Here is a 72,089-nt window from a genome sequence, read left to right as displayed (position 1 = left end):
GGCTGCCATATACAGAGGGAGGTGGTCTCCAGGCCAAGCAACCTGGTATGGCCAATAGACACAGCTTTTTTCTTTTTTTATTCTAGCAGATCATCATGAGCAGGACTAGACTGGCAGTGAATACAATTGAAACAATATTCTTGGCTAAGCAGAAATTTCATTCAATTATCACACAAATTATTTTTGAAGATGAATAACGTATTATATTTTAGAGTTACTTTTCCCTCTGAACGTTTTTTTGCATTTAACTCCTGGTTATTATTTATGCTGGATTATAGCATCGAGGCATCATTTGTAATCAGCTGCTCAGTAACAGTTCAATACGTTAGTACAAGCCCCCTCGAGAAAAGCAAATTGTGTAAAACCAAAAGCCCTGGCTATGAATGTAAATGGGCCAGCTACGCGCGTGGTTGGAAGCGAGTACAGATTGCATGACCCCATCTGTGAGCAGGAGAGCTGCGTTCTAATTAGAAATTCACATTAAAGATAAATTAGAAGAGCCAAGTGACAAATGCTTTCCTCTTGCATGTCTTTCTTCTTTACTGATTTCATGGTAATGGGAGGGAAAACCAATACCAGATCTTTTTAGTGATATTAAAGTGGGTACGCATGGCTGTTACTGAGGAGAGCAATTTAAATTATAGTTCGCCCCCGACCTTTTGGCTCTGAAACTACATGACGAAAATATTATTTTAGCTTAGTGTCTTAAAGTGGGCCCAAAGGTTGATGCAGTAAGGCCAAGGGGTCTGGACCACCAGAGGGAAAGTTCTATTCCATTGTCACACATGTTGTTTAACATGTCAATCATGTCCATAGAATTGCTAATTTCAGGACTGTTTTTGTCCATTAACCCATTACAGCTTGGCCCCATAATATCATACTTTCATGCTAACCTGTTACAAAGTAACACCACAGCACCCATCAAAGCCAACATATTACCCTAAATATCTGACCTGAAAAACATGTAGTGTGAACGGTTTTGTGTTGCTAGTCTATTGCAAAACCTACACACAGGATTGTGCAGTTCATGTACAGCCCCATCTAGAGTCAGAGGTTCAGTGCGCACACATACAGCACCGAAAATATCAGGGCACAGTTTCGAAGAAAGGGATCTTCAGGATGTCCCCATTTTTAGTAGAGATTCTCTTACTGATGTCTCTTATTTCTAAGAGGGGGGGTAATTTATTATTTTTCTTTAAATCCAATACAGTATTTTATAATAACCTCATCATAACACATTCACCAGCTTAATTACATTATTGAATACAACTTTTAAACAATATACGAGTCATTTAGAGTTGTTTTTTTTAAAGGAACTAGACATACATTGGACATTTATTAAAAAAAGGGCCCTATATTTTTCAAAATGCGGAGGTGAGTTTTAATCAAGAGAATAAGAAAACAAAATGATGTATTATTTTTTAAACTACGTCTAGAGTTTATTTTTTAAGAGCTCTCCTTATTTTCTGTTCATCCTATCCTATCTGGTTTAATATTGACATTTGTACAAAACAATAGGCACTTTGACTTTTTTATTTTCCAGCTTTTACATATAAATATATATACACCAACCATTACATTATGACCACAGATGGGCGAAGTGAATAGCACTGATAATCTTGTTATCATGACACCTGTCAGTGGGTGGGATATATTAGGCAGCAGGTGAACATTTTGTTCTCAAAGTTGATGTGTTAGAAGCATGAAAAATGGGTAAGCCTAAGGATCTGAGTGACAAATCTGAGGGCCAGATTGTGATGGCTGGATGTTTGGGTCAGAGCATCTCCAAAACTGTAACTCTTGTGGGGTGTTCCTGGTCTGTACTGGTCAGTAGACTTGTGCATTCGTCTGAATTGCAAATTTACTGAATTTTGGTGAATTTGATGATTCGTATGAAGCCCTGAAAACAAGGCCGGACCTCCATGAATCAGACAAAAGCAGAGCAAAAAGCTCTGAATTCTCGTCCGACATGCGTCTGTCCACACTCACTTACACTCCCTCACACCAAATCAGTCTAGTTTACTCTCACTCACACTTTCTAAATGTTTTCCTACCTTCTCTGCCGATCACTTCTGCTTCTGCTGACCACTCCCACTTCCACATCTTCTTCTTCTCCCTTCTCTTCAGTCTTCAAGCCTTAATCTTATTTCTTTGTCCGTATCTTCACGGACATAACCTGGCAACTTCGGCCAAAATGGCGGGCACTGCAGTGACGTCCTCCCCGATCCTCTAGTCAATCCTCCAATCTGTTGAATCATGTTTTCTTTTATATTACATGGATTGCCGAGTGTGTGTGTCGCTTACCTGGAGAATACATGGCATCAGAATGCACTATGGGAAGAAGGCAAGCCGGCGAAGGCAGTGTGATTCTTTGGGCAATGTTCTACTGGCGAACCTTGGGTCCTGCCATTCATGTGGATTTTACTTTGACTTGCACCACATACCTAAGCTTTGTTGCAGACCAAGTACACCCTTTCATGGACATGTTATTCCCTGATGGCGTTGGGCTCTATCAGCAGGATAATGAGCCCTGCCACAAAATCAAAAATGGTTCAGAAAGGAACTTACAGGACTAAATGTGTTGGTGCCAGATACCAAAGCACACCTTCAGAGGTAAGAAGGGGACAAAAGGGAGACCTACACAATATTAGCAGGAATAAGAACTATTGGTTACCTGCCAATAAGGGAGGGCAAATTTTAGAATTCCTGACCACTTTAATGCGGAAATCCATTAAGCACCTGTCTGCGCTTGGAACTTGGGATGATTAGTTTGAGACTTATTCAGAATGCTCTTTTAAGATGAGGAAAAAATACATGAAACTCTGCATGAAGTCCTCATTTTGCATAAAAATGAAACCTATGTAAATTCCCTCGAGAATGAAAGGCACTGGTGACAAAAAAGCTTCAGCCATGCTGACTGAATTATTTGTGTCCAAACCAGGCTCTCGCCATCTTGGGCAACTTATTCATGGCCAAGGTAGAACACATTTAGATTCAAGATTCAATAAGCTTTCAGTTTTAGCTGCTGAGTGGTTTAAAAAAGTTATACTTCCAATTACCTATGCTCAAACTAGCAGAGGATCATAGGAATCGTAATTGTGGGTGCAGGGCTCACTGGGAGTGATTTAGTAGCGTGACCCCACCGCAGAATTCGTTTTTATTCATATTCTCTTTTGTACCTGAAAACATGCTCATAAAATGTCAACTGACAACTATCTAAGGAGGGCTTTACTTGACCACAGGTGAGAAATTCTAATTAAAACAAGCACTGATATCTTAACACCCTGGCCGGTCTGTGGCTAATTGAAAACCTTTATGTGATCTGTAATTTGTATTAGTAAAATGGGACAGCCTGCTACATAGACCATTATTTGGATTGTTAATGCAAACCATCTTTTGCCAATTTGTTTCCTCAAATTATTCAACCTAAAGTGAATTAAACAAAATGCCAGATATGAGCGAAATACAAATTTAGAGTATTCATGAAGTACCTCATTATTTCCTAGTTTTGGAACGGTGACAACAGTGATATTTACCTCTACAATTACAACACTTTGCTTCCTTTTATATTCCAAATGTAATTAACTAATAATAATTAGCGGGATAGGAGCATAGTTCCGCATGAGCTCACAAAAAGATTACATTCGAAAACATGTCCAAATATAATTAGGACAGAATCTATTTTCATGTATTTACCTTTTGCGACTGAACAGAGTAAAAAGGGATCCAGCCTCTTTTGAACAGGGAAAGAACAGAGAAAAGGGGTGCTTAGACCCTTTGATTAGTCAAATTACAAGCGTCGGGGCCAAAATCTGTAACAAAAATAATAAACGTTAAAAGGAAACTCTGCTGCTTGATGCTTGTGAAATTAGCTGCCAGATATGTGATATCAGATTCAGGAAAATTGGGTGAAATGATAAATGCCATAAAAACAAATCATGCGGACCAAAAGCAATACTACCTGAATCATTTTAGTTTTTTTCTGAATCTTAAAAAATATGTAAATGATGTGATTTTATACTTCCGGAAATGGACAAGTATTTTAGAAGCAGGCGTCTTGTGTTTTTTAATCATACTTGGGATCTCTCCCAGGTCTCATTTAAAGCCTCTTTATAAGCCTTTGATATACAGGTATCCCTTGCCCAAACTAAAACATTCTAACACACAAATTCACTCTAACACCCTATATAACACCCATATATACACACATTATTTCCCTCCTCTCCCTCGCACAACTAACCATAGGCTCACCCTTCACTATACGCTGATACACACACTAACACCATACACTAATACAGCCACACGTTGACATCAAATAATAATAAGAATTATTATTATTATCTTTTATTTATATACCGCAAACACTTTACGCAGTGCTTCTTACAATACAAATATTCAAGGGGTATGACAAGACGAGAATTGACAGACTAAGACAAACTGATATATTAGGTGGCCCTGCTCGCAAGCTTGCAATCTTGAGTTAATACACACTCATCACACATGCTAACATCATACAATACCACATGCTAGCAGCATGCAGTAACACACGCACAAGCTAACATCATATATTCACACTCTCTCTACCACCATACACTTATCTGACAATACACAGACTCACTCTCTCCTTCTCTCATTATCAATGTAGCTCACACAGCTCGCCTGTCCCTTACATCAAGTGGAGCCCATGTTATATCACCACCATAGGCACCCCTGTGTCTCCAGCACCCACTTTGGCGCGCCTCTGGTTAGGAGGGACTCCTTCCTTTTCTAGGAATTCAGCATGTTGGATATGAGTGTATCACAGTATCCTACAGCCCTAAATGCCATCATAATGTGTATAGAAACAGCAGGAAATTGGTTTATAAATTAAACCGTGGAAAGTTTCAAAATGTATACAGATACCATCTACCATATCTACCATCAAATCAATAGATTGCAAAGTCATTACATTTTGGTTTTCCATACATAAGAAAACAATTAAGCAAATTATTATTATCTTAAGCATGCCAGTGAAAATGTCTTGCTTACCATAGGACAGATTACTTCCTGCTGTCTAGTTTTTCTCCTCAACAGTACGGACACCTGCAGTGTCCATAACATGCTGTCGGAAGTGAGTCGTGCACAAATACCGGTATTAACTGTTTATTTTGTTTTCTATCACCACTGAAGGTATCATGTTGAAAAGGTATAGGAGCTATAATATTATCATGGCCTTCTTTGTTGATGCTTCCCTTTTTTTAGGGTTTTCTTTTTAGCTATTCTTGTCAAGGTATTTTTTGTCTACATTGGAACATTTATTGAAGATTGTCATTTTTGTCAACATCCTTTCCTTAAAAAGTTCAAATATCAGGTCTTTCTTATGAATCATGGAGATGATGTCTATTTCTTTCTGTTTTAATGTGGTTTTAAATATTTGCTACATATGTATTTAAAAAATGTAAGGGCTTACTATTGATCATAATATCTGGCAAGGAGACACAACAGCAGGTTTTGGCCAAAAGTGGCCTGCAAACGTTTCTTTAAATTCACAACTTCACAATACAATTAAGAAATAGATACAACCAGAAGCGACAGTCCCATCTTATCTGATCTTTCTGTGTTCCTTAGTTTTTTTTGCATTCTCTTTTGTCCATTAAAATGGATTGACCCGCTGGTTATTCAGTTTTATTTAAAAGTTCACAAGATCTTTGTGGGTAAATTCTCCATCATATTCTACTTTTAATTAATGATTTCTGAACATCACTAAAGTTGATTTTCTCACTGTTACATCAGAGTTGAAAACACTGTCTGAACACAGCAGACATAATTCAGAATATCTTTGCCATATAGGGACCGTTATTAGAACCATTTGGTGGACACCATTTGTAAGTTATTACCATAGTAGCTTTGTCAGGGATTGTTAAAGGGTTAATATTTGATAAGGGTGAGCCGATACTCATAGTGAAATTATTTAATGTGAAGTGGTCTGTGGTTTTAACTAATTTGTTTTGTTCCTCTCCACACAGAAAGCCCGGCTTGCAAGAATCAAGGTAGCCAAAACAGGGAGCTCCTCAGCCTATTTGCACAGCAAACGTAATGGACTGCTTAATGAAGCCCTAGAACTAACGGTATGCATCATTCCTGATTATTTATAAATGTCTTCCATTGAACTGTTCCAGATGCTTTTTTAACCTAAACCAGGACTAACCAGAAGGTAGATCTCCAGCAAACTACAGCCCTTAGGGTTGTTATGCCCTCCCTGACTGGAAATATCACATGCCAGTAAATTTATAGACGCATAAAATCTTCAGGGGGTTGAGCCATTGACTTTTAAAGTGTTTATTCCAGTTTTAGTCAATTCTTTAAAGTGAAAAAAAATCAAGCTTAGAAGAAAAACATTGAATTAGTTTCTCATTGCTCTTAAGATGGCTGCAACAACAACGTTTACCTTTTTTGGAAAGTGACAAATTTTAAAATATGAAAACAAACTGGGTGAACGAATGGTCCATTGAGCATGTCCTTTTTGTCCAGTCATTCTCAGATAGGACCCCAGAGGGCCATGTATTTTATCAGTGAACCAACAGAATGGGGAAACCTCTCTCTTCGTTTCTCATTCTCCCTCTATAATGGTTCAGACAGCACCTTAGCAACATCATTACTTAATTTATAGTAGTATTTTATCACATTTAATGATCACATTTTTTATTGCTCATAAAAAGCATGCTAACTAATGTTTATTGTACTGTTAATTGCCAAAACACTTTGATGAGCCCTGAGCTCAAAATATTAGGATATTAATATTGGGTGCACTGACACTCAACAGATGGTACAGAAAAAAACATTAAAAGATGTAGCTGAACTGCAGGGGTTAACCCATTAAGTAGACCACACAAGAAGGCTAATATATCTATTATAAAACAAAAACAAAATGTATTACAAAAACAAATTCCATATGGTCAATATTCTTAGGGAAGCAGACCCACATAGTCAGGGGCAGGCAGGCAGGCAGGCTTTCCAGTGCAGTGCTGCTCCATGGGACATATGTAACAAGCGCAATTAAACAATGAAGGCCTCTGCTATCTACCTAGCCAGCACAACCTTGCATGACATATTAACAGTACCCAGGGCCACATGTCCTTAAACTGGGACGTGATACCACAAACTCAGAGGTAAGTGGAGTGGCTGGGGTGCTGCCTAGGGTCTGGAAAACCTTTCCAAAAGAGGTCCACTTTAAGTGTAATCAGATGAACTAAGTACACAAAGAACTAATGTTTCATGAAAATTGCATTCTTTACAATTTATAACACACAATACCCTTACAGACAGTTTTAATGTCTATAACAACAAATATTTGCACGTTATGTTTAACATTTTGATAGCGGCTTTGTTGAACTTATCATTGAATTTTCAAACCCATTGCTGTGGTTGGTTATATAACGCAAACCCACAAAATGGGAAAACAATGAGATGTCCAACAAGCTCATACAGGTATGATGGTTAGGTGTCCACATGCTGTTGGTCATACGGTGTGACCCCAACATCTCAGATGCCCAAAGCAGGACACCTTCATTGGAGGTGTGGTTAAAAGTGGGGAATGGTTAAAGCTAGGTTCAGGGGCAGCCACCTACCTCCCCCGTCCAGCCACCTTACAATGTACTGAAGCAGAACACTGGGATATTACATCATACTGTGGCACTCTGGTTCAACAGATCATAAGGATGACTACGTGGGAACTGCGATTGAGCTGCAAAGGCACACACCTTGATCGATTTCACAGCTCACTGGGCCAGTCAAAGGAAATCCTCTGATCTCCCTTACTGGCCCATGATCCCCACTGCCCGCAAAAGCAAGACAGTGATTGAAAATGATGACTGCCCCACTTAAAAACGGTACATGAGCGGTATGCATTTATAATACTAAAATAGAACTTAGGTTTCACAATTATACCATGACCATCTCATTAGACATCTTTATAGGTTTTTATTGTAAAGGAGGTTTAATAAGTGCATGGCATTAACCCAAAGATCTACCTGTGTTTAGGGCTCCACAGAGGAAGAGACAAACACTGGAAAATCAGGCTCCTTGATAGAAAGCCAACACCACCACCTGCTGCACTGCCTGGAAAAAACAACTGTAAGTGGATTGTGTGTGTTCTCTTCTTATATTTTAAGATTATGTACAAGGGACATACAAATGACAATAATGTGCATCATGCTGAAGCATCTCTTTAGTTATGTGCATGTATGTAACCTTTATTTAAAAAGGGCAGTTACTATCCAAGATTTGTTTTACACGATCTTTACAATAAAGATCACATATCTAGGAGTAGTCACATCAAAAAATATTTTTGAAGACAACCTACCTCGTAGATTACTTCTATGTGAAACACTCTGCAGAGCTCCTTGGCCTCTCCCAATTTCACAATCTGCATTGGTTGTTTAGCTGGCAGTTCCAGCATAAATGGACTCACCGGGTTAAAGTCAATCTGCCGTGCTGCCGACAGTAACTTTTTAACATCTGTAGACAACTCAAACCTCCAAAGATAAACTTGTCAGGGTTTCTCATCTTGACATCCAGTCAGCTCCCACTAAGCACTGATTAGAGCTTCCACAAGATGCTGAACATGGGAGAAATCCCAAGTTTTGTGGAGACTCCCAACTGAGCTTCGGTCACTACTGCATTAGGTGTTTCTTCTTTGAAATGAGCTGATCTATCTCAGAATGTCAAACAATTAAAGGTTTTTTTTTACAAATTTTAACAATACTCAATTAATTGATGAAATTGTTCTGAAGATATTATACCAAGGTCACCTTATGGTGTCTTGTGGTCAAAGCCATTACATTACCATGGAACTAACTTGATCCTAGAGAAGGATAATCTTAGTAAAATGCATGATTTAAGTAAATGCTATTTCCACAAAATCTGTGCAATGATGTAAATATGTTGTAATGTTTTTCTGAAACAAATGCCTCTGATGGTCAACCAACATGATTGTCATTGTCATTTTAGATCTGGCCAAGCAATACATTTCTAGTTAGACTAAATTGTAGCTTAATGGAGATTAATGATGCACAGATCGTGTTAAAGTCCCCAGTTCTCAGTTGAATTTGATTGAGGACAAGTCATGAAGTTTAAAGTGAGCACATACTTAATTGTACTTGACCACAATAGCTTCTCACCACAAGATATACTGATTCCATTCAGTATATGTACCATTTACAAAATAATACATTTAAAAAAATAATTTTAACCCTTTGAAAACACAAATATGTGTTCTGGACATGCTTAACAGGATGTAGGTAGAGGAGGAACTGCTTTTTCCCGTGCTGGGGGATTGGCTGTACTAACCTGAAGCTCCAGGGGAGCTGCTGTTTCACTCATAGTAGTCGAATGATGCTGTAGTGATGGCCTGCAAAATATAATTTTTGTTAGTTTGCTACTTCTACCCTATAAAACTGTGTATGTAGCCTTTTGCATTCCTTTGGTGGGAAACACTTTGTACTCCATGGGGTACCTAACTTGGTAATTCAATTTAAATATGTGCCTCTTTAGATCAGAAGAGTAAAACAATCTCATCACTAACATACATTCTAACATACAACAAAGAGATGTGAAAGCAATATTTAAAAGCAGACTAAACAGGCTAAAGTCATTGTTATAACAACGCTTTCGTCCCTTTCATCCCGGTGGTCGGTTACTTATTTTTCATTTTTTCACATTTGACATTTTATGATGAATCAAAAACAGCCATTCTGTGCTATTTGTGACCACAAGGTACCCATGGCTGCCGTCTTAAAGGTCTAGTTCTGTGCAGTTGCTGGGATACCTAGTCATACTTGCCAACTGTCCCAATTTGTTTGGGACATGTCTCACCTGCTGGTTGTCCTTACCAATGACTTTACAGAGTATCTTCCACTCTGAAAGATGCCCACTCTGCAACAAAAAGCCAGGTGAGACCAAGATGTAACAGGCCCTGGCTTGGCATGAGACAGACTATTGGCAAGTATGTCTACATTGCTTTATGGACGACTAATGTTTAGACATATTAAAGTTCTGCTTTTGGTTTAAAACATTTCCTCCTAACTTGTGCTTACTATGCAATATTTCTGGAATGAGTTTCCCTGTGTATCGTATAACAGATTTTTCATCTTCTCTTTTTTTCCTCCTTTCTCATTAAAATAATGTTGTGCCACTGAATTGCCTATAAAGCATTTGCAAGTAATTGACTTTCTTGTGGTTTGAGATTTTCCTGGAGAAAAAAAAAACAGTAAGTTTTACAATCAAATGTAGGCAGAGTTTGCTTCAAAATGTCAAATTTCAAAATGCCATTTGCAGATACTTTATCATGGCAGGCAAGGCATTGACTTATCCATTCAACTTCAAGGGATGTTGATCAGTATTACCAGGAGGTACCTTTCAAGGTTTGCCTTAGCAGCCACTTACGGACTCCCTACAGTCACATTGGCACAACACCTGGGGATATTTTAAAAGCAGCAGATCCATAGGTTGGAGGGCAAGCTACCCAGAGTAGCTACATTGGGGGTTTGCCAAGTTTGGGCTGGATACAGTCAAGGGTGGCATATGGATGAGAACAAACAGGGCATGATTGACCTAGCACTGGCAGCACAACATTTTATATATGCTACATTTTTAAGATACATAATCAGTGACTGTGACACAAACAGCTGTCAGGGTTAAGCCCTGAATAGATTTGGAATATATATCTCATTTTAGAGTCTGAGATAGAGACAGTTCCTGGCAAGTTTTTTTAATGACATGGGTCATGTTGGCCTAAGAACACCACATCATCCTAAACCTCTTAACAGTAATACTCGGCTGCTACGCTTGACTTCTAACTTAAAGAAATGAACCATACGTTACTACAATCCGTGAAGAATAAAGTGTATTCTACTGCAAATGCAACCTAGAAACATAGAATTTGATGGCAGATAAGAACCATTCGGCCCATCTAGTCTGCCTAAATGTATGCCTTGGTGTAAGGTTTTATAGGCTTGTTGTAGGAGGTGCAGCATTTTATTCTGCATTAAATCAGCATACAGACACCAGGAAGCATACACAGAGGCTGTTACAAATACGTCAACAAAAAAACAAACATAAATCAAAACTTATGTCCTACTTGGAGATCTAACGCTACTATCGGCAAGCAGTTTGCTTGCGTGCCTTTATCCCCGGCTAACCGGAGATACCCAGCTAAACCAGGCACCTGGACAACAACATCCCTCTCTCAATTTCCCCTGCGTTAAGGTGGGTGCAACCAGGTTTGGCACTCCCGAAAGGTGTGTTAGTGGGGGTGTTAAAGTGAGTTTGCTGTATGCCTGTGTGTTAACACATGCGCTACTTGGGAGGGGGTGCCAATGAAATCCAACACCCAGGTGCCAGTAAGCCTAGGCTCACCGCTGTATACCTGCACTTTGCAGTGATCAGTCCAGCAGTATGCTCTGAAGTCTCTCCTAGACTAGACCGGGAGCTGTATTTTACAACCCTCTAACTACACTCTTGATTGATTATTTAATCCCTGGTAGCGTCTCTCCATCTGTGGCTAACACAGTGAAAGTTGACTATTTCACCTCTAGTTGACTGCTGCATGTTGTGCCTCCTGTTCCTTTGAACACGATCCTGCTTTGTCGGGCACGTGTCTGGATTATTTGGGCCTGCAGTGTCCTCTGCCTTGTGTGATGTAAATTCAGTATACCTGACTAGCATTTCTACATATAACACAAAAGAATAAATGAAGAAAAATGACAAGGAATCTCAGACCACAAATGAGGCAATTCTTGATCCATTGAACTAAATGTTTTGCTGAATGCAAAGTATTGGAAATAATGAAATGTTGTTTTGGAGTGCAAGTGACGCCTTTTAAAGTTGAACATTTGTTAGACATTCCCATGTGTTATTACATTGAATGATTCATTTGAGTAAGGACCAATATAAAACATTAATTATGTTTCTAACCTAACCTTCTTTAAAAACGTACATATAACACATTAAAGATACACATGGATAATGTGTCTACTGGATCAGACCCTCCTAAAACATGCATAGAAACATAGAAGCGGACCCCAGAAAAGAACCATTTGGCCCTTTTAGTCCGCCATTTTTCCTAATTTAAAGACTCAGACCTTAAGCAGTCCTTGGTCTCCCAATATGCAGTATAGTTATATGCCTCGCTCATTAATGTTTAAATTCACTCACTGTTTTAGTCTCTACCACGTCTTCCTACATTACATCTAAACCTCTGACACTCTAGTTTTAGAAAATGACTTCTTCTTCTAATAATCTATCCTCCCAAAAAATAAACTTCCCTGTACTATGTTAAAATTCTTCTTAAAGGGACAGTCTAGTGTTCCAGTTAGCAAGTCAACAAGGAACACTATGAAGGTACTTTGTAGGTACTCGAATATGCATTTTTAATCTATTTAAAAATAGGTACATAAATAAAGCACTTGTCTCCATCACAATGCTCCCTCTGGGGTCTTGTTTTCATGCCACCGATTGGCTGCTTAAAGTAGCCAATCAGTGGCTTGAAACTGCTCCCAATGAAATCATTTTCCCAAGTCAGCAGTGAAGTATACCTTACGGAAGCAAAAAGATAGGCATAAAGATATCCTGAACCTAAGACGAGACTTTTCAAATATAACACATTTTGGATTTATTAGATGGATTAGTGGCCTTTCAGTCTAATATATGGATTCAGGAGCCAGGCAGGCCTGTTCAGGACCAATTGTAGGTTTTTATAAGCCAGAGTTTTGGTGGTTGTGTAAGTCAGCACAGCATTTCCAGAGTCAATGGCTTTCTACACAATAACAATGTGAATACTTAACTATTAACTATTAACATGACCTCCTCTGGTCCCAGAGCAAGTGTAAGGCCATCACCGGGTGAAGTGCATCTCTGGTATAGTCAATACCATGTCAATTATTGATGAAACAGGTATAGGTCATGCAAATAAAAGAGAAGCAAAAAAAACCCAAATAACAAACATTTCTATGTAAAATTATAATTAATCAACCATGTCATAAAACAATAAAACAACAAGAATAATGATTATTTGTGGAACATTAAAAGGACATTCCAACCATTATATGAACTTTAATGCCTTTGATATCTGTGCATAGCTGGAAACAGAGTGGGCTACCTAGAGCTCTCCCTTTTCTAGAGAGGTGGCTTTATAAAAGAGTGGGGTTTGTCACAGGTAGCAGTGGTGCTAGTCCCAGCCTTAATTGGGTGGAGAGTGGGAGGGAATGTGGCTATTCATGACTTCCCTACTCGTAGAAAGAAGAAACTGACTCGGAGACCCAGGAGAGCTTCTGGGTGTGGAACTGTGTCACCTTTAAATGTATCGCACAGATAGAGTTATGTTGCATTAAAATAATTTAGAGATTTTTTATTTGAGTGATTGGCTGCTTGAAGCAACCAAAACCAGTTCCAAATGTGGACAGCAGCATCCAAACAAAACACTTTAATAGAGATTCTTTGTCAGTAGAGCACTGTGAGACATTAGACTGTCCCTTGAAGTCCTAGGTGAACCACTTTGATCTTATTTTAAAAATAACCTACTGCACATTAACATATAAATATAGTGATATAAAAAATAACACTGTTTTAAGATGTACAGCAGATGACATTTTTTTCTCATTTGGATGAGATAATAAAATATAATCGTAGGACACAAAACAATGATCTTGTAACTTTAAGGTGTCTCCTTGCACTTTAAAACTCCGGCATGTGCAATTTGGAATGTTGGGGCTGAGAACTGGAATGCTGGAATGTACAATCAACCATGTTTTTATCTTCTGTTGGCATGTTGTCCTGTAGGGATTGTCCTATCTTGTGGATGATCCCCTGTTATCTGTACGAACTACCACCATCAAGGTATTAATTTTGTTTTTTTTCCAATATGCGAGAGTGTAATAAGGTTGGGCAAGTTCACTGGTTCCAACAACTAAAAAAAAAAAAACCTATTAACCTATACCTTATTGCTTGAATTAGTTTATATATATCATGTATATCTCATAACTTTAGTGACTTAACATTAACAAAATAATAATTTCTATACCAATGAAAGTGCCCATCCTTAAGTGTTGATTTTTGTGTGAGCTCATGAGTGATGTATGGAATTCTCATGGATGTTTCAGAAAGATTTTTTTTTTCAAATAAAATCCCATACAGTATAGTGTTCCTAAAATTGCACTTAAACCATGTCATCTATCTAGGTTTTCTATGCATGCCATTCCTTTTCTGGGATACATACATTTCACTTGTTGCTGACCTGGACAGCGATACCTTAGATGATGTTGGATATCATAGGCTTACCTTTTGCAGTCTTTCAAATTATTTTAGATAATCCATTTTATACTAATCGTTTTACAATAGATATTCACAGATAACCAACAAAGAAAATGTAGTTTATAACTATGTAGTGGAGTTAAACGCTGAAATTATTTAACACGTTTTAAACCTGGGGTGTTGCATAGTTACTATAGCAGGAGATAAAGACCAAAATGAGTAGGCAACTTAATGGGATTTTTCGTTTATAGACGTTGTCTGGCCAGGAGCAAGATTTGTCTAAAATCTAATGCAACCTAGCCACCAGACCACAAAGCTTCATTTGAGATATCAGGGAACAATTGTAGACCCCATTCTGCAAAGGATTATGTGTATAATATTTTTTAGGTTGATAAAATGTGTAGCTTTTAAATATCTTGCTAAACCAAGTTTGCAGATGAGATTTTCCACCAAGAATAGCTAAGCTGGAACTGCGTACCACATAGATCATTTGGGGAGATTAGTTACAGTTTTATATATGTATTCTACAGGGCCAGCTCAGCCTTCCTTCACAATACAGAGAGTAAGTTTAACTCTAGTGCAATTCCCTAGTTGCATCATTACAGACACATGGAAGTGACTTTCAGACACATGGAAGTATGCCTCCAAAAAGGGTTGAATCCGAGAGTTGAGCGTTTCAACCCAAGTGACCTTCTCCTCCAAGATAGGCCAAGATGGCCTTTCTTAATATAAGGGGATTTAAACATTCAACTCTCAGATATAAAAAGGTCATAGTATGGAGCCCTGAAATACTGGTGACAACTCGTCAGAGCTAGGAACTTATGAACAAATGGGTCAATGCTTCTTGTATGTTCGCATTTATTTATGTGTAATGTGAAAGTGGCTTTCAAAGAGAGCAGAAGATAGTCCTAGGTCACTAGTGTGGATGACTTTTCTATGTTTCGATGTATGCAGATTCTTGGCACTCACTCATAATGTCTCAACAGAACCATGAGTTTATGGATGACCAGTTGTTTGAGCAGAACTGCAGGGAGAGCTCCATGCAAAATTACCCATCAAGCCGAAGCCCGTCTTTGTCAAGTCATCACGGGCTCAGTACATCCTGCTGCTCTCGACGCAACAAAAAAACCACCCACCTCCCCAACTCCAGTGTGCCAGCCACGAGGCTCCGAAGCATGCAGGAGCTTAGCACCATCCACATCCAGTGCAGTGATCAACCATCTCTAACTACCAGGTATGGGTGCACCCATTTATCATGGATGGTATAGCAGCTTCACAGTACACTGAAAATAGTCAGTAATTGTAGAGAACAAGGGACGTAGTAGATTCAGGAAGCCTCACTGAGAAAAGTAGAAAGTGCCATAGGAAGGGGTTTAAAGGGCTCATGACAGCATCTTACCATACCTGGGGAATTCCAAGGGCTAGTATACCAGAATTCTCTTCCTCCATGTCCTGAAGCAGATGGTAACCGCGTACAGGGACAGGGAAGCTCAAACCAGCAGTAAATAGCCAAGTAGTAGGTAACATCTTTGGAGAAGTAGGTGACCACCATCATCACTCAACCCTCCAAAAGACAAAAAGGCTGACCCATAGGCTTGGCAAACAACTGTAATAGGAGCTTTAAGGTCAGGTGCAGAGAGTTCTTGTGTATGCACCGTGTTTGAAGTATGCAGCACTCTCACAAATTTCTAGTCTGTGGCACTTTGCCTCCAGTTTGGATAGCCTTACCTTCCAAAGTGTGAGGTCAGGAGCAGCCTCACAAAAGACAAAATACACCAAAAGCACATGGAAAGCTACTGTTTATAGCTGGCAAACAAAAATGTTTTTTTCCTCACATTTAATAATAAAACAAAATATCCTGTGGTATATTTAAGAGGTATCCTCTTACTACAGCGTAGTATGTTTTAAATTGCTGTTTAGACTTAAGATATTTGAGTTTATAGCTTTACAGAGGAACTGCATTGCTGTAAACAATCTATAGTCTTGACTCCCGAGCATGCGTCTGCTAAGCAATGCAGGCAAACTCCAGGATGCATCTTATACCTTCCTGCTTAGACAGACAACAGGATTCCAGTGCTGTATCTCTTTACAGATGGTTCATGGCAAACAAGTGAACTTTTGCATGAAATTTCCATGACCGCATACATAAAAGAGACAGATGTGATGTCAAAGCAAGAAAAAATAGATGTAAAAAAGTTAAAAACTGAACATTAAAAAATAATTAGTGATTCATGGTTTTAGACCTTTATTCAGTTTTGGCTGTTGTGATTAATTGTGTTAAAGCTAACCCCCACGCATGTTCTTAAACTAATAACATACAAACAATAATAATATTTCATGTCTTTATTAAACACACTCATTAAACATTCGGAGTACTTGTGGAAAAAGTAAGTGAACCCTTGGATTCAATAACTGGTCGAAACCACCTTTGGTTGCAATAACCTCAAACAAGCGGCAGCTGCAGATCAGACCTGCACAAAGTTCACAAGGAATTTCAGATCATTCTAGCTTACAGAAGTGCTTAAACTCAGCCATATCCCTAAGATGTCTGGGGCATTACTCATCTTCTACTGAGCTTCAGCTGGTGGACAGCCACACTGACATTATCTTGTATGAAACTTTGATAAACCTAAGAATTCATTGTCCCCTCGATGATGGCAAACTGTCCAGGCCCTGAGGCAGCAATGCAGCTTTAAATCATGATGCTACCTGCACAATATTTGGGATGATTTTTTTTATGTGGGTATGCGGGGTGTCCCTTTTATGCCATACATAGAGCTGTGTGTTCTTCCTAAACAATTCAACCTTCCAAAACATTTCAACCATTTGCACGTTGTGGAGTGTCAACGTGCTCTTTTCCAAATTATAGGCGAACAGCGATGCCAAATTGGAGAGCAATGACTTCCTCCATGGTGTCCTGCCATAGACTCCATGTATGTTCAATGTTTGGCATATGGTTGGCTCATGAACAGAGATGTTAACCAGTTCCAATGGTTCAAGTTGTTACTCTAGGGCTCTTTTTTCACCTGATTGAACAAATAGTGTCGTGCCCTGTTCTAGCCTCAGTAAAATAGGTTAATTGACTTTTATTGTGTTTATTTTTGCCTGCTTTTGGATCAAAAGCAGGAAGGATAGGTCGGGGGAGTGAACATGATGGACTTAGGTCTTAATTTTAACCTATATTACTATGTCACTATGTTCCATTTATAAAGAATTTGACTAACTGTGGCGTGTTGAATATATAACCTCTTTGAAATTATTTTGTAACCCTTTCCAGCTTTATGCAAATCATTAATTCTTAAATGTAGGTCAAATGAGGTTTCTTTTTTGTAAGGCATGGTTCACATCAGCAAATGTTTCTTGAGAATAGCAAACTTAAAATGTTATGTATAGTAGCTATAAAACACACTTCTAATCCTGGTTCATTGATTGGACTCCAGGTTTGCAAATTCCAGACTCCAGTTAGCTTTTGTTGAAGTGATAAGACTGGGGGTTCATATACTTTTTCGAACCCACACTGTGAATGTTTGAATAATGTATTCAATATGGACAAGAACAATACAATACTTTTTGTGTTATTAGTTAATACGGATTGTGTTTGGAATTATTGTAACGGAGATTAATTTCATATCATATTTTAAGACAAATGTATTTATAAAGGCTGGTAATTCCAAGAGGGTTCACTTACTTTTTCTTACCATCATCCTTCAGTTGGTTCCCTTTTTTTACACATTGACGTATTCTACTCACTTCAGCAACTATAGGAATGTTGAGAAACAAAACCTTTCAACTATTCTTAGGGTTGATTTAGAGTGTGCTTTATAAATAATTTTTTTTTAAAAAGCATTACGCTTATCCCCTTCCAGGTACATCAATTTTTGGACCATAAATATGCAGATTAGTGAATAAATCTCTTTGTCTATGTCTTTGTGTACCAGTACATACTGATATATCGGATTAGTATTCATTAAGAATGAATTGAATATTTAAGAGAAGTGAATTTGCAATATTTATGTCACAATTGCTCATTACCATGCAAATGGCCTGTTGAATTTTGCAAAACCATATCCATCAATGTATTAACATATTCTCACCTGTATGTCACCAGTTAAATGTCTCCTATCTTTCAGTCGTTCCAGCCTAAACCTGAAGTCAGATGATGGCTTAAGATCAAATTGCAAAGCTCCGCAGATAACAACTGCAATTATTAGCATCCCTACTTCTCCAGCTTTGACCCGAGAAGGGGAGAACAAACCCGCCAGCCCTCCTGGACATGCCAGAAACATGCACAGTACAAGCAACATTGTGAAAGTGTCTGCGTTGTAAGATGACTTTGCATCAGAACCAAGGCTACCATACCGCAACCTTTTTTTGCTGCAGTATTGTGGAATTAGCAGCAGAGAAGTGACCGGCTTCTGCTATACTTGCCATTTACCATCAAGAAGTGATGTTGAATGAGCTTATGTGTGAAAAAAAGGGGGATATGTACATACATCCCTGTATTCTTACATATAGAAGTATGTATGTTTTTTTTTCTTTTTTCTTTTTTTTTTGATAGCTGGCTGTTAGGACATTTTCCATGGCAAGAAGAGAAGTTAACACAAAAATCAAACTGACAACACTGTGTCTAAACACCTTTTTTTAAGGTTTTCAGTGGATAATATTTATTCATGAAGAAATGACTAAAAAAAAAAAATAAAAAAATATATATATATAAAAATACAAGGGAGTAGCGAAAAATTATATTGTAGGTTCTGGGGGAAATGAGTGGGGGGGCAGCAGGTGAAAATAAATGGATTTTCCTCCTTGGAAGAGAATCTGCCAGCAACAAAAATGACACAAGATTTGTGTTCCAGTTCCTCGAAAAAAAAAAAATATATATATATGGACAATGGGGACTGGGTAGGGGTTTGAGACCCCGTGAAAAGAAATTCTATTTTCTTTTGTTTTCCGTAAGCGAGAGGACATTGAACTGTTCAGGGAACAGAATAGCTCCTAGCACATTATGGGTCCGGCACATTATTATAGAGGCGAGCACATACACACATTTTTCCCTTTGCTGGTGTTCTTAATTATTAAAACAATTTGTATTAGCCTTATAAGTCAAAAACAGTGCATACTGTGATGTTGTCAGGTATTTTGTCTGTCGGGGGGAAAAAAAATAGAAAATGCAAAAAAAAATATGTAAAAATCAGCTAGAGTAGCACTTAGATTCCATTCATTTTCTGCTTTATTGTTTAAATCACATCGAAGCAGATTAACCAGTCAGTGTTTAAAGGATATCCAAACTCGTAAGAAAAATAGTTTTGGGATAATGTTGTTTTTTGTTTTTTTTTCTCTCTCGCATTCACCAACAGCAAAGAATAAGAAGAACGTACTGACATCAACGTATTGCTGGGATTTTTCTAATAGTGGATCTGGTGGTTATAAGGATCTTGGCCTCGGGTTTCAGTGTGGCTTTTAATGTAAATACTGGTAGTTGGTGGACTTTGAATATTTTACTCTGAGTGTCTGGGAATCCAGGTTCCTGAACATTTTATAGGACATCAAGGCATCGACTCATCCTTACATTGTGAACAGCAGCTAAGTAAAATCCGCCCTTCTGATTCCTTTTTTTTTCTACAGGGTGGCAATTTGGGGCTCTTGTCAGCTCCAGACATTGAAAATTGTTTTAAGTCTTTTTTTTCTGAGAAAAGTATGCCGACTAATGTTGGTATAGCTGCTTTATTGGCCGAGGTGATGCTCTACATTTTTATCCCTGGTCACGGTATAGGGCATTAGTGTTGAGTCTTATTATTTTGATTTGCTTTTGGAAAGTAGTACTGTCAATCTTACAATGATGAGAGATGACGTTAAAAACTTGATAAGTGAGAACGCTGCTTTACACTCACACTTTTAATGGTATGTACAACATGTTCTGGTACGTATGTCAACGTGTGTACGTCTTCAATGTGGTACTTAAAGTGACCTCCCTTGCAAGGAACTGAGCATCTAATCCATTTTGAAGTCACATGGCCAAGGACTCTTGGGTGGTCTGATTATGAATGTATTAGCCTTGTGGAAAAGTGTACAAAGGAACGTCTCATGTAGTTTTAAAAACAAGTTATCTATCAGGATCAATATTCTCTGTGCCTCTCTAAGTCACTCTAATAAACGGAACATAAGTCTTCAAGTAGATACACTGTCATCCCTTTGTATAAAAAAGTACACAGATGCCCTAACCACAACAAGTTATGGAAATTAGGCTGACTAGCAAGTGAGAGACAATATATGCTTATAATATAATTAGTTTTAAATTTTATTTGATTTATCTCTAAATTATTATATATATATATATATATATATATATATATATACAGTACTGTGCAAACTTTTAAAGCAGGTGAAAAAATTAGTAAGAAGTCAAAAATAGACATGTTAATAGTTTATTTTTTTTATTTAACAAAGCACAAAGTGAGCGAACAGAAGACAAATCTAAATTAAATCCATATTTGGTGTGACCACCCTTTGCCTTCAGATCAGCACCAATTCCTCTAGGTACACATGCAAACAGTGTTTTTTAGGAACTCAGCAGGTGGGTTCTTTCAAATATCTTTGCCTTTTTTTTTTTTAAGGCAAATGGTGGTCGCAGGAATTATTGACTTGACTTAGATGTTTCTTCTGTTCACTCACTTTTAGTTTAATGATTTAGTTAAATGATAAAAAATAAACTAGAAGCATTTTTTAAATGCTTTACAGAATTTTTCAAAAACTTTTACACAGTATTATATATATATATATATATATATATATATATATATATATACACACACATCTTTGGCCCCGTGTTTAAGACTTATGTGTTGTTATGTGTTAGAATTGTGAACTGGTTGATCAGTGTAAACAGCCCCAAAATACAGGATTTTAAAGCTTACAACAATGAAGATTTTTGTGTGCAGAGTTCCTCCTAATCAGCAGCCTTACCTAGCAGAAGCTAGTGAAAGGTTCTGCGCTGGTGACGTGTGAGATCCCTAAAGTTGTAACTGCTAGTAAAAACATATCCTCAGCAAATGCAAGGGAAAACCAATTCAAATGGGATCCTTTCTGTTTACAATAGGTTTAACCCCTTCACGCCAAAGCCTGTACATGGATGGGCTCACGATGCATTGTCCTTAATGGGTTTAAGGACAACCCGTTGTCCTTAAGGGGTTAAGACAGACAATCTGATTTCCTTCGCATACTTTTATTGTGTATGTACTTTGGCCTTTCAGAAATGTTCTGTTTCGTACGCTAGTGTGAAACACTAGCCTTACAACCATAGACACTACATAAAAGGATAGAAAAGCCAGCGCACTTCTTCCGTGTCCCAGGTGAAATCTAAACTCTGCACTGGCTGAATTGTCAGTTGTAAAAGATCCTGGTTTGGTCCAAGATCAATAAAAAATTAAAGACAGCTAGTCTCTCAAACTATTTGGAATGAGGTAAGCATCAATAATCAGTTGAGTGGGATTCTCTACACCTAATGTCGACGAAAAAATAAAATAATAAACATTGTGAAGACAGGAAAGGTGTATTTGTTCATAAAAAAAAAAAAAAACAAAGTCTCCCCATTCGCTTTGCTGGCGGTTATATATAAACCACATCCTCACTTCTCTTGGATGCCATTAGATAGATGTTGATTGTCTGCTTGTGGTTTGCGCTGTCCTTCATGTATTTTTATCCCCATCCCATACTCATCAAGACATCATGTGACAATCAAAACGACGATACTTCAGGTTGAGAAGGAAAGACGAACTGTGAAACGCGGCGTTTTCAGTGTAACCACAGCTATCCTTTGCTGCTTTTGCTGCAGTGTATTGCCAAGACGTTTAAGTCTCTGCAGTAACTTTTGCTTGTCATAACGTGCGAGTTGAGAGATAAAGCGTAGAAAAATTTGCACAAGAAGCATTCCTTCCTCTTGATGTTTAACCTCTCCAGCAGCGAAAGGCATTGAGAGCCAAAGACATTATTGACTGGACATCTTTATTATTATTATTATTTTTTAGTTTCCTGGCAAGTAGAAATAATTAAGTAAAAATGGGGAGACGCTCATATCCCATGATGCAACGCGGCACGTTCAAACCCCTATGTTCACTGCCAGTCTCTTTAGCAATCTGGAGATGAATCCACATGACACAGAATGAAAAGCAGTCATTTCTAACTAATATTCAGATTTTTGTGGATACATATGTGTAGGTTTGGCCTAAAATAGGCCCTAGAAAAGTTGCATAGCTATGTATAAGATAGAAAATGTTTTAAATGTTTTTAATGTGTTGTTCAATCCGGTGTCTGTTAAGAGGTTTTCTTTTCCTCGATAAATCCCATCTGTGTTTATCCTCCTTGACAAGCAGCTGAGCCATGCTCCATGTTGTCTTTGATGGCAAATGCTGTTCAGTCAATTGCTTTACTGTTTAGCGCTGCCAATCAGCAAAGCAATTACCAGCCAATTGTATGTACCAATACGATGTGTAATGTAAAATAATTAGGGGGGGGGGGGATCTATAGGACGGAACTTCTGGTAAAGTGAAACAAAAAAAAAAAAAGTATCACATTTCTTTATTGCAGACTAATGAATCATGTTGTCTTTTTTTGAAATGTAGTGCATATGTTGAATTGTATATAATTTGCAGTAATTTGTCTTGTGCCACTGCTGTAACTAATGTATCCAATCCGGATTAAATTCATTATGTGCCACACATGGACAGCACCTGCGTGGAGTGTTCATTGAAGTTATATATTCCTTTACGTGGGGTTCAATCTTTACTATTAGCCATGCTTAGGAGGCCTTTTCTTGTACATATCTACAGGTGTAATAAGACATGTCACGTGACATTTGCTATGTGGGCAGTGAAGTGGACAAATAATATACTCGCAGACACCTTATAAAAGTATTTAGACCCCTTACCAATTATGTCATAATACAGAATTACAAATGGCACGTTGATGCCAAAAAACAAGAAATATCTAAAGGTGTGGTCTTAGAAGCCCTGCTGGGCAAAACGGGTGCAGATGAGACTGTCCACGAGTAGCCAAATTTAGAGGTTTCTAGAAAAGTAGAATGCCAAAACCATCCATCAACTTCTTCCTCTGCCACTCATCTTGTTACATAGTGTACGTCCATATGCCCATTTGTGGGCTTCTTTTACATGTACAAAAATATACTGGCCTTTCATTTGCTCTCCAACAATATCCAGCCCTCTGTTATGGGATGTCCATGTGGCTTTAGTTAAATTAGATCATGGAACAAGTTGCAAGACCATCAGTCCATAAAAGCGGGGGGCAGACAGGGTTGAAATACTCATAAAAAAAGGTTTATATTCTCCTTAGATTTCTTAGTGTTTATTAATTAGCCAAAATGTATGAGTGCTTACCCTAGGGTATGTCACATCCTCCCACCAACACAGACCATGCATGCAATCTACATCATACAATGTACAACATACAAAAAAAAACAAAGTGGGGATTTTAATACTTTGTTTAAACTTTATTTGGCTTGGCATGCACAAGAAAGTTAATAAAAAAACACAAAAAAACACGTAAACAAGAGTCCTTTGGTTATTTAGTCTGTCCATGTCCCTACCTATTGTAAAGACTCATAGATTACTTGGCCTTGTCTTATATGCAGTATAGCCTCTTCCTTATCCCCACACATGCTTAATATTCAAACTCTAGAAGCTGTGCTTTTAGAGCATAATCTGCAATTTTTTACAGTTGCTTTTAGAACCATATAAAAAAAACTGTACTAAAATGAAAGGCAAGTTTTCGGGTTTTTTCGAAAAAATTGGGGTGTAAAAACAGGGTGCATCTTATACAGTGGTTATAGATTTTTTTCCCCCGCTTACCTCTGTGTTGCTCAGCAGCGTCTCTTGTTACGTCGAGGAGACACAGGAATCCAGTGGAGTCACGTGAACGTACATCACATGACATGACTCCGCTCCATTCACTCACTCAGATTTCGAGCAACGCAGAGGGAAACAAAGTCTGCAAGCAGCATCAGATCTGCAGTTCAGGTAAGGCTGTATGAGTCTGCATGAATGAGGGAATGAATGAATATGTGATAGCATGGATATGCAAGTATGGGGGGGCAGTGCACAGGGAGGCTGAAAGTGAACTGCATGTGTTGGCTGCTTGTGCATGATAGGAGTGTGATTGCTAACAGCAATTACACTCCTATCATGCCCAGGCATACCCAGATTCCAGGACAGCTAACAACACACTCATCCTGGAACCTGGGCATGATAGTAGGTGCGTCTTATACATGGGAGCAGCTTATACATGGGGAAATATGGTATTTACTCTCAACCTTTAAGCAGGACAGGTCCTTAGTGCTAATAAAAGACAGTAAAGGCCACAAAATAGTTTATTTATGAATTCATGATTTTAAGCATTTCAGAACATTTACTATGATTCAAGAAATAAAATACCTGCACTGGATTCAATAACTTTTACTCATTTAAAATAAGAGAAATACAAAACATTTCTCAATGTTGTATCATTCTAGTTTCTTGCAGGTACCTTTAATTTTCCTCCCATATTACACTGTACAATACAAGCTGTGTGTACAAGGAATGTCTTACATTTGAAATGCGACAGAATGAAGTGTATTTGCTATCAAGAATGCAGGTATTCATGATGTACACGGGAGGTTTATAACCATTTTCACAATCTTGTGCACACAGAACTGTGTATGCGACAGCAGCAAAACAACATGGCTTGATAGTTGTTTTACTTGCTTATGAAATCATATCAGCATAGTTGAGCTACATAATTTCTAAAATAGACAAGCTACTTTTAAAATAATTCTGAGTACGACTACTAATTTCCAGGTGCAAACAGCATTAGACAGAAGGGGTAACATCCTGCTGATCCCAAGAACAGGTTGGTCTAGGATGTTAAGACATAACACATCTCGGTTGTGTATTTTCCCCGAAGGCTCTGGCAAAATTAGAAAAGCAGCTGATGGCACTGGAAATGTAAGCAAGTACTCAGAATTATTTAAAGGCAAATAGAAATATAATTCCCTTTTTGTGTATCTTCTGGTGTTTGGTCCCATTAAAAAGCAACGTCATGGCTTTAACATCTCATGCAGGTACACGGCATGCATGTGGTATGCAGACATCCAGTTAGACCTCTTGTAAATGTTGCGGTAGTAAGAACTAGAAACGGCAGAGTTGTATGTCTGCCATGCTTGATAATATGATCGCCAGTAGTCGGCATAGCTCACAGGGCCATAAGGAAAGGCACCGGGGCTCCTGTAGTCCAGCTGGTATAACTCATCACTTCTATCAGGGCAAATTTCCCTTCTAGATATGTGGGTTGCTCGCTTATTTCTTCGCTTGGACTTTTGAGCATTGCTGAAATCATCACCCTCCTCGGTGTAGCTGTGGGTTTTCACCAAGCTTCCCTCCTGGATCTCTGAAGGTGGTAAAATTTTTCTGTTGGATTTACAAACAGTCTTGGCTGTTTTTTCAGCGGAGACTACTGGGCAAGTGCTCAAAAGGTCTACAGACCTAATCTTCTCCTGTGTTTGGTCAGAATCCTTGTAACACTCTTCACTCTCTGATGACGAGCTGGATGAACTTCTGTCGCTTTCGGAAATCTCGCTTAAGTCATGGTTTTCAGGGCTATTGAATGCATCGGAAAGCTTTGCTTCATCATTCTTGTCCTTTCCATGGTCTTCAGCCGATTCACCTGGGCCAGTATACACACGGATAATTTCCACATGTTTTTCTAGGCCTTCCTTAATAAATTGCTCATAGTCTTCAACTAATTCAGCAAATGATGACGTGCAAACTACAGGTCGCTTAAAAGATGCCAAACTGGGAATTTTGGGAAGAGATTTTAGATCGTCCCTATTTTCTTCTGTCCTTTTTGTTTTTGTAGCTTTTATTTTTGTATCACTTGTTTCCTCCTTGGGGAAACCAGCACCTTTGATTTTTTCCTCAAGCTTTTCTCCTGTCCTTTTCATTTTTGTATCAATTTTTTCCTCTGTGGGAAAATCAACACCTTTAAATTGTTCTTGTTCTGGTGGGCTTCCTTTTTCTATAGTCTTTTTCTTAACCACTTTTTTCAGTTTCGTGTGGTTTGTTTTGGGGGGATCTTTGTGTGAGGGAATTTCAGGCAGAGAATTGCCTCGGATTACAGGAGGTTTTCTTGTCCCAGTGTCTTTGATTTCGGAACTGAAATCTTGTGATGTGACCTTCATGGCTTTGACCTCAACATCCCAGTTACAGGCCTTGCCCATTAACCCTTCTGGGATAGGATCTGTGCAAAGAAAACATGTAACTGTGTTTTTGCCTTCACAAAATAAGTAATCTTTTCTAAATATTTTCACATACACACCACGCACACATACTACTCTATTAGTGCTGGAAAAGTCTAAAAGAAAAGTCCACTGACAGCAAATTTGCAATCAATTTCCCCATAAAAATCAATGTATGATATTAGCTATGGAATTCTACACAAAAACCATAGACTGTTTTCAGTTAAGGAAAAACAGTGGTGGAATTTGCCAGTGAATAAAAATTATGCTTAGAAAGTGTATTAAGTGAGTGATGCTCAGGACATAGTACAAAATACATTTTATTCTTAATCTGCCGACAAACACAAAGCGGTTTATTCATTGAAGAGGGAGATGGCAGGAGTGTTTGCAGGGGAGTCAAAGTTTCTCAGGTAACATTATAAGGGACCAACCTCAAGGAGTTTCTGCTCTAAAAAACAGCTTAGATGGCCCTATAGAAACCATACTTAAATTGAAGAAATTTCGTCAATAACCGCCTAGACGACTAAACTATGCATTATGCACGGCTAGCTGAACCATATCTATAAAGAAATTTGTCAGGGGTGGCCCTACATAATGCATAGTCAAACCACAACTTTCCGGCAAGTTCTCTTGCCAACTCCATCTCTAGTAAATAAACCCCAAAACAACTCATTAGGTAACCTGCAATCATGAAGTTATGAAGACTACTTACCAGGCAGAGGGAGAAGATGGAGATTGCACTTCTGGGCAATACCCATCAATAAATTCTCCTCTTCTCCACGACAGCAGTAAGTGACAGATAGCCCATAGGTACCTGGAAGAGGAATAAAGGTTTATTATCTTCTTACAAATGGCACATAAACCTAATAAATTCCTCAGGGCACACAACATGTGCAGATTGTCTGCCACACTGACACAGGTACCGACGCAAAGGATCACTTTACATAAAGACACTTAAACCCTTAGGAACAGCAGCAGAAGTTTTAGCATTCATGAGATGACTTCATGCAAAATAATCTTTTTAACCAAGTTAGTGCACTAGGTCCATGGTTCATTTAAGATTTTATACGGATTTCACACAAAGGTGATTTTTAGTATCCATGTGTTTTTTGTAATAGCAGTGATTTGCAGTTAATAATTTATACACTAGACTTATAAAGACCAATGTGTTCTTCCCACATTCTTGCAGAGAACAAAATTATCCTGTTTTAAGTACATTGCCCTCTGTACTTCACAAGTTCAAGAGTGATGTCATTTTCTACAGCCCACTCAAAGTGTTATCATCAAAAAACAAACATACTCAAGCTCCTACATAAAATTAGGTAGCAGAATTAAGATGGTTATTCAGATGCAGACTTTGGAAAGTAAGCTATGACTCGCAGGTGTACAATTCCATAAGGTCCATTTTCAAAAATACCAAAAAATAAAAAGTTAACTAGCTGACATCTCATTCACAGTGGATTACCAAAACGTCCAGCTCTACCGATCCTGTGCATGTAGGTCTCCCAATCATGTGGCACATCCAGATTTATAACCAAATTTACTTTTTCTGCATCGATCCCACGAGATGTCTGAAGGATTAAAAAAAATACATGAATTTGGAGACATAATCAAAATTTGCAAGATAAAGCTAAGCTGTATTAAGAATAACGCATCACTCTACTGATCTCTAAGGGACAGAAAAACACCTAAAGACCAAATGGAAGCGTGCTTTGAACTAAGCCACGCTAGCCACTTACAAGATCTGTGGAAATTAACACGCGACAGTGAAACAGTTTCAGTTTGGCCATTGCTTCCAGTCTCTGGTTCTGATTCATGCTGCCTGGAAGTGAGAAATAAACACATAAAATCACATTATTATTATTATTTTTTTAAAAACAGGTATTTTAAGGAAGAAAAAAGAAACAAAGAAATCAAGATGTTATGGTTGTAATACTGCATTACTACCAATGGTACTCTTTTCTTTAGGAAGAGGGTAGGCTACCCACAATGCATCATTACATAACTTAGTAAACACATATGCAGGTTCTTGGTGGTTCTCTCTCCAAAACACCCTCTGTATCTTACCTTCATGATTTCCCTATTTTTCTTATGTTATTACCTCTGAATATGTTTCATAACCCAATGTTAATACCTAATAAGAGCAAAGTTTTGTGCACCAAATGGCACAAAATCCATGTCTAGGTCAACACAAGTACACACATGATACAAGTGCATATAAAATCTCACTACCCTACTGAAAGAAAAAAACATTGTAAAGTTATGACTGTGTGACTGGTGGCTAAAATAAAACAAAAAGGTGACTAACAGAACCTAAAATGATTACATCCCCATTATCTAGCGAACCAGCCCTCAAAAGCGCGCACCGACTTACCAGAGATGCACACGGCTGGAAATCCTTTGGTTGTAAGAACCTCAGCCAAGTGCTGGGCCCTAGGGTGACAGATGAAACAAATGTTACATTCCAGGTGATAAAGACCAGAACAACGCTAAGTCAGCAGAACTAGAATGTTGGCTATGAGGTCGCAAAACCAGTTGACCGTTTGTTTTACCAAAGTATCGCTCGTTTATTGACAACTCGGTGAACTAAAAGCCATCATTGTATTAACTCCGCAATATAATAGTGTCAGACATCCAGGTTTCCTCTGCAAACAGGGTTTTCCCTTTATACGCCATTTAGTGAATAAGCCTCAAGGCGGCAGGCTATAGTCATCTGGTTTGCTTAACTTAGTACTGCTTTTTTGACAGGTACCTGCTATGAAGGTTTGAGAACACCAAGGCTTGGTTGAAAGGAATTTTGCTGAACAGTTCTTGCAAATGTGTCACCTTCTCTTCAAAAATCTTATGAGGCAGCGGGTATGAATTCACCACTTTGTAATACTGCTTTAAACCTACGACAGAACATGAATATAATAAAAGCTTGAGACAATTACAGAAGGCCAAGCAGAAAACATGAACCAAAATTATCGTCTAAAATACTTACCCAGCAGGCTCGGGTCTGATACATTTAGCCTCACAAATGTTGGCTCCCTCATGTACCTAGTAAGTGCTTTTGCTAAGGATTCTGGGTAAGTGGCTGAAACAGCTAACATTTGTTTGTTGGCAGGAAGGGAAGAATATATCCAGCTGAACAAAAAAAGCAAAACAAAATGAAACGTGTTACTGGGCTTTACTGCCCATCAAAATAAAAATCAGTCCAAACTATGGTTGATATTTATTTGCTTACTTAATCTGTTCCTGGAAGCTACCCTCTTCCAGAAGCTTGTCAGCCTCATCGAGGATGAAAAGGCGGATGCTGGCAGTGTTAAGAAAGCCAATTTCTATTAATTGTTTAATACGGCCTAGAAAAAGCATGTTAAGAAGAGGTTACTGGCAGGGAAATCTGGAAACTATACAGAAACCATTAGTCAAGATGCTCTTTTAAGCAATTTACACATTACTGGATACAATTAAACACAAACCGAATTTTGGTCTTATTCTGAGATTCAGACAGGATGCTCCTTTACCTGATAACGAATGTATAATAACCATAGAAGCATGAGTGAGTGTGTGTGAATGGGCTATTGAGACTCACCCCAGAAGACGTGACATTCAGCTGTGGATTGATACAAGTCTGCTATAGTGGCTAGAAATGCAGCCCAACATATCTGTATATGATTTATAAGTTAATGCAAACAGCAGAATGTGCAGAGCTTGCCATGATAAAACCAATAAGTGTTGGCATCCAAGTTTCATGATAACCTACCATCAGATCATGTAAACCAAAATCATCGACAAGCATGCTTTCCATGCCAGACAACTAAAAGGTACTTTAAATTCCATTAACATTGGTAGGAATATTACATGGAATTCTAACTTACAACCTTTGATTTATTATTTTTATCTTCAGTTGTGTATCAGTAATACTGCGGTTAGAAATTTCTGTTCATGGGCTGCTGATATACACTATGTGCAGTCATCTGTTATCTGTGAATGAACCTAGCTTTGCAAAGACTTTGAATTCTTGAAATGCAAATCCACAAGAAAGCATTAGCGCAGATTAGGTGCTAATTAAATTGCAGATTTGCAGCATTTTGTTATCAATTTTTTGATTTTTTTCCCTAACATCTTATTAATACTAAAACTAAGCAGAGCATGTACATATATGTTAAATGTAAGAACATATGTTGTAGGGGGTGGGGAATCAATCAATGACTATGGAAGAATTAAGATGGAACATATATACAATATTAACTTGAGAAACACACAGCTATAATAACCACACTTTTATTAAAAGTAACACACTAAAATTAGACCAAAAAAACCAACAACATTATATATGCTAGAACCTGGGCATGATAGGAGTGTGATTACAGGCTCCAAATGCCATGCTACTCCCCCCCCCACTTACACATCCATGCTATCACACAATCATTCATTCACTCATTCATTCCTGAACTGCAGATCTCTCACTCACAGACTTCTGCAGGGGCCCAGCTGCTTCCCTCTGTGTTGATGTACGAGCAACTTCTCTTGTCCCGCCCCCAGGGGAAGAAGGATCGGAGCAGAGTCATGTGACATGCATTCACATGACTCGGCCGGGTTCCTGCTTTTCCTGGCCGGTACGAGAGACGCACCGGTAAGCAGCCTGGCCCCCGCGGACGATTATTTTCGGCTGTTTTTTTTTTTTAAAAATGTATTTTGCAGATAATGCCCTTTTCGGCCGATATATTTCGATATATTGGTGCATCCCTATATTAAACAGTATATTTTAGCTGCTTTTGAACATTTTATTACCAGGAGAGCCAACTGCTATATGACACTTCTTGAGCCTGGCCTTATCCTGGGGCAGTGGTGTCCCTCCTATAAAAACATGGCATTCTAACCCTTCCATGCGACTCCCAATCGATGTTATAACCGAGTGAATCTGAACAGCAATTTCCCTTGTAGGAGCCAACACCAGGATCTAAAAAAACAAAAATACAAAAAACAAAATTTGGGTAACATTTTCAGTTTAAGGTGAATGAATAGAATACAATAGTATATGCACATATGAAATATACCTGGGTTGCAGTGTTTTGCAGGATCAAAGAATCTAATGCAACCGTAGAGAAGACGCATGTTTTTCCAGTCCCAGACTTAGCTTGGACAATTAAATCTGGGAAAAAATAAATAAAAAGATATTACTTAGCAGTCTTCTAGTGTGTATTCTTGTTATATAGTGATTTAAATAGGTTAACCATTAGAAGAAACTGGTTGTTTTTGAGGACTAACCATGGGCAGGTAAATGGACAAAAAATGGTGGTCATGGTGTCTTCATACTTTTTTAGAAAGGCACAAAGAGACTGGATAGACTCTATTAATTTTAAAAATAAAATAATATAAAAAAGCTGTCACTGACTTGACACTGAGACCAAGCTGTATCTTAGTTAACTAAACCATTCTAATACACCTTACAATTATATAACCCCCTGCCTTCCGACAAATACACTCCAAAGAAGTGTCACCGTTCTCAAGTCCATCCTTCCTTCCTTTTCCAGACCTCCGTCGTAGCTGCTTATTGCCTCTTCCACATTTATAATCCCTCTAGTTTACTTATATTCCCCCATATCATAGTCTCTAATCTACAACTCACATCTTCCTATCTCTTTAAAAAAATTTTCACAGCTCATATTCATATTCCCAATTTACACTGTTATATGGTTTTGTGTCGCAAACTATCGTAAAAATGTATGCATGGCGGTAGAGCCCTATTTAAAGGGCCTTATTTTCTGGGTTTTTTTTAACCTATAAAAAGCGAATGCTATTGGATGCTTACCCCTGGTTGCTAAGCATTACAAAATTCCCATGATGGACAAACCACATGATTGACATTACCCAGGCGACAGAAGGCAACACCAGGTATCTGTACATGCATGCTTGCATAGGCAATGGGGGAAACTGGCACGGGCAGCTCTCCATGGCGGCTTGTTTCAGCAGCATCCAGATGTGCCATCAGCCAGGGGTGTGCAAAAATGAGGTGCTTAATCAATCAAGATTCCAGAAAGAAATTTAAAATGGCAGCCATATCCACATTTGACATGACTGTTCCTTTGCATTATGTAGAATTCATGCAGAAGCCCCAAATAAGAATTTTATGGTTGAGACCAGAACAGTTCTCTCCCTTACTCTCATTATATATATATATATATATATATATATATATATATATATATATATATAATATTCACGGATCCAACCCCCCCCTAACATCTTAAATGCACTCACCAAGTCCGCACCTTCCCAGCGGAATTGCCTTGCTCTGAATTGGTGACGGTCTGTTGAATCCCGCGGCCTCCAGCCCCTCTAACACGGGCTGAGACAGAAGCAGCGAGCTAAAGTCTGACGTCTCCCCGGGATCTAACAGCACATCACCCGTGCGAGGCCGAGAACCGAGCGTGTGCGCCGCCATCTTCCCGTCACCAAGGAGATGTGGGACAACAAGGAGAACTTTATTGCTCGCTGCGACTGCAACAAAAACAAAACGCGAGCAGTAGGGAAATTCGTGTGACAGAGCAAGCGACAGCCTATGAATTGCTCTATTATTGATAAGCAATACGAGAAAATAGAGCTGCAGCGGAAAAGGCGGGACTGGCAGGCAGGCTATAGACATTAAGCCCTTATTATTTAAAACATTTATCTCCAATGTATGTAGTATGCATTATTAATATTGTGCACAAATTAAACACACATAAAAGACATAAATGTACCTTAAGTCCATAATAGGGGCAATGATTTTTATTTATATATATATATATATATTTATATATATATATATACCGTATATACACACAATGTGTGCACTGAAAAAGTGAATACATGTTATAAAAAATATTGACATGTGTAAAAGCAATTAGCAATCTTTATATATACATCTATTCTATAGATAAGGCCATTTTGGATGTGACAGGTTATTTTGGCATGTTTTTTTTAACATTGGGCACACTACTACACTAATTCACAATTAGTATATAGCTCACAAGCACCTTTGTTAATCACCATGGATAAGACGAAGATAAATCATGCGTTTTAAGCGGCACTTCTTGTCATTTTGGGTCATTTTTGGACTGAATGCCTTAGTCTGCAAGGTCATGTGAAATGTTTATGCCTTTGGTTCTTTAGATGGAATAACAAAAATAAATAATAGTACAAGCAATAGAGCATTTTTATGCTTGAATTTGTTATAATTTTAGATAAGACCCTTATACCCTTTACCAGAAACTAAGTTACCTCTGGCGCTGCCCTAGATCAAACCCTGCCCCTTGGATTTGAGACAGGGGACTGCTGCCCCTTGTGGACCTGCTGCCCCCTGTGGACCTGCTGCCATAGGCCCAGGCATAATCAGTCTAGGCCAGAATACATCACTGCCCTTTACTGTTCTACATAGCACCGTGATATTGGAACATTTAGTATATATGATTTATATAGCTCATTCCTTATAAGCATACCTGGGAACTTCTGAGCACCGGCTACCCGGAGCCTTCCCTTGCTGGACGCGGCCAGGACTGCCCACTGACATCCAACCAGCCTTTTAAATCAAATACTCTAAACAAAAAACATAAAGTAGGTATAAGAGACTTTTAGAATAAATGAATTTAGCTGTGATTGTAACAGTTCCCTTCCCTCACTGTCATTATAAAATATTGTAATATGCTGATCGGTAGCCTCCTTTCAGTCATTCCTGTGTATTTACGCAAACACACAATACTTTTATTTAAGAAGCTATGTAAACGGGCAGTCTTCTTGAAAAGAAAGCCCCTGGTAGGTTTGTGTCACCGAACTCTATTTAAAGCTATAGCAATACTATGGAAATTGGCCTAGTCCAACCAACACCAATATTGAGAAAAAATTAACATAGAAAAAAAAGATGTAATATGATCAAGCTATCATTTCACCCCATAACTCATTGCACCTATGATAAGAAACAAGTATCCCTACTCTCTGAAGGCTTGTCCAATATGAAGTTTAATTAGGCCTGTCTGGCAACCACAGAGGGGGGTGTGAAGTGGCTTGTGTATTAAATATTTGCACCCAGCAGGAAGAAGAGCAAAAAAGAGGAAGAAGACTCAACCTATTTCTAGTGTAAACCCAAAGGAACTGTTGTACATTGGTAATTGCTACATAAAGAAATATTAAAATCCGCAGACTAAATAATACGTTTGAAAATTGATGCAATCTGTCGCTGTAATAGACATGAAGCTTCAAGTTATTGGTATGTCACTTCTGCTCACTTGCATGAAACATGAATTACATTATTTTGTAATAGACTTTGCCTTATGTGCTGTTTCATCTAATGGTTTATCTCATAACAACACAGAAACTTTTATTTCCCAATTTTTATCAGTGTGACACATCACATGTTCCAGGCAAAAATTGTGAGTGGGACAAAATTTAGGTGATTAAATAATATTTTTTGGAAATTCAAGAGTACTTAAAATTGTTTCTAATTCTACCAGTAGCAACAGAAGTGGTGATTTCTACAGGGTAGGTGGACCAGTACCTTCAAGTACCAAATTAAAATGTCAACCTAACCACAGCCCTTTGTGCATAAAGAACACAATAGATTCCTTCAGATTTTAGAGCACTGCACCACTGTCCACAGAAAGATCAAAACATTTAAGATGATGGCCCAGTTTGTGTATGGGAGCAGCCATCCTAGCATGTTACCAGGGGGTTTGCAGGATTATATATTAAATATAGGCCTCTTCTTTAGATCTGACAGATCCTTCATCAACTATGCTAGAAAACAGGTTACCTCAAGTTCAAGTTAAAAAGTGGACTGGGAGAGGCCAGACTGACTGGGCCTATGCGTGGCCGATGTGGCCGCCAGGGCCGTCTTTAACGCAGTGCAAAAGGGGCAGCTGCCCCTTGAGCCCACAGCAACCGCAGTCACTGGGGCCTGCTTCGTACCTGTGCATTGCTTGCACACGGTGCGAGCAACATTTCTTGTACCGCCAATGGGATACAGGAACCCACGTCACATGCTGCGCGTCTGCGTTCCCTGGGTGGTAAAACCGAGGTTGTTCAGGAGTGCGAGCAACACAGAAGGAAGCAGCGGGCCCCTACGGAAGTCTGTGAGCGGCACAGAGACATCTGCAGTTCAGGTAAGGGGTGGGGGAGGCTGTATGAATGAGGGAATGAATGAGTATCTGAAGGAAAGAATGAATATTTGTGAATGAGTATATGTAAATGCGTATCTGAGTGAGGGAATTAATAAATATCTGTGAATTAATACATTTCTGTGAATGAGTGAATGAATATCTGTGAATGAGTGAATGAATATCCGAATGAGTGAATGAATGAGTATCTGTGAATGAGTATATGAATGAGTGAATGAATATTTGTGAGTGAATAAATATGTGTCTAATAGCATGGATGTGTAAGTAGGGGCATGGGACAGAGAGGCTGTTTGGGGGCAAAGATGGCAAGTTCTATGCTTCCAATCTGGGTGCTAGGCTGGTCCTGTGGATGCAATCTGGGGGCCAGGGCTGATTTTATACTAAAGGAGGGTGGCTGGGTAGCATTTATACACAATGTGGGGCTGGCTGGGGGCAATATGCAGGGGCATTAATTCACAAGGGGGTGCTGACTGGGGCATCACATAAATCAATACTAAAGGAAGGCTCTATGGTGGGATACATACACAATGTGAGGCTGTCTGGTGGGATAAATACACAATGTGGGGCAGGCTGGGGGCATAGATACACAATAAGGGCTCGCTGGAGTGCACAAATACACCTGGGGGCTGGCGCCATTAATACACAAGGAGGCACCTGGGGCCATCACATAAATCAATACCATAAGGAGGGGCCAGCTGGGGGCATAAATACACATAGGGCTGGCTGGGGGCAATACACAAGGGGCAAAAACACAAAAGACATAAGCAGTGTGGAAAAAAATATATTGTTAGCTTAGCCCGTCCAGATGCAGGTGTCAGTGTGGCAGAGTCTGCCCTGGTGTGTGTGTTTAGGTGTCGGTGTTGCAGAGTCTGTCTTGATGTGTGAGTTTGGCTTTTGGTTTGGCAGAGCCTGTCCTAGTGTGTATTTGGGTGTCAGAGCTTGTCTGGTATGTACCGTATTTATCGGCGTATAACACGCACTGGTGTATAACACGCACCCCCATTTTAACAAGGAAATTTGAGTAAGAAAAAATAATTTTAACTTGGAAGCTATGAACTTAATGTTGGAATAATATTTATTACATTATAACATTTATTATAACATTTATACCACTTATAAGGCAAATATGAAAGAAAAAGCACCTCTTTGAACAAAAAAACTGAACAAAAAAAACTTCATCAGAATCACTGCTATCTGGGAAACCACACACACACAGTAAGACACACAGTAAGACACACACACTCAGACACACACACTCAGACACACACAGTAAGACACACACACACTCAGACACACACACACACACACTCAGACACACACACACTCAGACACACACTTAGACACAGACTCAGAGACGCACACAAACACACTCAGACACACACTCCCTAACCCCCCTTCTCAGGATCTCCTCTCTCATTCCCTAACCCCCCTTCTCAGGATCTCCCCTCTCCAACCCTAACCCCCCTTCTCAGGATCTCCCCTCTCCAACCCTAACCCCCCTTCTCAGGATCTCCCCTCTCCCTCCCTAACCCCCCTTCTCAGGACCCCCCCCGGTCACTTACCTTCAACTCCTGTGTTGGAAGCGTGAGGCGTTTGTCTCGGGTGCCGGCGCTTCACTGCTGAGCGCCGGCGTCTGATGTCATATGCCGGCGCCCAGTGTGAAGCGCCGGCACCAGAGACAAACGCCTCACACTTCCAACACAGGAGTAGAAGCGCTGAGGCAGGCGGCGGCAGGCGGCGGCGGCAGGCGGCGGCAGCGGCAGGCGGCGGCAGGCGGCGGCCGGCGGCCAGCAGAGGAGTCCTGGATTTCTGTCAGTCAGGGGGGCCCGAGAGTTGCCGAGCGGTCGTCTTCAGCAACCGCTCGGCACCCCTTGGGCCCCCCTGACTGGTAGAACTCCAGGGCCCGATCGCAGTTGCGACCCCGGTAGATAAATACGGTATGTTTGGGTGTCGGTGTTGCAAAGCCTGTCATGGTATGTGTTTTTGGGTGTCAGCGTGGCAGAGCCTGTCCTGGTGTGTGTTTGGTCATCTGTTTTCTGGCACTTTACTTACTGTAGGAATAAATTGAACTATTAAATTTGTATTTATCCAGAGATAAAACGCGCTCTTGAATTTGTAGTTATTTCAGAGGACAAACTTTCTAGGCCCAGAAATCAGTGAGCAATGTAGAGATAGTGGAACAGCACTCCAATATTTCTGGTGCTCGAACTGGGCTCCACCAGCACCCCAAAATATCACAAATAAAGTCGCTCAGCTCAGAAATTAGTGAGAGGAAAAGTAAAGGTTTTATGTTATTTAATCTATGTCAATCTGCATATTTTATTAAAAGGATTAATCTCACTAAATTCAGTGTATGATGCCTTTTTAGTGTACTGATGTACTCCCAATCCCATTCTACCTTATGCTATCTGCCTAGCACTGTACACATCCAGTACACATGGATGCCGAGGAGTTAACATTCTGTCTATTTTATTTATTTCTATGAAAAGGCTCACCAAAATCTTCAGCATCAGGCCCACTCGGGGACAAATAAAGTTGTGTGAGTGCACGAGTGAGGAGCGGCCGTGCAGGAGGCAGCGAAGGAGGGACCAAAGGAAGCGGCACCGGACCCGGCACCTGTGGTTAGTGGGTACTGTGGGTGGCTCTGTTGGGGTCTCTGGCAGTGACCCTGACAATCACTTACATGGAGAACACATGGGAAGAAGGCAAGCCGGCGGAGGCAGTGTGATACTTTGGGAAATGTTCTTTTGGGAATCCTTGGGTCTTACCATACCATGTGGATGTACTTTGATATGTACCACCTACCTAGGCATTGTTGCAGACCATGTACACCCTTTCATGGACACGGTATTCCCTTATGGCATTGGCCTCTTTCAGTAGGATAATGCGCCCTGCCACAAAGCAAATATGGTTCACAAATGGTTTGAACTCAATCCAATGGAGAATATGTGGGATGTGCTGGACAAACAGGTCTGATCCATGGAGACCCCACCTCGCAACTTGGTACCAGATACCACAGTACACCTTCAGAGGTCTAGTGGAGTCAGGCAGGTAGTCATAATGAAATGGCTGAATGGCGTACATGCAACACAAAAAATAAATCATACTGTGATTGCAGAAAACCACTTAGGAGAGTGTAGGGTCCAGTTTTCATTCTAAATCATTGTAGGTAGAAATAATCAGTACTACCAGCAGAGGGCACTAATGGCACATCATTAGAAGGCTTATTTATTTACACAAACAAATTAATGGTCTAATTGTATTTATCAAAAAAGTATGATTAAGATAAGTCATCTTTTAGGTTTTAACAGGGAGAGCTAAATCAGGTTTTTTTAAATTATAATATACTTCATTCATACTTTACATAAATAAACTATTTTAACAAATAACAACTTCTTTTGTGATAACATAAACAAAAACACAAATTTCTTTAACCCCTTAAGGACCAGGGCCATTTCACACCACAGAGTCATTTTCTTGTTTTTTCAATGTCTTCAACTATAATATCCCTCTTTCTCAGTGTACCCACACAAATTATATATTGGGGTTTTTTTTCAGCACCTGTGTCACAGTTTAACTTGCATATAAATTTTACACAACTAATTAGGGGGTAGAATTTGAATTAACTCGTCCCCATTTGGCAACCACAGTATATGCTTAGGTTTTTAATCTGATTAGGTCTTTGTAGAACAAATATTACAAGGTGCTTGTCACTTTTTAGTTTAGCATGGTTGGACAGTATCGTCAATAATGGTCACCACCCCATAAAACTATATGTTACTAAAATAAGACAATCCTGGGTATTTCACTAGAACTAATATAAGTGAGCTTCAACTCACAGAAATGTATTTAATAACTAGACATGGACACAGGCAGAAAGTTTGTGTGTGTTTTCGTCTTCTGTTCAGACAAAATGTGTCCAACATATTCGTTTTCGGAAATCCCATTCGTCCGTCCACGTTGCCGTGGAAACAAGAAATGAACACGTAGAAGTTAAATTAAATTGGCAAGAGTCTCCTCTTAGTGTAGTTAAAATGGCAGCGACAAACAAATGAACGAAGAATTTTGTATTTTTGTTTCTTTTGTCCAATGTTGCATTGGTTCGTTAATCGGACGAATGGACAAAACGGTTAAAATTCGCCACGAAAACGCATTTGTACAGAAACGAATGCGCACGTCTATAAATAAAACCCCTTTTTGGAATAATGACTAACACTAAAGGATCTAGGAACACATTTTATTTGGTATAAACTGAACTTTATTTTTCTTTTTAGCTTTCTCTAAATGTAATGCATTTTTTGTAGTTTGTATACTTCTGTTGCCCTATTTGTGTAGAAGAGTAGCCTGTTAATCACAAATAAATTTCCTCATTTTTATTTTATTTTTATTACATTTTAGTATTCCTTATGTTGAGGACAATTGCACATTTTGCTGAACCAAATGTTTATTTCAAAGTGTGCTATGTTGGATATTTTTATGCTGTATAGAACTGGTAGATTAAACACCGTTATACAAAAAGCATTTTGTAAAAATAAATCTACATATTGTCAGCCAACTACAAGGGTTAATAACAAGGAAATAATTGAGCCTTTTCAATAAAACACAGTATCTCAAGCTGTGAGGGTACTGAAGCCTAGACATGTCACTAACTAGCAATCCCTTTTTAATATTCAAGATAATGCAGTGATTAATTACACACTTCTCCAGTGTGACAGTGTCCCCCGGGCGTGATGGTTGGAATTGCTTCGCCTGAGTGGCTGCAAGCGTCGTCCCTCTCAAAATTCTGAGCTGATCTGTAATTTAACAATATTCCTTTTTTTTGGCTGTACAGGGCCTGATAAGCAATTTGGGCATAAAACTCGAATGGAATTAGACTGTTTATTTGCCAAAAACATCTAATGCAGCATTACCATTTTAAACATTGCTTGTATCATACCTGATCATACTGTTTCAGCCGAGATACTGATGAGCGTAAAATAATTGACCCTATCATTCAAATTTGACATAAAAATAACAATTATTGTAAAAAAATATATATTTGCATGAAAGTTAAAAGCTTTCTGAGCTTTCCTGTGCATGGCACCCAAAACTGATTCAGACACATTTTTCAATTCGGCTTGACTCATTTGCTTTCAGACAACAAATTTTGTTTCCTGGCCTTTCGCTCAGATGAAATTTGGAGGGTTTTTGTTTGAAAATTAAATTTGTTGCAATATAGATTTAATGCAAACTTTCGTTTAATCGGGATTACTTCCACATTACAAATTAATCTATATGTGTTGCCGCTTTACTAATTTGTGCACAGCCAGGGCCTTGGTTTGGTAGATCTTATTTGCATGTCTGGGAACACTCTGAGTTTCACCAGGAGTCTCCAAGTGAATCATGGCTTCTCTATGGCAGGGGTAGGGGAGTGTTGTTCAGCCATGTCCCCTCACTGTCCAATTTCCCTCCCAACCCATCTAATGCTATCTGGGGCTAGTCCCATAGTTGATCCATCCTGCTGCATGTGTAAGCAGACAAATCCCTTATAGAGATGACACCCAATTAATATATCAGCAGGGGCATAGAGTAAGACTATATAAGCTGGCACAAATTTAAAGTTGCAACGTTGCTGTTTTGGTGTAGCCTGCTGCAATTTGGCAGTTTTGACCTTGCTTGTTATCTGGCAAGAGTCTTTTGCCTTGCTGTTTGCCAATTTTTCTACCAGTATTTATGTCAGCCTGAGTCTTCTGTTACTGTATCCTACACCGTCTACTACAAGGTGCACTCTCTAAAAGTAACTCATCAGTGGGCAGAGAAGGGGACAGCCTATCTGCCTACAACTCTACAAGATAGGCCCAGCAGCTAACCTCATCCCTTCCACAACTAACCAAGCCCCATGCGACTGTCCCAACCCCACCTTGAAGGCAGGGAAAGTTCCAGGAAGCCTGCCCTTGGATGTTACCAGATATGATTATTGGTGGTAGGAAGTAGGAGTAAGACCAGTTCAGGTCATTCAAGGTCAGTTCACCAGTAGTAAGAGAGGGCAGAGGATAAAGTAAAACACTAGATTTAAATAACATAGAATAATTTAGGATTAGGAATTAGGATTAGGGCACATTCAGGACCCATGCTACATTATGCCTCTGCTAGTTTTCTTGTTTGTTATATACCACTTTAGCTTTTGGTATCTCTTAGGCTCAAACAGCAGTGAAGTATCATTGTCTCAATTTATTATGATTGTCACATTAGTGGTAGTAGCAAGTAAAATGTAAAATCTGTTTGTTTAAAAAAACAGCAAAATATTTGTAAATCAGTAACATTTATTTAGTAAGCTTACAGTATATAATATTTTAATTATGTGCAACACAAGATACTGCACACTTTTTTATAATACTCTCGCAGAATGCACAGGGCAACAATACATTTTAAAAAAAACACAAAACATACTGTACAGCATAGATCACCTTCGTCTTTTCCTTGTCCTTATTCCAGCTATTTAACACCTCACTAACCTTCTGAACATTGGTTTAAAGAGTGAAATGGGCTAGTTTGCCCCCAAGGCACGTCCTGTGTGCCTAATATGTATTAATAAAAGGTATTTTGATGAAACAGCTGGGTGCCATAATTCCAATTAGCCACAGAATGACCACGGCTCCATCATATGTCTTACAAACTGAATTTAGGGACAGATGTCAACAAAAAAAAAATGAGATAGAATGAATAATTGAATTTACCAATTAAACCTTGAAGGTCACATTTATGAAGCAGGGCTTTTCTTCAGTGAAGTGTACAGTCTCTTCTGGCAAATGGTGCGTAATATTTATTCCTATGATGATGGAACGTTTTTTGAGAGTAGGGGTAAGCAAAAAAACAGAATGGTTTTGTGGCAGACATTTTAATAACTGCCCCATAGGCACCATAAGCTTTGTTCTACTCATTGGTGACCTTGTACAGATGCGTTGTCTCCATCTGCTTTCTAAGAGCATCATTAGTGGTAAATACACATAATATGCCCAGGCCTAACCCAACGGGCAAGTTTGAAACCCATTTATAATATATCCCGAGAAAATATGCGTAGCCTAGATCATTAATGTGCCATTTTACTGATATTACTGTTTACTAGCAGTAACCTTTAGAGGGCGCTCAAGTCCAAATTGTAGTTTGGTTCTGGAATTGCTACAATGCAAAATGTTTTCAGATGCAGGAATGCCTTCTTGCATCAGCGAGGCAGAGTTTGCCATTCTAATATCTTTCTTTCAGTCCAAAAAATGGGATTTCACTGAAATTTACTTATCTTTGTTTAAACGTAAGAAGTAGATTGTAAACTTGCAAGAGCAGGCCCCTCTTCTCCTTTATTTAACCAGTTTCTTATTGAGTGTGATTTTAAGTTAGCGATTATCTAAATGCCGACAACAGGAGGTACACAAAATTGTTTTTTTTTTATGTTTTTTTTTTTCTTCTGGGAGCACCATTGCATGTATTTATTTCATTTACTGAACTGTAAAATACAAAATGTTTGAAAAAGTCAACTATTATAGTTGAATACTGATATGATTTTTTTTCAACAGATCAATAACTATTTTCATTTTTTTTTCACACACCAGACTTAGGTTTACAGTATTTTAATTATGACTGTGGAGGAACAGACTCTTTTAAAGCCTACAGATGAACGGACTGCTTGTGAAAGCTCAGCTTTCATATGGCTTTATGTTTTTTCCTGGATTCCAACATTTGACTTGCATTCCTTGGATTCGTTATGCCTTTCAACCAAAAGGAGCACAAGGGAAAATGGGTCACATGATGTCAGGGTCATGTTAAAATATATAAATAGTTTCTGTGTTCATTACAATCTCTTTACATGCCTAAAATCCACCATTATCATGCCTTCACGTAGGGCTGCAAACGCAACACTTGATAACCTTAACCAAGCACTTAGTTTCGTTCATCTTACTGCAAAACAGTGAGGTATTGTGGATGTATTTCGACAAAACTATTTGTAAACTGAATTAATGGATCTCATCAATAGAACTACATAGCATAGATCAGTGGTGCCTGATGAGTACCCCTTCCTTACAGGTTATAAAAATAGACACACAAACTCTTTAGCAATAGCTGCTTTAGTTAGGCCTCTAACTTCTGTTGGGCCCCAGTGCTTTATATCTGCAGCACCAATAAATCATGTGTTACCTTCTCTGTTTCATCTTAAAAATCATTGAAAAATTAATGAAAGCGAGGGGTTTTTTTTGCAAATAGTGAGGTTGATAAAGATAAACATATACCGTATTCGCTTGATTATAAGACAAGTTTTTTCCCTTTTCTTATATTCGAGGTCAAATAGAAGTCTGACTACAAGAGTAAGATCCAGATCCCCCCGCAGCGCTGCAGGGGACCCGGATCCTCCACTTTGGCAGCCGGTGGATGTCTGCGCACAGACAACCTCTGCTGCTGCCGGCACTCCCTCTGGGGCTTCTATGACGGAGCGCCGGCATCACATGACCTTCCGGTGCTCCACCATAGAAGCCCCAGCGGAAGTGCCGGCAGCGGCAGAGGTTGTCTGTGCGCATCACACAGACCTCCACAGGCTGCCCCCACTAGACACCAGGAAGTCTGAAGCACAGGGGACAAGTCTAGGGATGTCGGGGCATGTGGGGGGAAGTAAGAGTGGCATATGGGGGGTATAATGGTTTCTTGGAGGCAGAGTGGTATATAGGGGGTTAAAGGGCATGTCAGGGAGGCAGAGTGGCAAAAAGGGGGTTGAAAGGTATATCAGGGAGGTAGAGTGGCATATAAGCCATATCTGCGGGGCATAGTGGCATATAAGGGGGTATAAGGCATATAAGGGGGGGAAATGTGCATAACTGGGGGCAGAGTGGCAAATAAAAGGAAATAAAAACAAAAAAATCATTTTTCTCAATCAGTTTTTATTAAATATGAAAAAAATTGTTTACATGTGAATTAGTATTTACTGGTAAAACCTTTTTCCTATAGGGTAGTCTTATATCCAGGCTTTTTCTTTTTTTTCCTAAATGAATATTCAAATTTTGGGGGGGTCGTCTTATAATTGAGCAAATACGGTATTTGGTCAGCTGTCTTTTCCATCGTTAACTGCATCCCATGTTATCCTCAGTGGAAACAGCTGATGGTGGGATATTCTGTCACTGACATGAAGGATCAACAGTGCCGCTCCTTCTTTACATTCCTGGATAAGAGAACAGACATCTAGGACTATTCTCACCAGCACAGTGGAAATGGAGGCAGCAAATGGCTCATAAATGAACCCATAAATAGGATTTGGATAGATTACTGAGAGCACTGCTTATTAACCACAAACCCAATTACGTTTAAAAAAAAAAAGACTGGGCATATAATTTACTAGGTGCTATTGATATAGTGTCAATCACCCTAATAATAATCGTGAAACAACCGATAGCCTGTGTTGTGTATTTGGTCCCAATAATAACCATCTTGTTGTTTTGGAAGGTTTCAGTAATCAGTCTAGTATTGTGTGTGCAAATCAGACATCTATTGTCAGTTTTCCCCTCCTTTCTTATTTTACTTGTTCCACAAGAAATAATTGTTAAAGCCTTGCAGCTGCAGATGTCTATGTTACAAGTTGCCTTTTGTGAGTTGCATCATATTGTATGAGACCTAGAAGACAACATTGTTTCGTTTCCACAGACACAAGGCTCGATTGGATGTCCCTACACTAACTTCAAAACTAGATAGAGTGGCCATCATGTCTCACGGTGATTTCATTCAGAACATCTACCTAAATTAGGAGCTTGGGGTTCCAACTTCTCAAAAATTGTTCATATTCTACATTTAATATTTTTATGGACTGTAAGGGACTTATTATAGAACTCAGAGGCAAATTGACAGCAATATCTTTTTACCGAGAGTCATTGCATTAAGATTGAGGATGACCAGGAACCGCCTGGTTATACAGTGCCTTTTGTTAACTCTAGTTACAGTATTGAACCACCATTTATCCAATGACATTATAATATTTTAGAATCCTTCCAGCATACGTGGTAGGGGCTAATACAGTGAGGGAATTTAAACATGCATAAAGCTATTTCGAGTAGACAAGACCAAAGCCTGGTTAAGGTCTGAATCTTTACAGCAGGGAAAATGGCCAGACTAGATGGGCTGAACGGTTTTTATGAAATTCTATGTTTCTATATTCATTAAAGAAAGTGCAAAACCAGGAAATATAGGACAATAGATTAACCAACAGAATACAAAGAGTAAGATAAAAGTTTTGTTTAAGGTTTTCTGGTTTGTTATTTTTCTGTCAAACTTTTTCCTCTGCTGCCATGAATACTCCCTAAAGATTGAGTCATTGATGTCATTATTGAGTAATGACACAATAATTCTAAATTAAATTACCATTTATTGCTATTGGTAATTTTAGCAACTTTGTCCAAATTCTGGGCTAAAATGACAACTCTTTATCCATGAACAGTTGTAAGAAAGATTGCTGAGAAGTTCATGAGGAACATTTAGTTAACTTGAATGGGTAGGTGAGTGAATGTTATAAGTGTTTAGGGGCAGAAATTGGACAGGCAAGCTGTTAAGGGTCAGAGATGGCACAGGCAGGCTACTTAAGGGGCAGGGGTGGCACAGGCAGGCTACTTAAGAGGCAGAAGTGGCACAGGCAGGCTACTTAAGGGGGCAGAGGTGGTACAGGCAAGCTGTTATGGGGGCAGAGGTGGCACAGACAGGCTGTTTCAGAAGCAGAAACTGGCTTAGTATATAGTGATTGGGGTCATGCTGCACTACTGTCAATGTCTGGCTCAGTGCATAGTGATAGGGGTTACGCTGTACCACCATCAATGTCTGGTTCAGTATATAGTGATGGGGGTTATGCTGTACCATATCTGGTCAGTAAATGTTATTTATATATTTATAAATTTATATATTAACTTATTAAGTTAATAATGTATTTTTACAGGTCTCTAGTTTTTTCCAGTTGACATACAGTTTACAAATACGTGAAATAAATATTCTTACCAACTTTATTTTTTATTGTGGGGATTGCCACATACAGGTTGCCAAATACTCTAGGTACACCCCTGACTAAAACATTTAATTTGATTTTATTTGTTTGATTTTGTATTGCCATTCTTTCAATTTTCAGGATTGTGGGGGTTGATCAGCATCACCTAGAAAGGTAAAAGTTTCTTAGTCTAATTAGTGCTTCTGTTTTATTATTGTGCTTTGTAATTGATGAGCCTGAACCATTTGCATTTCAGACACTGGAGGGCAGTAGAGGAAATCCAAAGAAAGAGTTGATTTTTAATTCAAAAACATTTAAACTTTAATGTTAAAAAAATAAACCTATACTGTACAAAATATCACATATAATTTATGTATTAGCTGCATCTGGGGGAATTTTATATAGTTATTAGTATATGCGAGGGGTTAAAAAGCTAACTTACCATTAGTCACTGGAGCTGCTTGAGAATGAAAATGATTAATTAATTTCCTCTGTATCTGTGATTAATCTAAAAGTGTATAGCTGATTTCCATAGAGACGTCAATATCAGGGTTGATAACACAAACATGTCATTGCCTTCAAGTTATGTGAAATATTTATTTGAACTTATAATTGAATTTGATAATTTATAATTATAATTTATAATTTGAATTTGAATTATAATGTTAAAACAAATTATATGTAAAGGAGGTTATATCTGTTATATACTGGGATGACATAGTGAATGTAGCACAAGGAGCGTATAATTTAAGTATATCATTTGTCCATAGCTGTACCTGGTTAGTGGATATAAAATTCTGTACCTACACTTCCAGAATGTAGGGTTCCTAGAAGATACATGGACAGCGTGCTGTATTAAAGTATAATATTAAGCTATCGCTTTAATAGATAGCGACTTGGCAGATCTACCTTTTCTACATTGTTGCAGAGTATGTTAAATCTTTTATCCCAATTGTAATAACAGGTATTTTTGTTCCAACAGGTATGAATCAGTGTAAGACCGTTAACAATGTCTAAATCTTTCGTAATTACTGTACACAAAGGAAAAGACAGCGCTGTCTTCACCTATATAACCATGTGCCACCAGCCAAAGGAGATGTGAAGTAATTGCCAGGTGGGAAGCGATTCATTGGAGACTATTATAGTGGTGGCATGTAAAAGTCAATTTTATCTTCAGCTTCCCACCCCCTGCTGGGCTCTGTGTTCATAATCAACGGTGCTTTGTATTTTTCGGTATAGCTGCCTGTTCGTCGAGGGAGCTGGCCTGCCATTGGCTGCTGGCAGAGGCAGCTATATCCTAGTGTATTATTCACAGCCTTGGGAAGGACTGGCTGTTCAGAGAGCACTTTTCCAAGTGCAGTTGTCAGATCTGGCTAAGCGAGCTGTGCTGAGGATCTCTTTTCCCATATTCCCGGCTCCCAATGCGGAGCACACCACTGAATCCCTGCCTGTACATTAGGTTTCCGTAAACTGCAAAGCTTTAGTATCAGGGGGAACCAGTTTGTATATATATGACGTACGCAAGGCTGTAGCAACCTTTATCCATGCCGGATCCTTCAGGTTTGGAGACTATCAAAACCGAGTAAATGGACTTCAACAAGTAAGCACAAAGAGAAAAAGCATGGATCAGTACATCCTCAAGCTAAAACAGGAATTGGTAAGTGATTCGTGGAAGGCAATGAACTCAGGTATAAAGTTTAAAGGTCTAGGGGTACAATTTACAAGTTTAGAAGTAGGATATCCAATAGATTGTAAAATGTGCAAATTAACTTAAATGATGTGGTAAACTAGCTGGAATAAATTTGGTTTGTTTTTAATCATTTTTTTTTATTCTGAGGTTGTTCTGTCAGATTTTCCATATCTATCTTTTTATTGTTGTACCCTTGGATACAGTTATTGCTAAACAATAATTATTATTATTAGGTGTACATTTAAAATCAGGCAGTATCAGAAAGCAAAATCTTCGTAAATCTGAACATTTCTGAATGAAAATACCAAAGTGCAAAGTATATATATTTATATATATATATATATACCCCTGTACCCCAACACCCCTGTGCTGCCCAAGGACTGAGGAAACACATTATTTAATTTTTTACAGTAAAATATAGGAGACATAGTGTAAAACAGACCAAAAATCAGACAAACATGAATTAATGCATATTTGTAACAACTTCAACATTCAGTAAAAATCCATTTCGTGGCCCTTCTAAATCTAAAATGTAACCATTTTTATAACTACAGTAAAAAATGAACTAAGTGTACTACAGCACAATAGAACTAAGTGTCAAATGTGAACATTTTGTGATTTTTCTCCAATATTGTCCTGCTGAGTATTGATTCTTTTCTGTGTCTGAATACGACCCACATACCACAGGGCAGCACTTTACGTGTCAGGGGTGGCCTGGCCCAGGGGGCAAAATTCTTAAAACGGGAGAGTTAGACTTGGACTGACCCGGTCTCGGAGGTGAAATGCAATGAGGTCACGTAACATTACGTGACCTCAGAGGGCAGTCCAAGCAAGGTAAGCTTGTGAGATGTGTGATTTAGCGAGACGTGATGTTTACGTCAGTCAGATGTGATGTGTGAGGTAGTGTGGTTTGAGGTAGTATCATGTAAAGGTAGTGAGATGTTATCAATAGCATGGTATGATGGAGTATGTTTTAGCATAAGGGTGTGATATGTGTGTGTGTGATATATTGACTTTGTATACTGGTGTGTGCTATTTATCAAGGGGCTGGGGCAACTCAGCTGTACCTGTCGCCCAGGCCAGAAGGTTTTACAAGACAAGTACAGAGTTGCCAGGACCTGAGGCATTTCACATGGGCACCACTTCCCACCTTATATGTTCCATCACTGTTTTACATGACATAATTAGTAGCACTATTAACAGTTGTACAAAAAAGTTTGTACAGTAAATTCTAGGTTTTAGCCCCAAGTATGTTAGACTATATAGTGCTTAAACATATTGAGGGTAGTATAATGAGCTCATGGGCAATGACATCTATGTCCTGATTAAAAATCAAAATGCTCTCAAAAACATATTTTGATGAAAGTCCAGTAAGTTTGATCAAATGAAAGAGCAATCTTTACTAATCAATCTGACGCTGTGGGGACATATTTCAGTAAAACTGTCTCTTTAAATGATATTTTCTTCAATAACAAAGAAACCGTTGGAGGGCAGGAAAGGAGTTATAGCTTATATTTAATTATTTTAATATTTAACGATATTTAATTCTTTTGGTGTCTCAAAAGTGCCTAAAGCACTCCGCTATACAGAACACAGCAAGCAGAAGAAAATGCATTTATTTATTGATGCGCTTTGTACATTGGAGAGCTTTTGTCACCATAATCAAGGAAGAATGGTTGTCTTGATCCTGTTCCTGATTCACAGTTCATTTGCTGGAGGTGTTCCTCTACTGGAACACCTCTTCATTGCACTGAAGGGAACTTAAAATAATCTGTAAACTCAACTCATGCCCTTCCCGACCCTATGCTGTGCTGTGTCTACACAGTTGGCGCGTCAACAGCCGAACTGTCGAAAGTATAGTTTATTTTGTTCATATAGTAAAACAATGAAGTTAAAAAATAACAGGAATTAAGACATTCTGAAGATTTCAGACACATGATATTGTGAAATGCTGAGATTCTTGCCTTCTAGCTTTGTCTCTATAATATTGTTATCTAGTCTTCCAATGCCAGTAGGTAGTTGCCTTGTGTGTCTAAACTACTACTAACTACTTACTTCACTGAAAGGGTGGTGGGTAAGCAGAACAGCCTCTCAGAAGAAGTGGTAGATGTAATACAGTAAAGGGATCCAAACATGCATGGGATAAGCATATGGCTATCCTGAGTAATAAATGTTCATTTGGGCAAATAAAGCTGGCTATTCACTAGCCGCCTGTGGGAACAATGACATGATGCCTGTTACTACACTCTTCCATGTACTTAGGTCACCTGTTCCGGAAGAGGCTGTATAACAGAGCAGTAGTCTAGTGAAACATAAACACGGTGACAGAATATTCTGTGTCTATTGTAATGAGACACAACAACTGCTATAGCAGGGCATTCCCATGCACAATGGCCCCACAGATAGCAGACGACTTTCCCATCCATTCCTTTGGTCTGAAAGTGACTTACCCACCACTGCTTACCCACCACTAGTAATTGTCTTCTCAGAAGTCTTAACCTGGTATAAATTTATAGACCCAAGAGACATATTTCTATTTAATCGTTACAACTCTTGCTTAAAAACGGTGCACTCTTGCATGTCCTTAACTACACGGTAAGCTTCTCGATGTTCTACAGTAAAAGACCTTTAATCATTAGGAAATATTTAAAGTGGACAATCGTAATAATTTAGGGCATTTGTCCATCTACAGATAGGGGACACATACATATGATGTCACAATCCAGCTCCCCTGCCAACCTGAACATGCGTGTAAGTTATCCAACACTGGACACGTGATAACATGAGTTGATGAGCTGACAAGCTTACAATGAGAGGAGAACGGAGGGTTGTTCAATGCAAGGGAAGTAATTAGTTATGCAGATTGTGCCACAAAATGACACCAGACCACCTTAAAGGAAAACTAACCATGAATGAAGCCTTAGTAACTGAATACAGCAATCGATAGATGATAGATAGATAGATAGATAGATAGATAGATAGATAGATAGATAGATAGATAGACAGATACTCAACAGCCAATATGGATACAAGTAATAGTAAATGATTTATTATCACCATTCTTTTTATTTGCAAACTAGTGACAACACATGGGAGTAAAGCCATGTCAGATACTGACATGTGGTTTTGGGTATAAAACTACTATATTCTCAATTAAGAAACATATAGTGATTTGCTTTTATGAGTTGATTGCATTTAAAGATAATTGAGATCTCATGCTGTACAACATGTTACATACAATGCTAGCACACAGTTTTATTATTTCACATAGGAAATTAAAAATGCGAAATATATGGCAACATTTCATGGATTGTTTGGCATTTTGGACATTAATGTTTTTTTCAGTGTTACAACAATGGTACATACGGTATTTCCAGGATCTCCTTGTATAAGAACAAGTGGCCCTCTGTCCCCAGCTGGTAAAAAAGTTGTAAATGCCGTTAAAAATGTGTACCACAGTCAATGACATAATGAAAGTCTCCACCAGTTAGTTTGAGTTACTGAATACTACCCATGAAGGTAACATCATTGATATTGAATGTTTGCTTATATTTTTATTTTGGCATGACCTAATTATGGATAGATGTTATTTTTCGTTCCACCAAGTCTAGTCTATGCTTTCCGCTCCTTTGCTTTAACCTAGTTGGAATCATGTAGGTGATGCCTTCCTCCTGAGAGTATTCTTACTTTCACCCTACCTTTAAGTGGACAACCCTATGGAAAAATTGTAGTGTGGGGAGTGATTGTACAGTTAATTCTGTACTTACCTGTGAACGGCATGTTGTGCGTGAATATTTGTATAATAATATTGGATTTTCAAAAAGAAATTCTGACCTTATAATTATTATTGCATTTAGATCAAAATTTTAATCTTATTGCACTATTTTTTTTGTGTATACTATACCTAATAGACGTTATTTGACCCATTTTTAATTTTAGGTCATTCCATACGGTAATTCCGCTTTCATATTATACAGCGAAAAACATATGCGATGAATAAACAGTAATAACAGTGCACTGTAATACAAATCTAGGGTTAAACTGCCTCAAGGATCTCCATCCTTTGTTCGCAATTCCATGGTGTTGAGGTGATGAACAGGCTCTGACATGCCCCTTAGTTGCACAGCGGTGAAGCCTCTGGATTTGCATATAGTATTAAGGGTTTAATTAAGTCTCCAAGTCTCTAGTGATTTGCATAAAAGCAGAACACGATTTTGATGGTAGCAGCTAAACGGAGCTTCCGTTCCTGTGATAAGAGCTGAACGCTGATTTGACCCACTTAACATATAGCCCCTTTTGTTTGTAGCAAGAATTATAAACCATGATTTCCCCCACTGTGAAGTGTTGATATGCAGCGTAACTATACAAAAAAGGCATTTTATAGAATATTTTATTGGCTGATGTATATTTCCTATCAGTGTTAATTGGAGCTTTTTAATAGAAAGTGAAATATAATGTTTACTTAATATATTCTATTTTCTATTCTGTTTTTTGCATGTTTGAATAAGGAGGAGATTTACTGCCCTGTCCCATCTGCTATAAAATGGATAAGTGAAAACCAAAAATATTCAAGACTCCATTTACATATATACTTAAACTTATCCAGTTGAAAATTGTTCAAACCTTTCAAGCGTAATACAATGATAAAGTATTAAGTAACCCTAATCTGTCTCTCAGTCAAAGATCCATTTGACAAACTAGCAGGAAGGAAATGTAGAAAGTGTGATCATAACACTATAAAGAAACTCCAGTTAAAGGGACAGACTAGTGAACCATACAGCTCCATCAATAAATAATTCATATTTAAGTCAATGATGTGGAGATACCCGAAATGTCAATTATATATATATATATATATATATATATATATATATATATATATATACATATTTATATACATATATCTACTGTTCTGTGCTACTGGCTATGATGTTGATATAAACCAATAACTAATAATATATATATGGGACTCTTGTCTCTATTACTGTAGGACTATATCCCGGTCATTTGCTGAAAAGATTTATTTTGTGGGAACCGCTACCACAAACAGACTACTATTTTTACACACACCCTTATTATATTTCACTGTCTCTTTATTTGCCTCTCAAACATCTCCTTGTGTATTCCTTTTTAGGCTAGACAAAGCTCTTTGGTTCTATGACCGGGTTCTGTAGTGTTGACATGTGTCGGCTGCCTCCACGCCCTATACACACAGGAAAGCATGTAACATTTCTCACAGGTCAAAAGTGATGTGCTACAGAAGTGCTGTCCAACCTTTTGAAGAAAGAAACGCTGATTGTGTTTCATTGGACCAGGGAAAGTAAAGTAGTAATAAATAACTTTCAATTCTTTCAAGAGAGGGGGCATTTATTCTGTACATGCAGATAAATGGTGCCGAGCTCTATGTACGGTCATAGCTGCTAACAGCCCTGAATTTGTGAGAACAGGCAGAACATCTAGGGTTATGTCCTACTTTTCAGTTGTCTCTGTTATCAGGACTGCCAACGGCTCTGTATGTCCAATGTCCAAGTTAGACCCTGTGCATACACAAATAGAGTAGGTAGAAGGTCATGTGACATGACACCACCAGTATTATATCACAGGATCCCAGGTATCCCTGAAAAAAGGCCAGCTGCCTATACTGCGTAATGGCCTCTAAAACATGCAGCTCTCTGTCTTTGATCTGTTTGATATAGTCTGAGACTATATAGTCTTAGATGCAAGCAATTGACTGTTTTAGAGAAATAGCTGAGACGGACAAGAAGTGATAAGAATCTTCAAACAAAACTCCAAAATAAGGTTACTAGAAGCAGACAGATGTTATGTTACTGGGCTGTTTGTAAAATGATGCCTACAAATCCAGGTTCCAGGTGTTCCTTGTGGCCAAAACCTGATGACTCTCCTGCCTCCAGGCACAGATGATTGACCCGTTAGTCTAACATTGTGGACATACGTGCTGCAGCAGCTTCGGTTGCATCTTTGGAAAACAGCTTTAACCTTTTAGTCCTATTGAGGTCAAAAAAGTGTATTTCACACATCTAGGATGCTAATTTCCCACAACAGGCTTCCATATGATTATCAGAATACAGGGAGAAAATTGTCACTTTTAAAGTGTATTTTATGACAATTACTTAATTTTAAATGGCTCTGTAATTGGGGCTATAGAACCTATAATATTAGCGATTTGTGTTGTTAAAAAGGAAACTTTTTGTAGCAGCAGTTCTCAGATTCCGAGACTTAGCTATCATCCGTATCAGAAAGGATGAAAGTTATGGTAGAAATGTTATGGCAAAGGTCTGAAGTCTTTCTAGAAGCATCTAAGGAAATACATACAACTTGAATTAGTGCAAGTCACGCATACTTCCTCAGCTGCTTTCTTTGTTATGACCAGATATAATAAGCATGAAAGTGTTAATGTTTCGGGGAGGGGGTGATTTCATCCCAGGGCAGACAGTGGTTGGTATGTGTCAGCAACAGCTGGTCCTTCCGTGTTCTTCCTTTCTCAGATTGTGTTATGGCTTCCTGTGAAAACATCTGGTTTATTTAGGACTAAAAAGAAGACATCTGGACCAAGCTTTTCAGTGACATCCAGCAGTCTAAGATTAAATTTAATAGTTGTTTAGTGAGAAAAGAGAATAGATTGCAAGCACACTTTTAGTTCTGTGAATCCACTTTTTTATTTGTTAGAGTACTTATGACCTGGTTGCCCATTGCACAACACTGTGTACATCTTCTATAGTTCAACATCGACCAGTCCAGGTATGGTGAAGTTTGAACATAATGGTTAATACAGTCCTTAGCTGCTGAACGGTTTAGAGTTTGTCCAGGATCAGGTGTCAATTTATCCACTGTTTGGTAGCTCCTTTTAAACCTTTTTAAGTGAACAAAAGGTATTTTTTTTACCGTCATCACATACAGAATCTCACCGATATCACCATAAGCCTAAGAAAGACTCACCAAGAACAGCAAGAACATCAACTTTAAATAGTAGAGGAAGTCTCAGCAGCAAAAAGTTTTAAGTTCCAATTTTATTTCTAGTTTTTGTAAATCCACATAAATTGTTCTATAGCATTGTAACCCAATATTAATCTGGTCTGATTGTGTAAACAGCATACCTGGCGTCTTCTCTTGGTGGGCCTCCTGGAGCTCTTCTTCTTGAGAATTGGGTTTGGGTGGAGGCACACACTGGGCTAACCCCATGCTGTGGAAGTGAAAATGGATAAATGTTATTCCCTTGCTTGGAGAAAAAGGAACGTGACCAAGTGAAGCAGTGATTCACCTGGAGACTCTGGGTCAAACCTGGAGCGTTCCCAGGTAGTACAAACTGGAACGTGCGGGGAAATTTAGATTGTTTCACTTAAAATTCCAAATTGCATATGCAAGCAATGGTCTTTGTGCACTACGCATGCTCCCTAGCATGCCAGAGAAGAACGTAATAACTAAAGTGAGGTACATAAGGAAAGTACAGCGAGGAAGTAAGAGATGTAATATGAAGCACATTTTATTTTTTTTGTGTTTCAGATTTCAATATCACTTTAAACCTGTGAGAAAATGAAAAGGAGATTATTTTTTCCGTAATAGTGATCCCAAGTTCATGGGGCAGGGTGTTTACGGTACCTGGTAAGCTGATACTACTTATCGCTGCAGGGCAATATGCACTGTTTTAAAACATTTGCCACTAGAATAAGCTTGGTTCATACTTGGAAACTATTGAGTCTGACATGAGGCATCTACAGACCAACATGTAAAAAAATAACAGCCAGAATTTCAGAACCAACTTGTTCTTTTAAGAATGAGGAGATTGTGTATGTTGTGACTAGCAGTAAATGTAGCTATAATAGGCCACATATGCGTTTTTAGTTTGATTGAGCAGCTTTGTCTAACACCATCCACAGGTTACAAAGTACTAAGGTGTCTGGATAAGCCATGTTTCCAGAACATATACACATTACTTATTCCGATACCTGGGAACACTCAATGGGTTTGCTCTGTAGTCTCCCCGAAGACCACCTTCTCCTGGACTCTGGGCCAGAACAGGGAAATCTCTTGCGTGGCTTTTACGTTATATACATTTTGTTGACCAGCACATGTAAAGTATAACCGATTCCCTTCTGTAAGTTTATACATCCCTCATACTGCAGAACAGCACTTTAGACATCCCTGTCATCAACACGTAAAAAAGTATACAGCACATCTCCTGGAAAAAAGGTTCAATGTGGTCACCTTAACCCAAGCTGGAGTACTTTTACAATAGAGGTCCTGGAGTACTATTTATTAATGGAGACCTGTTAGGTTTAGAGGTTTTAGCGCAATTTTAATTGGTCATCAAACTTACCGCTTACCGCATATATGGGGCTGAGATCTGTATATAATTGTATGATCAATACGCAATAAAAAATTACATTTAAAAATATTATTGGAAAGTTACCTTTTAATGGTTAAATTTAGTAGATTTACCGGTACATGTTAGAAAATAGCTAGTGAAATGTGTTAAATACATTAAAAAAATTTTTTTTTATTTATATACCTTTAAAGAATAAATGATGCAAGGCATTTGTAACTGATTTTGTTTTAAAGTTAGAATAAATGAGTACATTATTTGGAGAAAATATGATCATACAGTGAAAAATCCTTGGACAGGAAATTAATATATTCCTTAAACTTATTTGTGTCACACAAAAGTGCGAGCATTATCAATGGTACTGTGGCAGCAGAAAATACTCAAAACAATAACGTTAATCAGGGCTAATACGTAGGTACTTGCTGGCACAATAGACTCTTTGCTCACTTCCTTCCTCCGATTTGTCTCTAAAATTGTTGCTTTGGATAGTTGACAGACAAGCCCCGCTGAGTACATATGCACGGGGTACCGTGCTCATTTCTGTCCTCCCTCCTGAGCTAAAGTTAATGCATTGGTACATACTGTGGTTCCTGGGATGCAAGCACTTGGCATATGGCTACAGATCTTGCTCTCAGCCAGTCCCTGCGCCGTTCTTACTTAGCCCTGTGACAGGAGGGAGTCGGACAGCTAATGAAGGGGCAGCACGTGCTGAGCTGTTCATGAATGGGTATTAGAGCTGGCTTTCTGCCATCCTGCCCCATGACATCACCGTGCGTGTCAAAGCTTATTAACCTGTTCAATGCGGCTATACTTCCCACCACTGATCTCTGTGTTTGCAGCTTCAGAAAAGACTTTCTACCAAATTACCAAAAAAAAATCAGCAAATACAGAATTGTTTATTCTATTCCATACATTTACTGGTGTCTTTTTACTTGCTGTTGCCTTGGTATCTTTGTAGTCTAGGGCTCCTCAGCCTGAAGTACTAACCTAAAACCCTAATCGTACATCAAAGCCCCAAACCCACTAAAACAGCCGATAGGAGCCATTGCTACAAGAACCATTGGGCGCTATGAGTACTGCAATCAAATCTTTTACATTGACTATTTCATTTAGAAAGTTGTGACAGGATCCTAAGCAGTGGAAGGCTTGGCGTGGCTCGGGTGAGAAGGGGTTAAGCGCTCTGGCTTTGTCTTAATCTAGCAGGATAATGACAGCCAGCATTACTGTTATCAGAACAAATGAATCATGGGGAGAAGATGTCCGTAAACACAGAGGAACAAACACCTTAATTTGCAAAATGGACAACCAGCCATTATCATGAGTGAGTGCTTCTAAGTTCACTGGTTTATATTTTCATCCAAGAGTGGACATACGTGTAGAAGGGAAGATACACCGAGGCATTGATCTACATGCAGTGTATAGCACTACTTTTAGCAACCAACATTTTAAAGCTGCTTTCCTGAGCTTTTACATACAGTATACAACACTAAATGTAGGACGGCATGACATCTCAAATGGAAATTAGGTCAGTGTTCGTTTGATGGCAGAGAACAAAACACATGACCATTGACATGGTTTGGGAAGAAAAGGTCCAGGATTTGATCTCCTATAAATCAGAGGGCAAGGTTCAATTTTGTTCACATTTGGATTTGACATGGCTGTCATCCATATTTATGGCTGCTTTGGTGGAGGTTGGAGTGGTATTTGCCGGTGCTGATCTTCAACAATCGTGATCACAATCCATTTACTTTTTTTGGGAGATTGTGGCATTGGGTGCAGTTAAGGTCATCCACGTGTTTCCCTGCGGTCCTGGTAGACATTTACATGTATTCCTCGGCGTGCGCAAGACCTTGCGTGTGCTCATCAATAAACAAGTGGGAGAATGAACGTTATCAATGCTGGTGATGTTTTGTTTGGAATATATAGATATATAAAAAGGGGACAAGGTAGTGGATGTTCTATTCTTTAATTTTTCATAGTGATAATTAGGAACACTATTTGTAAGGAATCAGTACAGCAAAATGTAGCATGTGTATTACCTAAACTCATAATGCCAATAAAGGTGAATGCTTTGAGTGAAACCTAGAAATGGAGCGGTTAAGAAATGTAAATGCCACTTAACCCCGATGATCTGTTGCTCTAGGAAATTAAGCAACATTTCCTCTACATTGTGCTATAAAAGGCAACAATGGGTGCAGATTCATGATTTGAACGTTAGCTATAGACTACTTATATTGGGGGATATTTATTAAACCATGATAAAATTAAGGTTTACAATACCTTGTAATTGATTCATTATGCTGAAAACAAGGCTTCACAAAATAATATATTCTATCTATCTATCTATCTATCTACCTATCTATCATTTTTTCTAATTTATGTACAAAACATCTGCATCTGAAAATCCTTCTCTTGAAGCTGCAACCCTAGGCTTAGCATATTGAAACCCCGGGCAGTTGTCAGCATGTATTGATCGTAAGATGTCTCATCTTAGGTTTGTAATCTAATATCTGATAACAAATGGCAAAGAGAGAAAAGAGGAAGGAAGGAATGAGGGCCTGAAACATGAGTGCTTACTGAGAACCTCAAATGCACTTTTCCATGTTCACTAAAATAGACCATAAACGTGACCTTGTTTCTGAACACTTTAAAATAGGCAGCAAAGCTTGCATTCATATGGGGAGTGCAATAAAGGAAACAATGACTATAGACAATTCTCTTACCTCCACCATTCCATCACAAATAAGTAGAAGAGCTACTACAAAGCATACTAAGTCATATTGATATAGTGCATTTGGTCCATTAAACAGTTCAACAATAAGGACTTTCTATTGGCTCCTTCAAATACTGGCCCAAATTCAGGACATAATAGTACACCCTACACGTTTTACAATGCCGGGAGATTGGGGCTCTCCCTTGTCAGCGGGAATCAACAGCTTTAGTGTAACAAGCACTAGCACACCTGAACTGTTTATAATATAAACATACATTTGGGCATTTGTCAACTCTGACAAAACTAGAAGCACTTCTTCTTTTACGTGAAGATCCAGTAGGATCCTGCTGGGATCTCTGATGACCCCTTGCTGGCTGATCACATATACTGCCTTATAGCCCTAGACAGTTTAGGTTACCATTATATTTCCCACCTATGTATAATCTATGATGGCACAAATTGTTCTGAGGACAGTCAAATCATTCCGAACAGCAAATTATTAAGAAGGGGTTTGACAACATTAATACAGGCATAAGGAGTTAATCATTAGGTTGAGTATTGCAGGTAGGCACAGACTGGCCATTGAGCACCATTGACAGTGACCGACAGCATTTCAGACTTACCTTTACCTGCGCCCATGCTTATCATCGTGGCTGGATGCATGTGATTTATCAGTTGATGTCCAAAGCTGACTTTACTAGTTTTGCTACAAAAACAGTTACAACGGGCTTGTTATATCTTTAATATTTAATAATAATGTGTGTACAAATTTACACACATATGTATGCACACAGGCATTTACTAATTACAAAGGGAAATGATATTGCGTATACCTTTGCATTGTATTGAGTATATATTTGCATTCTAGGTACCCAAATATTTGGGACATATTTAACTGCAACTTTTCTGTTATTTTCCACAGCTGTCAATGAAAGAAGTTGGAGAAGACTTGCAAGAGCAGATGAACTCTATGATGGGAGCACTGCAGGAACTGAAACTCCTCCAAGTCCAGACTGCTCTAGAGCAACTAGAAATTTCCAGGGAACCAAATCAAATTCTGCAACAGAATCAACGTTGCCAAAATGGATGGGAAGCTTCTGAGGCCAGGCACAAGCCCAGCCAACAGACTGAAAAACCAATGGCAGATGGGCAACGTCTAGACAACAGATCGTTGGATTCCAGCCGAGGGTCTTGTGCTAGAAGCTCTCCCAGGTCTGTGTCTATGCCAGGTGCAAGACAAGGTCATCAAGTACTATCAATTCAAGATGAGATGGAAACAAGATTCACGTCCTCCTCTGCCGTTTCATCTGCAGCGTTGACTTTGCCTACTTATGAACAGCAACTCAAGAAAGTAGATCTTCACAGCCAGCATCCTACAGATTTTACAAGTGTCCCTCTTGATCAAGAAGACTGTATGGATGAGCCATTTCTTGAAGAAACAAAAGATTGGACATCTTCTCTCATGTCCCAAAGCCGAAACAGACAACCTCTTGTGTTGGGAGACAACATCTTTGCAGATCTTGTTGGTAACTGGTTAGATTTGCCAGAGTTAGAAAAAAAAGTAGATAGGAGCGGCAATCTACGGAGCAACTATAAATCCCAGGACATCTACAAAAAGCTCTCCCTTACAACCAACTTCTTCAAAAAGTTCCTAAGAAGCGTTCGGCCAGATAGAGATAAACTTCTGAAGGAGAAGCCTGGCTGGCTCCAGGCTGAAGAAAATACCCCACAGATATCTAAGAGACCCAAAAAAGCAAGCAAACAAAAAGGCATATTTTACTTCCCATCTCCAAGTGAGTTCAAATGCACTTACAACAGAGAGAAATCTGTCAAAAAGGAGGAAAAAGTGACTGCCAAACATACAAAGTGTGCCAACAATGGGCAGATGCGCAGAGACCCTATAGATGCTGGTTTTGACATGAACACAGTGGTTTGGGTGTAACACAGAGCAAGGAAAATGCAGAAGTTTGGTAAATTTAACGGTAGGGAAGGCATTGCACATGAAGTGGTCCTTGAATTCAGCAGTGCTGAATCATGGCAAAGGGTGGAAACTATCCTCCTTCAGTTTTTGGAGTATTGGTAGTATATTCCAGTAAGATAAAAACAAAACATAAAGGAACCAGCTTAATCATTTATACTTAATGGACCGAGCAGGACCTCAGTCCAGAAATGCACCAGTTCCACTGTGAAGAACGGTTTGGAATAGAGAACCTGGCTAAATCTGATACCATGATAATCCAGGATAAGAACAGGTTTTTGTCCATTTGCTGCCAAACAGTTACTTTATTTGTGAAATTATCCTCAAATAATAAGGTAAACTTTGAACCGCTGGCCTAGAAACCTGTTTCCAGACTTTTACTCTGTTCATCAAAATGAAATACGGTATACATATCCAATGTCAAGCTTGAAAAACATTGGTAATAATGATTAGGTGGCAGAAAAAAATAGCTATTAATTGAAGTATACATTTTGCAAATGCTTCAATTCAAATGAGACAATTAGAGGTCTGATTGCTGAAGGTATTGGTTGTAGTTTTTAGTTGTAGACTTCAATTTTTATTTTGGAATTTACTTTACTTTGCCCTGGCAGATTTCTTTGGAGCAGGACAAAATCACCTAGAAATGTAATTCTCATGTTGGATAATTGAGTCTATTTGCACCATTATCATACTTTCACAGGGCTACCCAGAGCTTTGCCTGTCTTCTGGGGAATGGCTTTGTGTGCAGGCAAGGCTAGCAGTGTGAGGGCCAGAGATAGCTATGTACTATTTAGGTCTCTCTAAGCCCAGAAAGTGGAGGGGAAGTAGAGATGAGCAAAAACCCTCCGCTTGGAGAAAGAGGAAAATGACCCAGAGACCTGGGGGAGCAGCGTTCCTGGGTATGAACTTTATAGAAAGCACTTAGGATGAATGGATCAGGCTTTATGTGGAGTATCATGTAAACATTCGTCTATAACCATTTACCTTTGAAACATGAAGAGTCTTTCTTAAAATGCCCTTCAAGGCTTGTATTAACTGAAAGTAACACCAAAGTATGTTGGGTAGAGGCTACATGTGTATCAGCCCATATTCCGTTGTGGAAGACACAGCATACCAGAGTGTGCATCTACCCAAATGCAGGACATCGGGTTATCATGCAAGATACTAAATACTTAATACTAAATCATCAATAATCCCTTAAACATAAAGGCATTTCACATAAAATACAGTTCTCACTTAACATTGTTTCGTTCAAGGTTATTTAATAAAAACGTTGATTCCTACTTTCTTCTGAGCTTACATTTTCTTGCTCTTCTATCTTCTATCTCCTTTCTTCTGCTTTTGTCTTTTTTTCTTGGTTCGTGTGTCTATGAATCGGGCCAGCCTGTGCACTGGGAACATCCTCTACCCAATCGGAAGCTACACTGTTTTTGCAGATGTACACTTGGAGGCCTGATTTACGGACACATGGATCAAGAAAGAAGACACTATGAAAAGGCAAAGGCAGAAGAAAGTATACAGGAGACTTTAGAGCTGCAGGAAAGGAGACAGGCGCATGGAAGCGGTTGGTGGAAAAGGTAGGGAGACTTTGGAATTAACCACCACATCCACAGTGGCAAAATTTCATCTATGAAGAAATATGTAGAAAGGCTGTTAGTTCAGTTTCTACATGCTACTATATCACAAGCATGATTTTAGGTATAGAGGTGATCATGTGCTTAAGCCAACTTTCTAAATCACACCATCGTCTCCATGCTGACATTTTCCCAAATAACAGTTTACCATATGTTCTTCTGTTACCAACTTCCAGGTTCCTTGGGTAAATGTGGTGATCGTAATGTGAATTTCACTTAATTAAGAAATGCCTAAATGATTAATGGAAACTCTAACATCTTCTCAAACGTCAATCAGTTAAGTTAGTTATGAGAAACAATCGGCACTCAATGTGGAAAAACCACTGGTTCTTAAACAGACCTGGCAATTTGCTGAATTCTATCTTCTAATGGGCAAGATCACAGCTGGTGTCTGTTATTTCTCATTATATCTTATACACACTTATCCATCTTTCATATTCATCTTTCATATTCATTATAATGTTCATTGGTAATATTATTTAAATAAAATACTTTTTGGGATGACTTGGAGTACAGAATATATATAGTAGGTCAGCACCTTTTACCTTCATTCTCTTATATTAGGTACCTTTAAAAGGTATCATCTTATACGTTGTTATGACTACTAGTTGTACTAAGAGTTTGTTAACTTAAGAGTTTCTTAAGAATATTTTTTTCTGCTTCTTTCCTACTGGATCACTATATAGCTCTCAGTAATAACTTTTAGATGATCATTCCTGAGAATAATGATCAATATTCCCAAACAATGAACCAGGGCTTAACTTGCAGTGGTGTCTTTTAGCCATGGACCCTGACAGAACAATAAACAGACAGATTCTCAGACTTTGTAACTTAAAGAAATTATACATTTTCCATCAACTCAGCTTTAGAGAGTTTTTCCAAAGCTTAGTGCCGTGTTGAGATCATCATCACCAGACAATGAATAATTCTCTACTGGGCTTTTGGCTCAGTTGAAAAAAACCCGGATGCTGTAGGCATGATTAATGCCATTTTTGGCTCGATAGAAAAAATATGTAAATTATTTTATTAATTCAGTGTTTTTTTAAATAAGGTTTGTCCTTTATAAGTGACGTTATCATTTAATGTTTTTGTTCTGATTGCCTGGCTAGGGTGAACTTTAGTATTGGGGTTAGAGAATAGTCCTTCTGGTAGAATGTGTGTGTGTGTGTGAGAAAAATGGGTAGCTCTGTTGTTCTCTTTGATGTACTTCTTTAGTTGTTTAGACAAAGCTTTGTGTATGTGTGTTTTTGTGGCAGTGCCCGGCTTTAGTGGTAAAGGCTTTTGACAATAAACTATTTTTGTTTTAGACCTGAATTGCAGCTTTAAACTATTTCAAAGTTTCGGATGAAACCTTGCCTCACAATTGAGGCGGAATTGTTTTCATTATTGTTGTAAAGATGTCATGGCGGAGCCCCAAACAAACAAAAAAACAGCTGCAAGATATATTTGTGACCGGTGAAGGTGTGTGAGCTGTCCCCTGGCACATCATAAATCGAGAGCTTAGGCTTGGCTAGGCAAGCTGGACTCACCGGCTGTATAGCAGAAGTCCTTCAGAGAAAAAGTATTTTGGCTGGCATTCCCTGGTTTACAATCCTACAATGACTAGCTAGATTAGTCCGACATTAAGCCTGCTTTAAGGCCAAAATGGCTCGTTCATCTGTAGTGTCCTTCATGTATTCCAGCATGCCCACGGCAACCTCTTCTTCAATGGCTGTTCTTGACTCCATCTGCCCAATACGTGGTTAAAATGAATGTCCAAAGAATTAACATCTATGGATGGAACATCTTAATCTTAACAATCTTACATTAAAAGTATTTGTTGCGTTAACATTTTCAACAAAATTGTAAAATGTTTTAACAACGCATATCAATTTTCCATACATTTCTCCTGATGTTTCAAAATAATGACCAGCATGCACCTGACCTGACTATTCCGATCTGCTGCTTATTTTTGAACCTTTTTTTTAAAAAAAGAAAAGTAATTGGTATAATGAGGTCAGCCGTATCTGGAATCGAATATATATGTTTGAATGCTGCTTAAATTGCTAATCATTAACACAATTTGTGTCGTTAATCTTTGCGGTCACAATGTCACTTTCAGTTCCATGCTGTATGAATGAACAGAACTTGAATTTCAATAACTAAATGTAAACTAAATATCTTTGGTGAAAATGTGATTATGGACACTTTGACAAGCTCTTGGTGAATTAACGTAGTTTAACTAGTGAGCAATGCATTTTGTTATGACATTCTGATTCAGGGTGTATACTGCTGGACCCAACATTTCATGGATAACTGCTATTGGAATGGAAGCTTGGAGATAAATATAGACTTGGAACACTCTACAAAGGCCTGTGGGGATGAATGCATGGCATAGAAAATATTTAAGCAACCACTTCTAACAGTAGCAGTAAATCATAGCTCCCAGCGAGCCTTATGTTGTCTTTGCGATGATCTTTCGAGCTGCCGAATTGCTGCTTGAAAATAGCAGCTCGTTATTTTCCGCGGATACATTTCACAAAATTGCAAGCACGCATGAATGCACGTGGAGCAAGTGCACATTTCGTGGCGTGCCAATGTAGTCGTCCACGACATATCACTTTACGGAGATATGACTGCATATTTACATACGTTAGGATCAATTTAATAGGATGTGAAGGATGATGTGTATTCTACGGAACCAAACTTTTTAAACTGGTTTATAGGATGCCATAGAAAATCTAATCGATCCAACTTGTATTCTGCATCTAAATTCTGCCTAAAAAGTGTTACTGCTCTAGCGAACTGTGAAAGATGCATCATCAGTAACGCGTTTACAAGTACGTATATGTACTAATTCACTTTCTACATAATCTTTCTACCCCCCCTTCTGAAAACATACACAGGAAGCTATTTTAACCCCTTAAGGACAATGGGCTGTCCTTAAACCCATTAAAAAACCATGTATTGTGAGCCCATACAGGCTTTGTCATGAAGGGGTTAAAAGTGACTACAAACATATAAAGAAACAGAAGCAGTTACTTACAGTATATGTTAGTGAGTGTTATTTTTCATTAAGGAGATATTCGTTTCCATGCTGTAATGTTGTTTTAGCAATATTGGGATTTGTACACATCATCGGGGCCACTGAAATGATATTTTACAATCCAATGCATTTTGCTGCAAATGTTTTTTATAAGTGCTATGAAAAAAATAAAAACAAAACTTGGTTTTCAAAATGGTCTTTGAGTGTTTTATGCTCTAAAAGTTTCCGGGGCACAGAACATAACCCATAACCGCGAATGACCAGCATTCAAGCTCCTTGTAAAGTTAGTGTAAATGGAATAGATGGATGACTTGTATCGAGATGCTGCCGACAAAATCAAATAAAATTATATGCACTGCATGATCAGGCTTGACTATAATTTCAATGAATCAGTGCAGAAAACAATGAATAAATTATTCAAGTTTTTTCATGTAGCTGACTTCTTGGAAACCATCAAGGAGTTCTCTGCTGCTGAGGATAAGAAATGACTTTTATGTGACGTTTTACTTTGTTCTAGTATTGAATGTGGCACACTTGAAGCTAATGGGGTTTGTTGTTAGAAGGATTTAAAGTATTACATACATATGTGACCACGACAAGAAGTATACTGGAAGGGAACTTTGATAGATTGGACCATCAGTGGCTTTTCTCTATTGCTTCATTGCTTCAACTGGTTGACCAGCTTGTGGTAGATAAAAGACTTAGTTTTATCTTCGTGAACAAACATAGAAAATAGTATTTTACTATGTTGTATTGCTGAAAGCTATATAGTGGAGGTCTGACATATTTTAGCAGAGTCTAAAGCTGTGCCAAAAAGTTTGAAGGTGGCTTCTGGGTAGTTTTAAACTTTTTGGCAAGATGTATGAAGATATGCCTGCAGCTGCTCTGTGCAAATGTGCCAACAGCATCGCTTTTCGGAACAGATGCACATTTGTGGTGTTGAGTATCTCCTATTGCTGGTACATACCGAGGTCAACCAATGTGTCCATCATAGTATATACCAATGGAATCTATGAACTACCATTCTCATCTGGCTGACTGCCAATTCAAAAACCTCGGACATTAGTATGGGGCATTTAGAACATCTGGAAAACCAACCAAGATGCAGCTGGTCTATAATTAAGTGTAGGATGAACACATTCTTTAATTCTCTAATGGATTTTTTTGTTTAAACACATGAAAAACATAAATGCGCCTATACAATCAAATGATGACCAAGCTACATTTCTTTACAGATCTTACTGCCACGAACAGGGAAGTCTGTTGACTGTTAGAGAAACAAGCTTCTCTTCAAAGGAACGTCTGTCGTGTGACACATAACAGGATTATCGCTCAAAAGCTTACTCTCCCAGCATCCAACAGTCAAATGACCAAAGAAATGAGGCTTCAATTAACTCTTTAAATGGTGATAGGTGGAGACATTTTACTCACCAAAGAGCTATATTTATAAAGAAAATTTTGGAAAAATCACTATGAAAACCAGTGGAATGTTTCAGTTGACCTTAATTTAGCTTTTTCCCTATAATATCCGTAATGATGATAACGATTCATGATGATTCTTATTAAAATGCTGTTTGTCCAGGCTGGGGTTGGATGCTAGTCCTGCTAAAACGGGAAGAAGCCAAATTTAAAACATACAGGCAGAGCCGGCCTTAGGTGTTCTGGCGCCCTGTGCGGACTACTCCTCTGGCACCCCCCATCCCTAACAAAGAAAGGAAACTATCTATCCCCTCTCCCCCTTTATCACTATCTACCATCTCTGTCCCTTCTCACTGCCTTTCCCCCTTCTGCCCCTTCTCACTATCTACCACCTCTCCCTACTTCTCATTATCCGATGTTTTAATTTATGTCCCGGACAGGCGCCCCTGTTGCCATGGCACCCTGTGCGGCCACACAGGTCGCACACCTCTAAGGCCGGCCCTGCATACAGACTTCATGTAGATGTGACCCAACATATATTATTGTATATGTTATGCAATTCTCCTTCTAAATCTTTAGATTTTTGCAAAGTTAGTACTCATTTCTTCTGATTGCTGCCCCTTGCATGAATCCACTCTTAAAGAAGGTGTTTTATGATAGTAATTTCTGTCACATGTATTACAGATCTGCAAGACTGGCACAGTAGGGTGACCACATTTTATTTCTGTCATTTAGGGACACACTATGTGTAATAAATATAAGTCAATTATACACTATGAAACGCATCTCTTTGAAGTAAAGACCGTGATTGAAATATTATTTCAAAATAAAAGCTGAACTGGCAGTTTTTATTCTTTAATATTAGCCCCTGCTGCCAATATATATATTAATATTAGCCCCTGCTGCCGATATATATATTAATATTAGCCCCTGCTGACAATATATATAAATATTAGACCCTGCTGACAATATACATAAATATTAGACCCTGCCAAAACATTTTATATTGAGAAAATTGGACTCTGCGCAAGCATTTCCTTGGGCCCCGCTCCCTAGCATGCAATCACTCCCTCCACTCACACACCAAAAAAAAATGTTTCCACACTGACTGCAGATTATGGAAAGACTGTGAGAGTCAGTGCAGTCTTCCCTCCTTCTGACCCTACCGTGACATTGAGAGGTCCTCTCCCCTGTAATTATCCCAGTGTCCCCTCATTCACTAAGCCATACCTCTCTTTTACTTACTCCGTGTAGTTCAGGTATAGATTAAATAAACAACACATGAAACAGCACTTGCATGTATAGATCAACTGAATAAGACATACAAACCCTGTATTTGCAGGTAAACATAAATAATATATGGAAATATAGCATAGCAGGAATAGATCAACACATTAACACACAAAACCCAGCTTTGCATGTATAGCTCAATTAGAATTCACATGTGACCTTAGCACCGAAGGTATAGATCAAATAAACAGAATCAGACATACAAATCATGTATTTGCAGGTATACATAAATAATGTATGGACACATAGCATAGCAGATATGGATCAACAGAATAACACACAAACTCAGCTTTGCAGGTATAAATCAATTGGAATTCACATAAAAACTCAGCAATAAAGGTAAAGGTAAATCCCTAAATTGCAGGCATATATTACAGGTTGCAAACCCCAAAGCCAGTCCTGGCGTCCACACTGCCCACATAGAACCTAAGCTGCATCCAAATTACACACATAGGACTTGCCATCTTTGTCCACCAAACAGCCCAGCATTAGTCAACCCCAAATAGCCCGTCCTATGCCATCTTTGTCCCATAAACACCCTGCCTGTGCCATCTTGGTCCCCAAGGCTCAAACACCCTGCTTGTGCCATTGTTGCATTTCTACAAATCAATTACGCATATATGTAAACTTTTACAGTCACTCACTAATTCACACTTCATTCATATAATTAATTCACACAATCATTTATTCTCTCACTCATTCACACAAATCATTTACACATATTCATTAATGCATTCTCACAAATTCATCCACAGATTAATTCAAACTCTCATTTACACAATTCATCCAAACATGAATTCATTCATTTTCTCACTCATTCTCACTCTTTATTTATTTTAATACTCTTAGTACCCCCTTCCCTACTATCTACCCCCTCTCCCTCCCTTCTCACTATTTACCCCCTCTCCCTCCCTTCTCACTATCTACCCCCCTCCCTTCTCACTATCTACCCTCCTCTTCCTCCCCTCTCACTATCAACCCCCCCCTTTCTAGTTCACGTACCTTTTAGAGGTCCTGCGGCGCCTCTGCCTCACTGCTCTGGCACGGTGCGCGCTGCTTCACTGCTGAGCGCCAGAATATGATGTCATATTACAGCGCGACAGGGCTAGAGGCCTTGTGGAGGAGAGTGAGGGGCGCAGAGCGGTTGCTGAAAACGTATCCAAAAAAAAAACGACGGAGTTTCATTTCTGGGACAATGCATCCCAGATTGAGGCTGCCCGGGACACGGGCAATCCGGGACATGTGGTCACCCTATGGCACAGATGTTCTATTGGCAGCAATGGATTCTGGCCTAGGCCGACTAGGCCTGGGGTGACAGGTCCATGAGGGCAGCAGTCACAATGCTGCAAAACCAGGGTAGACCATTGGGTAATAACGTTTGCTGGTGTACTGCCGATTAATGGGCCAATTACAAGAGCTTCCAGACACAGAGTGCCAGGGTATTATGTCATATACAAGCAAGACAGCACTGTCCATAGGTGAGAATTGTTTAGGTCATATTGTTACACTCTGCGCCATGACAGGAAATACAATATTGAAAGCAGTTATGACATGCAAAGAATAAAACATATATGAAAGTGAGTAACAATTAAAAGCCTCTGTGTTGAATCTCTAAATTGCTCTGCAATTACTGGAGGATGTACCATAACCATACGTATCACAAAACATTTAAAGTCTGTCCACCTGAAACCAAATACATATAAGACTTTGTTCCCTACTTCACCGACATCACATCTGAATATCTTATGTGAGACGGAAGAGGTCAAATATCACAGCCATTTGTCATTAGTGGTAGTTTCATGCTATATTTTTCCAGTACTCATTGGTAAGCTTTATTGCTTAAAGAGTTAATAGACTGGGCTCTTTAGAATCCAAATCAGATTACTGCAGCTGTTAACCGAGTTAAATGTTCCCACCAGCTTGTAATATCATCCCAAAGGATTTCCTAATTCCTCCATACTTCTGCCTGTCATAAGCCTGTGCTTTGATGGGGACTGGTATGAAGTTAATATTCTATCCTTTCCAGAAGCGTTTAAAGAGAGATTAGTTGAGGTTGCACTTTCAGTGTTCAGGACAGTATCAGAGTCAGAACCTAATAATTGTGAAGCAGCCTGGGATACTACTGCAATTCGTTCATAGAAGTTCATCCATAAAGATGTTCTCTAATGTGACCTACTTGACTACTCAAGCAATCAACCAGAGAAGATGTTGGTCCTCCACTTCCCTAAAACCTTAAAAAGTTTCAGGGATCATTTGTTTATTAAAAATACAGATTAGAAAACTGTCATCAGTTTTGTATTTTTGTAGCTTCACATACATCCAGAAAATATCAATGTGTGATATTTGCACCTGGACTGGATTAATTGGCTCTTTTAGGGTTTTTCTCAATATGTGTTTGTATAGGGCTAAATAACATTTATTGAATGTGTGCATACCAACAAAATGCTTGGGCGAAATATAGCAAGCCATTTCTAGAGGCTTGTATCCAGGGTATAATAATTGCCACCATGCCCATTGCATTGTTCCACTACAAATAAATGGCTCATATTTTCAACTTACATTCATCGTTGTTGCTTTCTGTCATTCCAAAAATGAGTCAGAGATATATGTTGAAAAGCTTATTGTAGCCATAGTTTGTATTGTCACAGGGTCATATTAGGGGAACGAGGGCCTTTTCAGAGACCAGTGCGCATATACATCAAGTGCACCCATTGATCAGTGGCAGTGGATGAGTGGAGGAGTGTAGCTGCAGCAACAGGGCTGCAACTTCTAGGTCAGGTACGTGATTATTTATTTATTTACTGCCCTATTAATGATTAGTAAGGTGCTGACCATATTGTTCAGTTTTCCACTAAATAAAAAAATCCTGGAAAAAAACTTTAGGATTATTCTTCTTTTTATAACATAGTCGAATCAAACAAAAGATGGACTGTCAAAGAGCAAGTCAGTTCCGTTTCTTCATATAAATTATCTGCAAAAACAAAGGAAAGAAACACAGAATGGGTATGTATACAAAACTATATTACGGTACTTAGTACTTTTACAAGTGCCAGTGAGAAGTCCTGACTCTAACGCTCTTTCAGTGTTCTCAGGCACCTGAACATAATGCAGGAGCGTGAACTTGGGCTGCAAGTTTAGACAATGATTCAATAGCATTGATAAGCACTGTAGCATTCAAAGGGTTAACGACCTACAAGATGAGTTTATACAAATAGTCACCGTTTTGTAAGTTGGTAGTTGAAGCGCCAGCTGGCCCTTTACGAGATGACAAGCCTACACAATTCCTGTTAATATCAAAGAAGAAAAAATGTAATC

At 38.7% G+C, this 72,089-nt stretch overlaps 3 protein-coding genes across 3 annotated transcripts in view; 2 read left to right on the top strand and 1 right to left on the bottom strand.

Annotated features, from left to right (window-relative positions):
- KCND3 (potassium voltage-gated channel subfamily D member 3) overlaps window positions 1-19,469 on the top strand; it is a 187,606-nt gene extending 168,137 nt beyond the window's left edge. The window contains exons 4-8 of the mRNA XM_053457567.1: window positions 6,006-6,107; window positions 8,020-8,112; window positions 13,816-13,872; window positions 15,273-15,520; window positions 18,417-19,469. Coding sequence (XP_053313542.1) covers window positions 6,006-6,107; window positions 8,020-8,112; window positions 13,816-13,872; window positions 15,273-15,520; window positions 18,417-18,612 — 696 coding nt within the window. The 3' untranslated portion in view covers window positions 18,613-19,469. The remainder of the gene's footprint in view (window positions 1-6,005; window positions 6,108-8,019; window positions 8,113-13,815; window positions 13,873-15,272; window positions 15,521-18,416) is intronic.
- A 5,857-nt stretch (window positions 19,470-25,326) lies between these two features.
- DDX20 (DEAD-box helicase 20) lies at window positions 25,327-33,001 on the bottom strand. Its single transcript, XM_053457581.1, has 12 exons — window positions 32,813-33,001; window positions 31,609-31,703; window positions 31,343-31,511; window positions 29,793-29,907; window positions 29,550-29,692; window positions 29,319-29,457; window positions 28,941-28,999; window positions 28,306-28,388; window positions 28,032-28,137; window positions 27,279-27,380; window positions 26,233-26,568; window positions 25,327-26,163 (listed from the first exon to the last, which is right to left on the bottom strand). The coding sequence occupies exons 1-12, from the start codon at window positions 32,994-32,996 to the stop codon at window positions 25,370-25,372; spliced, it is 2,325 nt and encodes a 774-aa protein (XP_053313556.1). The 5' UTR covers window positions 32,997-33,001; the 3' UTR covers window positions 25,327-25,369.
- A 15,217-nt stretch (window positions 33,002-48,218) lies between these two features.
- INKA2 (inka box actin regulator 2) lies at window positions 48,219-61,479 on the top strand. Its single transcript, XM_053457569.1, has 2 exons — window positions 48,219-48,341; window positions 60,351-61,479. The coding sequence occupies exons 1-2, from the start codon at window positions 48,306-48,308 to the stop codon at window positions 61,368-61,370; spliced, it is 1,056 nt and encodes a 351-aa protein (XP_053313544.1). The 5' UTR covers window positions 48,219-48,305; the 3' UTR covers window positions 61,371-61,479.
- The last annotated feature ends 10,610 nt before the right edge of the window (window positions 61,480-72,089 follow it).

Source organism: Spea bombifrons, chromosome 2 (genome assembly GCF_027358695.1).
Source record: "Spea bombifrons isolate aSpeBom1 chromosome 2, aSpeBom1.2.pri, whole genome shotgun sequence".
NCBI lineage: Eukaryota > Metazoa > Chordata > Amphibia > Anura > Pelobatidae > Spea > Spea bombifrons.
Note: the sequence above shows the minus strand (reverse complement) of the source record. Positions and strands in the feature narration are given on the sequence as shown.

Coding starts and splice junctions, on each gene's coding strand:
- DDX20 (XM_053457581.1), bottom strand. CDS start 32,996: ATGGCGGCGCACACGCTCGGTTCTCGGCCTCGCACGGGTGATGTGCTG. Junction 31,512..31,608: donor TGCAAAACACTGCAACCCAG/GTATATTTCATA, acceptor TTGTTTTTTTAG/ATCCTGGTGTTGGCTCCTAC. Junction 27,381..28,031: donor CGGTAGAGCTGGACGTTTTG/GTAATCCACTGT, acceptor TTCCTCTTCCAG/GTACCTATGGGCTATCTGTC.
- INKA2 (XM_053457569.1), top strand. CDS start 48,306: ATGGATCAGTACATCCTCAAGCTAAAACAGGAATTG. Junction 48,342..60,350: donor TCAAGCTAAAACAGGAATTG/GTAAGTGATTCG, acceptor TATTTTCCACAG/CTGTCAATGAAAGAAGTTGG.